General features: G+C 42.7%; 1 long non-coding RNA gene and 1 pseudogene across 1 annotated transcript; both read right to left on the minus strand.

The window, feature by feature from the left end:
• Window positions 1-41083: 41083 nt before the first annotated feature.
• On the minus strand, window positions 41084-41633 carry LOC125961026 (malignant T-cell-amplified sequence 1-A-like; annotated as a pseudogene).
• A 7821-nt stretch (window positions 41634-49454) lies between these two features.
• Window positions 49455-59596, minus strand: LOC125961038 (uncharacterized). Its single transcript, XR_007471335.1, has 4 exons — window positions 58551-59596; window positions 53041-53127; window positions 52644-52778; window positions 49455-49919 (listed from the first exon to the last, which is right to left on the minus strand). It is a non-coding gene; the product is annotated as an uncharacterized LOC125961038 (long non-coding RNA).
• Window positions 59597-68725: the final 9129 nt, after the last annotated feature.

The raw sequence follows: 68725 nt of genomic DNA on the forward strand, positions 1-68725 counted from the left end.
ATCCGGCAAGTGAACCTGGTTCGGCAACAATATCTGTTTTAAAATTTCAGATTTAAATTTAGGTAGAATTGACATAAAATTGTAAGATATTCAAAGTGTACATCATGTTGATCTAGAATATGTATAAATGTGAAAAGATGCCCACCACCTAGTGAATTAACACATCCGTCTCCTCACATATTTATCATTGTGTGTGTGTCAGAGAACATTTAGCTTTCACCCTCTTAGCAAATTTCAGTTACAAAAACAGCGTTATCAACCATAGTCACCATCATTTTCATTAGATCCTCAGACCTTATCTATCTTGTAGTTGAATGCCTGTTCCCTTTTCCCAACCCCTCCCTCTTTACCCCAACCTGGAAACCACCATTCTTTTCTCTATTTCTATGAGTTTAGTTTCTCATGGCTGTAATATCTGAGGGATGTAAGCAAATACAAAGTTGCTTTCTCAAGGTCATCCCTCCAATTGTGTGTTATCTTCCATGTTATGTAAAGCCACTCTCAACCAAAAATGGATCAGGTCATGTCCCGAGAGGATTTACAGTGTGGAAAGCATTGCTTTGGGAATTCATCATGGGATTAATCAGTTTCACAACTTAGAGCAACCTAATTTGACATCACACAAAAATGGATTTATTTATTGTTAGAAGGTTGATGTTAAATCAAAGCCATACAACTGGTGTATGTAAAACTAGTCACCAATGGAAATTAGATATTTCTAGGGATAGATGGGATATACTTTTGGAGGATAACATGGGCTTCTTTCGAGCCTGTGCCGAAAAAGATTAGCCTCCAGCCATGACCCTTCTGGTATAAACAGCAAAAGCAGCCCATCACCATGGTAATAAACATGCCAATTACGGCAACTATGGATGAAAGGAAGCTCTGATGACAAGATCTATTATTTATTTATTTATTTATTTATTTATTTATTTATTTATTCTTTGATGTACGCGGGCCTCTCACTGTTGTGGCCTCTCCCATTGCGGAGCACACGCTCCGGACGCACAGGCTCAGTGGCCATGGCTCATGGGCCCAGCCGCTCTGCGGCATGTGGGATCTTCCCGTAGGACCGGGACATGAACCCGTATCCCCTGCATCGGCAGGCGGACTCTCAACCACTGCGCCACCAGGGAAGCCATATTTTTAAAGTATAGAACTACACAGAACAGTGATGTCAGAGCTGCGGTTTTATTTCATCGTGTTTACTTTTAGTTATGTGGCTGAGATTTAATGGGAAATTTTGTATAGAATCAATCTTTAATAAATCAGTCAGGCTTGTTTAATCTCATCTCTTGGTCATTAGGACAAGACCAAAGTGAAATTCCTGCACACGGTGAAGTATATGGAACACTTAATAATCAATTCATCACAGAAGAAAACATTTTAAACCAGGAAGCACAAATGTACAAGATCAACAATAGTAAGCAGTTGTAGCCAAGGATGGCTTTGTTTGAGATGAAGCATTCACCATCAGTAAGTGGATGAGCTTTTTATTCTGCTCTCTCCGGTGATTATATGATTCCTCCTCCAAATATCTGGCTGTTGTGCAAGAGGTGGGCTCAACCTAGCATGTCACTCATGTTGCTGAATGGGTAGAGATCAGCAATTTCAGAGAGCTTATGGATGGAAGCAGGGGCACTGCACTACAATGAGAAGAGAGAGAGAGAGTATGTGTATCAATTACGTGACTTATAGGTCAACCAGGAAGAGATTTTTTATCTCCCAGGAATGGAATCTTGAACCATCCAATTAGGAATCTCCTGATCAGGACTACTTAGGTTATCTGTCCGCAAGGCCCCTCCCATCCCCTAAAGGAAAGGAACCTTGCAATTAGCAACGAGCCTGCTGCCTATCGTAACTCTCTTGCCTCTGCTCCCTTCCACCTGTAAAACCTCTTGCCTTCTTTAGTTCTTGGAGCTCATTTCTGTCTGCTAGACCGGATGGTGCCAGATTCAAGAACCACTGAATAAAGCCAATAGGATGTTTAACATTTACTCAGTTGAATTTTGTTTTTCCACACTTTGAAAAATTGTCTACTGATTTGCCAAGATATAGAGCATCAAGTTACATAAGTATCAATATGTGTAAGAAAAGATCTGTAAACTAGCTACATGTTAAGGGTAAATTGATCAGCTGAGGCACTTTTTCATCAATGAAGGGTCAGCACAGGTCCTGGGAAGAAACGGAGTGTGAACTTTGGTCTCGTGGAGAATGATGACAAAGACACAGGAAGCAGAGAGAAAAGCAACCCTGTGTTGACAACAAATTCCCAGAACAGTGCCATGTTTGAAACAAAGGCTTTTATTTGGGGTTTGTTAGGACTGCAGCCCAGAAGACACACATCCAAGAAGCACTTGAACTGTGTTCTCACAGACTACAAAATGGAGAAAGTGTATAAAGCCAAAAAATTACGATGTTACATAAATTGTTTGACAAGAAGTAGGATTGAAGTTGGTAAGAAGTAAGAGGCTTGTTAAGCAAGGATTGGTTTGGGTTCAAAATAAATGTATAGTTTTGAAGGAGGGTGATGTTGAAATTCCATGGTTGCAACTGGCAGCTGTTGGCAGACATTGTTTGGAAAATGGCTAGTGGTGTCCTTGAGTTTGATACAGCCCCAAAATTCAAGTTCTCGGTGATGCAGGGATGTATGTAAAGCCACATCGACAATGGCCACTCGACTCTATATGGATGCCTGAAGCATAGTTACTCCATTTTCGTTTTTAAATGGTCTTAGACATGTGATCAACCACAAATGAGCTCTGAAACCTCCCTGTTTGCAAGACAGCTAGCACCCATCTGTGTTCATCTTCGTCAGGTGTTCCCTTGGTGGATGACTGCCATTTCACTCTGGCCACAACTGGAGACAAAACTCAACGCTGGAGAGAGACCAACATAGACAACATCTGAAAGAGGGAAGGAGAGGGGAACTAGGCAGGACCAAGAGTGCAGGCCAAGATGGAGAAGAATGAAGACCCAGTGAAGCTAACTGTTGTAGGGCTTCATCCCTTGAGGTAAAGAATATCCATCTCTCTACCCAGTCCAGTCATCAGGATGCCCTTTGTAAAGTGTCTCTAATTTCACACTGGAACTATAAAATTCATAATAAGATGACACTGTATGCCTATCATGGCCAAGACACTGTGGAATTTTACAGGCAATTTCTTATTTAATCATCAACACAATCTTATCATGTCCATTTTACACATAAGGGCATTGAGGCTTGAGGGGGGGTGGGGTGTGAGGGACATGCCCTGAGTCACAGCTCCCACGAGGCAGAGCTGAGAGGCACCCCAGGTCTGTCTGTAATTATAAGCTGAGTTATCATGTGGAGCAGGAGTTCAGTCAAAGCTCAGGTCTTTATACAAAAAAAATAAAAAATCCAAAACAAAAGTAAAAGTAAGTATTTATGTGAGATTTTTGAAGCAATGGCATTAGTTGAGGATTTCATTAACCAGGGCTGTAGTATTACTAAGTTATACGATGTCCTGCTGCACAGGTGCTTTCCCCTCCGTGACTGGCGGGCGGCAGGCGGGCTGCGGCTGCGGAGTCCTCTGCGCGACCCTGACCTGACCTCTGCTGTCCGGGGGCCCCTCTCCCGTCCCCTCCACTTCTCTCCTCTTCTGATCTGACTCCTTCCACCTCGTCCCCCCCAGGTGCTCTGTACTCCGCCCCTTCTGCATGTCTCTTCTCTTTCTCAACTAGCTTTCCTCTTGTGGTGCCGTCGCTGCTTTGGGTTCCCATTCATGACCCAGTTTTCACATTTTCTCTCCATCTGCTTTGAAGGCTCTGCTTCTCCTGGGGTCTGGCCTACTCTCTGCATCCTTGACTTTTGGGAACCTCACTCCATCCTCATCCTCAGGTCGTGTTCTGTGTGACTTCCCTGGTCACAAGGACTTTTGCCCCTTGTGCCCACCCTGACAATATGGCCATGTTGACCAGGTCACTGTTCATCACTGTGGCCTTGAGGTCAGGGCTGGACACATAACTCACGTCCTCAGGGATGTTCAGTGCAGGAAGAACTTATCTACTTCCTGATATCGGCCAAGGAACAGCAGTGGCTGTGACATGTAGGACGTCCCCATGAGGCAAGGGAACAGGCAGAGTCAAGGTGGAATGACAGGAGGCTGACTGTGAGGGAAAGGTGACAGCATAGCCTGGCCAGCCCTCTGTTCAGGGACAGGCTGACACCCTTGTTGACTGAAGCAAATGCAAATCAACCAGCCTCCCGAATTTGAACCCCCAGCAGGTAATGGTTTCAGATCTTTGTCCCCTCCAGCAGGTGGGCTCCTGTGAGTCCAGTACAGCCAGCCAGGGACACAGGAGAGCCGAACCTGGCAGGAGGTCACAGCCCACCGAGCCTGTAGCCATCAGCACCTGCTGGGGAAGCAGAGACAGACAGAGGGCTGCAAGTCACCAATCCTCACTAAGGGAACACGGCAGGAGGTTGTGGCCTGAGATTCATTCCCCAAAACCTTCGTCATGGCAAAAAGCAGAAGTAGCCATTTCTAGAGGCTGTTTAGCAGCAGCTCTAAACTTACTACACTGGCTTCCTACCGGGCCAAGGTGAGGTCAGAAGAAATTATGGCCATGACCCCTTTGCACTCATTTGTTCATTACTCAATATTTACTGAGGACTGACCGTTCTTATCACTAAGAATACCAAACCAAACCAAACTAACAAAGTTTGTTTGAACTACAAAGTTTGACTTTGAACTACAAAGTCAAAATGTTATTTATAACATGTTTCACGGAAGTCTGATATTCCTGATAAATAATTCCTACAAATATATAATAGTATAAACATTGTAGCAGAAAAATTGGCAGGATATATAAGTGGGAAAATTCAAATGAAGAAATACAAGTGTTACTAGAAAACAGGAAAGGAAAACAACCTATCTGTATAAATTTAGACTGAAATATTTTCCTTTCTCTGAAGAGAAAAATCTGTTTATATAATATCTTACCCACTAACAAAGACTCTAGCTTTCATCCATTAAGATCTGCATCTCTTCAATTTTTTTCTGCTTGGCCCTTTTGCAGTATATGCAAATCAAAAGCCTTTAAAATGGATTCTGTTTGACGTAGAAATTTCTGTTGTCATTTGTGGGAAATTATATCAGATACATAATTAGGTATAATATTTTAACTGTCAGAACACTTAGTCTAAAATGAGAAATAATCTTAAATGTTCAACAATAAGAATTTTGGTGAAACAAATCTAATAACTTCTATATCAGGAAAATATTTAAAATGGAAAGGAAATGGAAAAAGAGAGATTCTCTCTTACAGGTAGATATTTTGGGTTGTGAATTACAGGTGAATTTAAATATCTCGTTTTGTGATTCTCAATATTTTTAAAGCTTGCTACAATAAATATAAAGTGTTTTGGTAATAAGAGAAATCCGTGACCAGAATTTGGAGACTACTTCAAAAGAAACACCAGTACAATCACTGAGCTCTGAGTAGCACAGGAGGTGAACTTCCTGTGGTTGTGAGGGCCCAGGAATCAGACTTGCATGGATTTAAATCTTGGTCACTCACTCATTCACTCTGAGATCTTGGCCAAGTTACTAAAGCACCAAATTTCAGTTCTGTGTTCTCGAATATCAGGAGAATATTTGTGTTGCCTCAGTGATTTGTTACAAGGGTTAAATAAGATCCTGAAATTAAGGGTTCAGGTGGGCACAGAAGAAGGCTGCTTCCTGCCCACCCTCCAACCACATACAAGGGAAAGTGGAGTTTCAGCTGGAAGTCATTATGTCCGTGTGGATCAAGGGGAATGGAGAAGTAGAAACAAGTCAGAAGCAAGGAGAAGGGTCGAAAGCAGGACCAGAATCCAAAGCAAAGACTGACCACCTTTTGGCCCATTTAGACCAGTAGCACATAATTATCTGAAGTCATTCATATGGTTTATCAGGGATTGCTCCGTGCCCTGAGATATGTGCTAATACACACATTACTTCATGTAATTCTCCACACAACTCTATGACGTGATAGTATTGTCATCTCTGCTTTAGAAGTAAGGACAGTGAGGCATCGTCCCTGCTTCCACATGAACGCCCGGCGCTCAGCTGCTGGTTAGGTGCAGATGCAGAGACCTCAGGAAGGCCTCTCCGCATCTCCCTGTCCCACTCAGAGGCCCTCAGACCTCCTCAGTTAGGTGCTGGGCACACAGTTGCTCCCTTTGGTGCCCTGAGGCTCGCCTGCTCCTGATCCACTCTTTCTTCACAAGAGAGGGGCTTCTGAAATGATTTTTTTGAGGAAACATTATGTGTCACCCCTCTTCATTCTAACTCACGATACAAGGTAATTTCACTTACCAGTGTTATAATAAACCTGCTTAAAAAATAAGAAAAGATACACTTCCCTACATGTATTTGTTTCCTATTGCTGATATAACAAATAACACAGTTTCCTTCTCTTACAGTCCTGGAGTCAGAAGTCCAAAATGGGTCTCACTGTGTGGACATCAGGTGTGAACGGGGCTGTGTTCCTTCTGGAGGCTCTGGGGGAAGGTCTGTTCCTTCACCAGCTTCTAGAAGCCGCCACACTCCTTGCTTGGGGCCCCAGGACGCACTGCACTCCCGCCTCGGTCACGTCCTCCCATCTCCTGCACCTGTGACACTCTTAACTCTCTCTTTCACTTCCAAGGATCTACGTGATCCCAGTGCACCACCGCAAATAACCCAGAATGCTGTCCCCAACTCAAGATGCTTAACTTAATCACCCTACACAAGTCCCTTTTGCCAGATGACTTTACATCTTCATACTGGGGATTGGGGCCGGGACAACTTGAGGATCCATGTTTCTGCTGGCCACACTCCCTTCTGCGTCATTTGAAAGGACATTATTTTACATAATTGAAAATTTTCTTCACAACACTTTAGAATACAACTAAGTACTAAAATATGAGTTACAGATAATCAAACAATGGGTGTAATCAGACTGGGTCATAATAGATGGATACAGAATAATGCTTTGTTAGTTTATCACCAGCAAGAAACAAGGCGTGCACACTATATGGTGACAGCCTGTCAGGGCAGCTTCGTGGAGGACGAGGTGGCGAGGTCAGGTGGGGTGTGCACAGCCAGGGATGAGCCAGGAGGTTCCCCGGGAAACACAGGCACAGATGCAATGCACAGCTAGGCCTGCTGCGGGGTTTAGGCAGGAGGAGCCCAAGACATTAGGGTGGCAGTTGGGTGGGCAGAGTGCAGCTGTTGGTGTGGGTGCCCCTGAGATGCTGGCACTGCTCACTTCAGTTATTTGCGCAAGTACCCCGCCCTCTTTAACACCTAGTCTCACCCTGGTGTCCCGATGTAGAGTCCATTCAACACAAAACACAACGCAGCACAGTGTTCGGACAACAGAGTGACTTCCCGACCATTGAGGTCAAGGAGAAGCACAGGGAAAAGCAAAGGCCTTGAGTGAAGAAAGGTGAACCCCACTTTGATTTGAGGGCACACAGGGTGGAACAAGGGCAGAGAGCAAGGACGCGCTCCTGACAGGTGCCCATGTCCTGGAGCAGGTGTCCCCAGGTGGCCTCCACTTCTCAGACCAGAACTTGCCGAGACCCTCCGGCGGTCACATCGCCGCCCCTGCGGTTGGCGGACAGCGCGGGCCGCCTCCTTTCAGAAGTGTCTCAGGGCCCGCGCACAGGGTAAGGTCGGGTTCCTAGGACGGGAGTCCAGGTGCCCCAAAGTTGGGGAAGAAAAGAAGGACGAGAGGGAGGACTCCACGCTCCGGGGCCACGGGGCGGGCAGCTCGACTGCTTCTTCGGGCCGAGAAACAGCCGGCGTGGCGCGGGGTACCTTCAACGACCAAGCAACTCAGACACAGAGGAGTCGGAGCCTGCCTGTGCCGTATCCGCATGTCCAGGGTCGGGGGCATCAGGGGACCCTGGGGGCACAGCCGCGATTCTGGAAGTGCAGGGGTCTGCCCTTCGGAAACTCCGCAGACACCTGACACCCTGCGTCCTAGGGCTGCTTCCCCGTGTCCCCTTCGCGGAGGGCGGCGAGGCCGGTGAAGCACGTGCGAGGTCCCGAACCCGCGGTAGGTCCCCTGCTTCCCCTGCTCCTCCCGCGCTCCTTCCCAGGATATTCCGGCCCAGCGACAGCCCGAGCATCTGAGCCCGGCCTCCCGTGTAAGTCTGGGGGCGCAGGGACGATGCCACTTCCCGCTCCGCCTGCCTGCGGACCTGGCGCCCAGGGAGCAGGCGGACGGGACGCTCCGGCCCCTCCGCTGTCTGCGTGCTGCACGCAGGGCCGCTGCTGTGGCACCAAGTCCACGCCGCACCCCGCGCGTCCCTTCCTTGATCCTTGTCTCTGGTGTGAACGGTCCCAGGTTTCCATCCTGGTAATAACGGTTCTATAAAAGTATTTTGTAGAAGGCGTTCGGTCCCCTGCCAAAACAAGACGGTTCATGAATCGAAATGCTAGTCATCCTTAAGCTTTGGCTGTGAGTCTCAAGATTTGGTCACAGCCTCAACCACCTTTGAGTGCACAGAGCGCAAAACAGCTGCCACGCTCCGCTGATCATTAGCCGTCAGAGAAGCAGGACTCAGTGGCCGGACTCCACGTCCAGGGGTGGGGTTGGAAAGGCAGCTTTATGACCCTCTGGGAGACACTGTAGGTACTGGTGACTTGACGGATGTGGATATGTACCCAGCAAGTAGCTGCTGCTCAGAACTAATGGGGGCCCTGCACGCGGCAGGCCATGGGGCACAGGGAAAGGACAGGTTTCACTCACTGCAGGTGGCTGGGGATGCCAAGATGAGGAGGCCGTGCATGGGGGGCTGGGGCCTCTTGGGGGAGGACTTGATAGGGAGCCTTTGGTAATTTGGTATTTGTTTGGTTTTAATATTTTCTGGCATGTGTGTACTGCAATCAGTTAATATTGGAATGTTGATCTCTAAAAAGTGTTGGCTCCACTGTGGCTCTATAGATCAGGCCATGGCATCCTGCATCCCGTGCACCAAATTCTGCCCAAACCTGTGCTGGTAGGACCTGTAAGTTAAAAATGGTTTTTATAATTTTAATTGTTAAGATATTAAAAAAATATTTGTGAGACGTGAGAATTCTATGACTGTCAAATTTCAGTGTCTATAAATAAATAAATTTTTATTGGAGCACAGCCATTCTCATTCATTTACCTTTTATCTGCAGCTGCTTTCCTGATACGATAACAGTGTTGAGTAGTTGCAACACAGGTCATGTGACAAAGCCTAAAAGATTTACTATCTGCCCTTTAGAACATTATGCCAGACATGGGTTAGGAAAGTATTATTTTTTAACACTACATGTTGGAGTTTTACCTAAAGAACACGTAAACTTAGGAAATTTTGCCATGTGAAATAATAGTTTCTTTGGTAAATATAAAACTGGTTACATTACTCTCAGTAATCTTGGTTAGAATAAACACTAAGACACAAAAGGTACAATTGTTACTGCTCTGGGGAGGGAATCCACCTGCTGCCTTCTCTTATCTAAGAAAAAATTCACAATTTCCTGTTACTGAAATACAGCTCCCATCTGCATGAGTTTCAACTATAAAAACTACCAGGTATTTTCTGAGTATCAAAACGGGGCATCATAAACCATAAAACTATTTAGTTTGAACTTTGATTTGGAGACAACTCTTTTGACTGTGAAAGTGTTTGCCAGAGTTCATTGAATATGTAAAGTTTTTTAAAGAATAGGGGGAGGATTCAAGATGGCAGTGTGGGAAGATACGGAGTTAGTGTCTCCCCACAACTAGGGCACATGCCGGCCACTGGTGGGGGACTCTGAAACCCAAGGAGACGGGAGGAACACCAGAGTGAACTGGTAGGACATATGGAGACTGAAGGGGGAGGAGAAGTGTAAACCAGACAAGATCAGCGTCCCTGAGGCGAGGGAGGCCAGGAGAGGCAGGTGGGAGGGACTCTCTGGGAAGAGTAAGAGAGGAGGGGAGGGCGATCGCCTGACCCACTTAGGCCGGAGAGCTTGCTAAGCTCGTAAGCCTCTTCCCCCCTTCCAAAGCCCCATGCAGGCCAGATGGGCCCTGGGGGCATAGGAAGGAGGCCAGGGTGATTAGGAGAGATAGGTGGAAAGGGCCCTACAGGACGAGGAGGAGAGGCAAGGAAAGGAGGGCGTTTGCTCTACCCACTCGAGCCCAGGAAGCCTGAAGCGCTCCTAGGTGAGGTCCCCTGCCCTCTGAGACCAGGGATGGGGGCACGCGTGGGCCCTTTCTGTTTCTTGAGCCTAAGCCCCACCCCCCACAGCCCTCAGGGCCCTTTCCAGCCTGTGGGTCCTGAGCATTGGCACCACCCACTGCCCAAACTTCACCATTGTTTAGCTCCCGCTCTCCATAGCCAAGTCCTCCCCCTCCACCCCGCCCTTTTTTTTTTTGCTTTTCCCCCTCCTCTTTTTTACTATTGTGGTACTGTTGTACCTTCCAGTTGTTGATTCATCTATATGTTTAATTTTATATTCTTTCTAACATATCTGTTAATTTCCTAGTCTAATTTTAATTTTACTTTGTCACAGTTGTTTTCTCTCTCTCTTTTTTTTTTTTCTGCCCCACGTGGCTTACAGGATCTTGATTCTCGACCCTGGGTTTGGGTGGAAAATCCTGCACTGGGAGATCCAAGTCCAAGGCACTAGACTAACAGAGAACATCAGACCCCAGAGAATATTCATCAGAGTGAGGTCTCATAGAGCTCCTCGTCTCAGCAGCAAGACAAAGCTCTAGCCAAGAGCCTACAAACTCCAAGGTTGGAAGCCTCAGGCCAAACAACCAGTATAACAGGAACACAATCCGAATCATAGAAAAAAAAATGACACAGCAAAAAGCTATGTCATAGTTGAAGGAGGAAGATGAAGACCTACAAGGCCAAATAAATGAAGAGGAAATAGGCAACTTACCTGAAAAATAATTCAGAGTAATGATAGTAAGGATGATCCAGAATATTGGAAATAGAATGGAGACACGGATTGAGAAAATACAAAAAATGTTTAACAAAGATCTAGAAGAAGAACAAACAGAGATGAGCAACACAATAACTGAAATAAAAAATACACTAGAAAGAATCAATAACAGAATAACAGAATCAGAAGAAAGAATAAGTGAGGTGGAAGACAAAATGTTGGAAATAACTGCTCAGGAGCAGAATAAAGAAAAAAGAGTCAAAAAAATTGAAGACAATCTCAGAGACTTCTGGGACATCACTAATTCACCAACATTCGTATAATAGGCATCTCAGAAGAAGAAGAGAAAAAGACAGTGTCTGAGGAAATATTTGAAGAGATTATAGTGGAAAACTTCCTCATATGACAAGGGAAATAGTCACCCAAGTGCAGGAAGCACAGACAGTTCCATATAAGATAAACCCAAGGAAAAACAAGCCAAGACACATATTAATCAAACTAACAAAAATTAAATTCAAAGAAAAAATATTAAAAGCAGCAAGGGAAAAACAAAAGTAACATACAAAGGAATCCCCATAAGGTTATCAACTGATTTTTCAGTGGAAACTCAGCAGGCCAGAAGGCAGTGGCATGTTATAGTTAAAGTGATGAAAGAGAAAAACCTACAACCAAAATTACTCTACCCAGCAAGGATCTCATTCAGATTCGATGGAGAAGTCAAAAACTTTTCAGACAAATAAAAGCTAACGGAATTCAGCACCACCAAACCAGCTTTACAACAAATGCTAAAGAAACTTCCCTAAGCTGGGAACACAAGAGAAGAAAAAGACCTACAAAAAAACTAAAAACAATTAAGAAAATTGTAATAGGAACATACATATAAATAATAACCTTGAATGTAAATGGATTAAATGCCCCAACCAAAAGACACAGACTGGATGAATGGATACACAAACAAGACCCATATATATGCTGTCTACAAGAAATCCACTTCAGACCTAGGGACACATACAGACTGAAAGTGAAGGGATGGAAAAAGATATTTCATGCAAATTGAAATTTAAAAAAAAAACCTCGAGTAGCAATACCTGTAACAGATAAAATACACTTTAAAGTAAAGACTATTACAAGAGATAAGGTGGGACACCATACAATGACCAAAATATCAATCCAAGAAGAAGATAAAACAATTATAAATGTTTATACACACAACATAGGAACACTTCAATACATAAAGCAAATGCTAACAACCATGAAAGGAGAAATCAACAGTAACACAATAATAACACAATAATAGTAGGGGACTGTAACACCACACTTACACCAATGGACAGATCATCCAAACAGAAGATAAATAATGAAATACAAGCTTTCAATGACACAATAGACCAGATAGACCTAATTGATATTGATAGCACATGCCACCCAAAAGTGTCAGAATACACTTTCTTCTCAAGTGCACACAGAACATTCTCCAGGATACATCACATCTTGGGTCACAAATCAAGCCTCGGAAAATTTACAAAGATTGAAATCATATCAAGCATCTTTTCTGGCCACTCTGCTATGAGATTGGAATTCAACTACAAGAAAAATACTGTAAGAAACACACATACATGGAGGCTAAACAGTGCACTACTAAATAACCAAGAGATCACTGAAGAAATCAAACAAGAAATTATAAAATACAGAGAAAAACATGACAATGAAAACACACTGACCCAAAACCTATGGGACACAGCAAAATCTGTTCTCTGAGGGAAATTTATAGCCATTGAATCTCACCACAAGAAACAAGAAAAGTCTCAAATAAACAAGCTAACTGTACACTTAAAACAGCTAGAGAAAAAAGAACAAAGAAAACCTAAAATCAGTGGAAGGAAAGAAATCATAAATATCAGAGCAGAAATAAATGAAATAGAAATGAAGAAAACAATAGCAAAGATCAATAAAACTAATAGCTGCTTCTTTAAGAAGATAAACAAAATTCATAAACCCTTAGACAGACTCATCAAGAAAAAAGGGAGAGGATGCAAATCATAAACTTTGAAATGAAAAAGGAGAAATCACAACTGACACTGCAGAAATACAAAGGATTGGGCTTCCCTGGTGGCGCAGTGGTTGATAATCTGGCTGCCAATGCAGGGGACACGAGTTCTAGCGTTGGTCTGGGAAGATCCCACATGCCCCAGAGCAACAGGGCATGAGAGCCACAGCTACTGAGCCTGCACGTCTGGAGCCTGTGCTCTGCAACAAGAGAGGCCACAACAGTGAGTGGCCCACGCACCGCGATGAAGAGTGGCCCCCGCTCCCCACAACTAGAGAAAGACCTCACACAGAAATGAAAACCAAACACAGCCAAAATAAATAAATAAATAAATAAATTAGATGAAAAAAAAGAAATATAAAGGATTATAACAGACTACTACAAACAAGTATATGCCAATAACATGGGAAACCATGAAGAAATGGACAAATTCTTGTAAAGGTACAATTTTTGAAGACTGAACCAGGAAGAATTAGAAAATATAAACAGATGTATCACAAGTAATGAAATTGACACCGTAATATAAAATCTTCCAACAAACAAAAGCCCAGGACCAGCTAGCTTCACAGGCGAATTCTATCAAACATTAGGGAAGAGCTAACACTGATAATTCTCAAGCGCTTCCAAAAAACTTCAGAGGGGGAAACACTCCCAAATTCATTCTATGAAGCCACAATCACCCTGATACCAAACAAAACCAGAAAAAGATATCAGAAAGAAAGAAAACTACAGGGCAATATCACTGATGAACATAGATGCAAAAATCCTCAACAAACTACTAGCAAACAGAATCCAACAGCACATTAAAAGGATCATACACCATGATCAAGTGGGATTTGTCCCAGGGATGCAAGGATTCTTCAATATATGCAAATCGATCAATGTGATACACCACATTAAAAAATTCAGGAATAAAAACCATATGATTTTCTCAATCGATGCTGAAATATGTTTTCACAAAATTCAACACTGATTTATGATAAAAACTCTCCAGAAAATGAGTATAGAGGGCACCTACCTCAACATAATAAAGGCAATATATGACAAACCCACCACATGTCTCATACTCAGTGGTGAAAAACTGAAAGCATTTCCACTAGGATTAGGAACAAGACAAGGATGTCCACTCCCGCCACTCTCATTCAACATAGTTTTGGAAGTCCTAACCATGGCAATCAGAGAAGAAAAAGAAATAAAATGAATCCAAATAGGAAAATAAGAAGTAAAATTGTCACTATTTGCCTATGACATGATACTATACATAGAAAATCCTAAAGATGTCACCAGAAAACTTTTAGAACTAATCATTGTATTTGGTAAGGTAGCAGGATACAAAAGTAATGCACAGAAATCACTGGCATTCCTATACACCAAAAATGAAAAATCAGAAAGAGAAATTAAGGAAACACTCCCATTTACCATTGCAACAAAAAGAATAAATTACCTAGGAATGAACCTGCCTAAGAAGGCGAAAGACTTGTACTCAGAAAACTATAATACACTGATGAAATATATCAAAATGACATAAGCAGATGGAGATATATACCATATTCTTGGATTGGAAGAATCAATATTGTGAAAATGACTATACTACCCAAAGCAATGTACAGATACAATGCAATCCTTGTCAAACTACCATGGCATCCTTCACAGAATTAGGACAAAAAATCTTGCAATTCTTATGGAAACACAAAAGACCCCGAATATCCAAAGCAATCTTGAGAAAGAAAAACGGAACTGGAGGAATCATGCTCCCTAACCTCAAACTATACCACAAGCTACAATAATCAAGACAGTATGGTACTTGCACAAAAACAGAAATATAGATCAATGGTACAGGATGGTACAGGTACCCACACACATATGGGCACCTAATTTACGACAAAGGAGGCAAGAACATACAATGGGGAAAAGACAGCCTCTTCAATAATTGATGCTGGGGAAACTGGACAGCGACATGTAAAGGAATGAAATTAGAACACTCCCTAACAACATACACAAAAATAAACTCCAAATGGTTTAAAGACTTAAATGTAAGACCACACAGTACAAAACTTTTAGAGGAAAACACTCTTTGACATAAACCACAGCAACATCTTTTTTGACCCACCTCCTAGAGTAACAGAAATAAAACCAAAAATAAACAAATACGACTTAATTAAACTTAAAACTTTTGCACAGCAAACGAAACCATAAACAAGACAAAAAGACAATCCTTAGAATGGGAGAAAATATTTGCAAATGAAGCAACAGGCAAAGGATTAATCTCCAAAATATACAAAGAGCTCATGGAGCTCAATATCAAAAAAAGAAACAATGCAATTAAAAAATGGGTGGAACTCCTAAACAGACATTTCACCAAGGAAGACATACAGATGGCCAAGAGGCACGTGAAAAGATGTTCAACATCATTAAGTATTCGAGAAATGCAAATCAAAACTACAATGAGGTATCACCTCACGCCAATCAGAATGGCCATTATCAAAAAAGCTAGAAACAATAAATTCTGGAAAGGGTGTGGTGAAAAGGGAACCCTCCCACACTGTTGGTGGGAATGTAAATTGATACAACCACTATGGAAAACAGTATAGAGGTTCCTTAAAAAAATAAAAATAGAACTACCATATGACCCAGCAATCCCACTACTGGACATATACCCTGAGAAAACCATAATTCAAAAAGAGACATGCACCACAATGTTCATTGCAGCGTTATTTACAATAGCCAGGACATGGAAGCAACCTAAATGTCCATCGACAGATGAGTGGATATGGCAGATGTGGCACATATATACAATGGAATATTACTCAGCCATAAAAAGAAACGAAATTGAGTTATTTGTAATGAGGTGGATGGATATAGAGTTTGTCATACAGACCAAAGTAAGTCAGAAAGAGGAAAAAAATACCATATGCTTACGCATATATATGGAATCTGAAAAAACAAAAAAGGTACTGATGAACATAGTTGCAGGGCAGAAATAAATAAGTAGACATAGAGAATGGACTTGATGACACGGGGTGGGGGGCGAAGAGAATGTAGCATTGATGTATTTACACTACCGAATGTAAAGCTCGATGCTTTGTGCTGACCTAGAGGGGTGGGATAGGGAGGGTGGGAGGAAGGCTTAAGATGGAGGGGAAATGGGGATATGTGTATGCATATGGCTGATTCGCTTTTTTGTGCAACAGAAACTAACACAGTAATGTGAAGTAAGTATACTCTAATAAAGATGTATTTTTAAAAATGATATGACTTTAAGAGTGATCACAGATTTAATTTTCCAGGTATACTGAAAAAAACAGAGTAGTGAAATTGCACTAAGGATGACGATAGCAACCAACTTCATTTTTATTTTATCTGCACATTGCACAAGAACTCTTACCCCTGTCCATCACTGCCTTTTAAAAGAGAAGCTTCTTTCATTATAGGATTCTTTTTAAACAAATAAATAAATTTATTTATTTTTAGAAAAAGAATAATTTATTGATAGAAAACTATCAGGAGTTAATGAGTTCTAATTTACACTTGGGAGTGAAGCAAACTCTAAAAATGGTCACAATGATGAAATAATGAATACATAATTTAATATGCTTCTGAAAACTTAACAAAAATAACCAACGTCTAGAAGTACACAATTTTCGGTTATTAAATACAAAATATTTTCATGCAACTTCCAGAGATTCTTGCATCTGGTAGAACATTTCTTTCTTAAAAGTGCATTCTTGCATAATAATAAAACAAACAAAATACATTTTGTTTTTTTCTTATGTATTTATCAATACATTTCATTTCAAATTTATCAATAATGTATATAGCTTATAGCACATTTCAGGAAATGTCTATATGGCAAGAGTGTGTTATTTGGGGTGTTTTGGCTTATCTAAAATTAAGTTAAGAGAAAATTAGGAGCCCAAAATAATGATTAAAATAGAGATCCTCTTGTACAGTGTTCTTGAAAATCATACCCCATGGATGTTCAAATAAAATGGCAGATAAATGGAATGTTAAGGCACATGTGCAGCAGATTTTCTATTCTAATAAAAACCATTATTGATTTTCAAAAGTTTACTTTTGAACCCAAACAATTAATTTTAAAAATACTTATTTCATGATACAGTAAACAGGAAACCTGGCTCTTAGGAAAATAAATCTTGCTTTACTCTTCCTAAATCTTGCCGAACAATTTTACAAAAGTTCAGAATTTTAGACAGTATGTTTAATAATCCAGTCTTTCTCCTTTTTTTTTTTTTTTTTTTGCGTTCCGCGGGCCTCTCACTGTTGTGGCCTCTCCCGTTGCGGAGCACAGGCTCCGGACGCGCAGGCTCAGCGGCCATGGCTCACGGGCCCAGCCGCTCCGCAGCATGTGGGATCTTCCAGGATCGTGGAACGAACCCGTGTCCCCTGCATCGGCAGGTGGACTCTCAACCACTGCGCCACCAGGGAAGCCCAATCCAGCCTTTCTTAAAACACACAGCCTAATCAAGGATCCAGAATTGACAATGTTTTAAATTTCAACATTATTTTATAAAGTGCCAAATTTTCTTTGTAAGCTAGTAGAAAAATTTTTTAATTTTCCCCCTTAATGGCTAAGTTTTCTGAATGTTCTACTTTTATATTAAGTAATTCTGACATCAGTAATCTTATTACACATGTATTTTCACAAATGTTCCTCACACACCGGTTTCTTATCATTGGACTTTGCTTCTGGAATAGGTAAAAATGAATATATAAAGATGAATTTGTGGTTAAGTTTATCTTTCATTTCTTTGATGGTTTCTGGACTTTAAAAAAAAGATTCTTTACAAGGACTCCATTTTTTATCCCACATAATAAAAATCATTCATACAAGTTTTCTACGTGTACTTTTATGGTTTCAGTTTTACAGTCCACGGAACCCAAGTCCCCGCAAAATCCCTAAGCGCTCCCAGGAGCAGGGACCCGCCCGAGCGCTGTGGGCCGCTAGTACGCCCGCCCCGCCGGGAATCGCGTGGGGAGCGCTTCTCCGCTGCAGCCTCCCGGCGACCTCTTCCCAGTACCCCGCCCTCTTTCTGTTGCCGGGGTCGCTTCCCGCAGTAGTGATACAGGAGCTAGCTCCGGGGCGGAAGCCGCGGTACGAACTCGGGCGTTTGGGCGGCCCGCGCTGTACCCTCGCCGGCCGGCAATCGGGATCCGTCCCTCGGGGTTTCCCACCGCTTGTCGGGCGCCAACTGGCGGCCGCTTGGAGACCGTCCCTTCCATCCGGAGCTTCAGTGACCTTCGCGAGGGCTGACACTCAGCCGCCGGGCACGAGGCAGAGTTCCGGGAGGCCGGCGATGCTTGCGGCGCCTGTTCCGGTGGCGCCGGGGCGTGGGCGGTTCATGTTGCCGCCGGAGATTGGCCGAGCAGGTCTCTAGCTTCTAAGGCTGGCGCTAAGTTTTGGGAAGTGTTGGGCATACTGGATGGGTCGATCAGCACGCCGTGGTGCCCCTCGGGCCGCGAGGACAGCCCAGACAGGTGTGTGTGACCAGGAGAGGGTGTCCGTGTCCGGCGTCGTCCTCCGTGTGTCCCGGTGGTCGTACTTTCTCATATTTTCCAACTCGCCTGGAGGTTGAGAACAACACGGATGTACGCAGACATCGCCCAGTTTTCAACGGCCCCACCGTGGATCCCGATCGCCCTAACCCCCAAATGTTTACGTTTCTCCACCTAGTAGGGATCGACCCTGGTGGCCGAAAGGAGGAGACACTGAGAGGGCGACCCCGGGGCTCCCCGTCCTCCTTTCCACGGAGTCGCGACGCTCCGTCCCAGAGGCCGCCCGGCGGTACGTCCTCGCCTCCTTGGGGTCCGGGTCCGTCCCAGTGCCGTCGCGGAGGTGGGGCTGTTTCCCGGTGGCCACTTTCATTTCTCCAGGTTCCACGCGAAGCGGCCACCGGGCTCCGCACACCAGATTTCCCGCAGTTCGAGCTGCGTGTACGCGGGGAGGGTCCGTCGTCCCCTTTTCTATTTGCCCCGTGTTGAGAAATGGTAAGAATGGTGGACTGGGTGGAGCCGGAGTGTCAAGGTGCGCTTTCGTCGTTGTGCCACAAGGATCCCTCTGGATGAGATTAGCACTAGTGACGCTTTACCAGGTGGCTGCTGAGGTGAGGTCGACCAGATGGTCCGACGGCGATACTGGGCATAAAGAAAAGAAAGTAATGATATTTTTCTGTTACAAGCTCGATTCACTATAATGTGGACATTAGTTAAATGACAAATCCTGAGATTTATAGTAATGAAAATTACCATTGTCAGTGTTACTCAAAATTACAGTAATTATTACCCTTGTTTGCAGTTAATTTTGAAAACAGTGATTCAAGTTTCTGTATGTACAGAATATGTGACTGAAGATGATGAAAGAGGGATTTTGGAATGCAGAATTTTCTAAATCTTCCTGGAAGTCGGGGAACCTCTCCCTCGAGCCACAAGGCCCTATGCCACACCCTGCAACAACCAACGTGGGAAACCAGACCTCAACCTCGGCAACAATAGGCCTCAAGGGTCAGTGTTTAGTCAGTGACTCACAGCTTCCTCATTTTTCATCCTTTCCATTTAGAACCAAATGGGGGAAAGAAATATATCAATATGGTCCCCTAAGTAATCATGTGGGACGCCCATTCTCCTATCAGTCCACCTCCAACTTCCCCACTTGACAAGCTGTGATCAGGACATGCCTCCCTTTTTTTCCCCCAGAAGCCATCCCCATCCCTATGCATTCCCTGAGTCTCAGCCGAATGTGACTGGTGGTGGCTGACTCCTGTGCTCTATAGACGAATTCTGAGTAAATAGGGCTTGTCTCATTTTGGGAGTGGGAGGGTCTTTGTTCATTTGTACAGAGCTTAGAGTGGGAACCAAATCAAGCAATGAGGATAATATGTGTTTCCAATTATTCTTCAAAAACGTATTATTGATTACTCACCGGTTTTTAAGTTGAGATAGAAATCATATACCATAAAATGCCCTTCGAACACTCTAGAGTTTAGTGATTTATTGTCTGTTTACAAAGTTGTGCAACCATCATCACTATCTGATCCAGAATACTTTATCTCCCTGCAAAGACACCTAGGACCTCTTAAACAGTCACTTCCTAGTTCCCTGCCCCACAGCCGTAGGCAACTAACTGTGTGCTTTTCATCCCTGTGGACTTGTTTTTTCTGTATATTTCAAGTACATGGATTTATACAACTGTGGCCTTTGTGTCTGGCTTCTTATACAGTGTCATGTATTTGAGGCTCATCCATGTTTTATCATGTGATTAATTCCTCTTTTTGGCCCAGAACTTTCCTTTGTAAGTCCTTAAGATACACACACAGGAAATTCCCTGGCGGTCCAGTGGTTAGGACTCCACCAGCCTCTCTTTTTCCATGGCCCTGGTTCCATCCCTATGGGGGAACTAAAATCGTACAAGCTGCGCAGTGTGGCAAAAGGAAAAAAAATAAACACACACACACACAAACACACCATTTGCACCAAAAATGCTACCATTTTTATTTAATTTGGAAAATAGAGTACCAAAATTGCTATTGTAACCATTTTATGCAGACAGTTCCAGGGCCACAAATTGCCCCACCAACCCAGAGCTGCCAGCAAGCACACAGGACACCAGCCCAGCCGTGCTGCCCTTTCTCAGAACTCTCCACACACCCTTTCCAAGACTCCACCAATTTGTGCCACCACCCAGCGGCCAAAGAGGTCACCAACTGTGCAAGGGGAGGGGGGCAGCAATGGCAAAGGGAGAGAGAGATGAAAGGAGAGACAAGTGGCAAAGCCTACAGCACCGGGTGTCCCAGTCGGTCTCACCACCAAGTACTAGCCAGCCTCAACCCTGCTCAGCTTCTGAGCTCAGAAGCTGGCAGTTGACTTCATGGTGATGCGGACCTGGATGGTGGCAGCCCAGACCAGGCACCCAATACCCGATGCTGTGCAGCCCTGCCATGCCACCTCCACTCCCCTGCCCATGTCAGAGCCCTGTGTCCCCAGACTCCTGTGGCAAACTGCTCCTGACACACCCTCAGCCATCTGGTGGCCAGGCCACCAGGCTGTGACTCTGAGTTCCCAGGAGATTGTTTTCAGTCAGGGTATGTGGCCAGTGGTAAGAGGGCGTAGGCAGCTGGAAGTGACTGGAGGAAAGCCCAGTCTTCTGTAATTCAATGTTGCCCTGACACTGACTGACAGTGTCCCTCTGATGCCTTCATGTCTCCCTCTGGATATTCCACCCACACAGCCATATTCCAGGCTGGGATGCCAGGGGAAGCACTAACAGGGTGGCAGCATCCCCCAGTGACCAACGCCAGGCACCCGGCCTCCACCATCTCTGGACACTCATGTACGCAGCCTCGCTATCACATTCTTTAAGATTAAAAACAGGTGATCCAGGGCACCAAAGACTTGTCCTATGTCAGGCAGAGGGCTTAGAACTGAAGCCTAGTGACTTCTAATGCTGTCCCCTAAGGTGACGCCATCTGCCAGGAGACACGTCCACCTCCAGGTAGTCACAATCAGGCTAGTTCTGTACAAAGAGGGAGGGGGTGACACGGTGGGGACGGGGTGGAAACTTCCTCCCTCTGCTTCTGTTTCCCTACTTGCTGCTGCCCGGGGGACCCAAGCCAAGTCCTCCTCAATATCCTATATTATTTTATCGTCCTGTTTTGACTCAGACACCACAGGAGGATGCTTACCCCTCAAGGTATAATTTTCTCAATTTTGATTAGTACAGCCATGAAATATTTTCAAAGTGTGAATGTACACAAAAGATAAAAATCATCCAGGCCATTGAACTTCTATCTGAGGTGATGATGAAATAAGAACCGTTGGGCTCCTAGTCCTGGAAGGAGGGAAAGAAGAGGAAGAAAGAAACTTTGGTGAACTTACTGTACACATGGCCTGTGTTTAATCCTTTTATCTATTCAGTTATTTAGTCATCACAGTTTTTCAAGATATTTCTCTCTCTGGCCCAGTGTGTTCACAGAGCTCACAGGCTGGAGAGTTTCTCAAAGAATGATCACACCACTGGAGACGGTGGGGTCCCAGATGAGGCCAAAGGCAAACAGGAGAAGGTGTGTAGATCAAGAAGGGCTTCGTGGAGAAGGTGACGTCTGAAGAGGCTCTTCAAGAATGAGTTCTCATCTAGCCAAAGATTGGCATTGAGCAGGACCCAAGTACAAGATCAATAAATGAGTGGATAGATACACTAATGCATGCCATCCCCCTAACACAGACAAGGAGGCCTGGCCCACTGAGGATTTGCAAAGCTTGGAAACAGGGAACACGGGGTGATCTGTGGGGAGGGGCTACAGCGTGATGCCTGCCTCACTCCCTTTATGGGTATCTTGACACATCGATGCCCTGTGTTCTGCCTTCTCAGGGAGCCCTCGTCTGTCCTCTCCTCTGGGATACTGCCTGTCATTCCCAGCAACAACTGCCTGTGTGGCCTCAGTGATCCTATGTGTAATTGTGCTCATCTCAAAGGGAATTATTGACAAGGGAGAGGGTGGTGGGCAGCTCAAGATAGAAAGGTGGAAGGAGAGAATGACAGGGAGTCCTGCATCAATGGGATCATGGGGTGGGATGCAAGGGAGTGGGGGAGGGGGCAGAGGTCGTGTCTTAGAGCTTGAGGGTGGGGCCATCAAGGGGTTCCCTCACTGATAGTGATTCCACAAGAGGAGACAAGGGATGAACTCAGTTTGGGACCTAGGACTTTGAGAAGCCTGTGGGAATTTCGGGCGGGGATGACAGGTGAGCTACGCATAGAAAATGAAGGTGTGGCAGAGGGGCAGGATCAGAGCTTTGACCCAGATGAGATGGGGAGGAAGTGGAGCGGAAGGGGCCTGAGGACACTGGGGAAGTTTGTTAACTGCCGTCATCATGGGGTTTCAGTCCACAGCCTGCTAGCTGCTAACAGAGTGCTGGGCCCAAGTTCACATATTTCCATTTTGAAACTCTGGAGTAGAATTTGCTGATCACTGGAGTTGAATTTACCAGATTGGTGTGATCAAACTCAAGCTAATGAGCTAGGAAAATGAAATCAAGGCTTACAAATAAAAGCAAAACAGACCGAGCACAAGACAAGTATTCCAGCTAAAAGCTAAGTCTCTCAAACATGCAGCCCATGGTGACTTCAGGGCCTTTGCATTTGCTATTCTCACAGCCTAGAACACTGTGTACTCTACATGTTTGCTCCCTAAACTTCTTCAGGAATTTTCAAAAGTTTACTTTCCTTTTCTTTATGGTACATATCACCTTCTGATATTGTGTACCTCTATTTCTTAATCTGTTTTCCCCATGAGTCTGTCACCTGCATGTGAATTGGGATCTCCCTCCACCTGTTTCACCCACTGCTGTTGTCTGGTGTCTGGACCAGGTCAGCACACAGTAGGGCCTCAGTGAATGTGTGCCATGTGCTGGGTGAGTGAGCACTGAATGTATAGCGGGGATAGCTGCGGGTCATAGAGAATTGCCCTTGATTGAGAATGAAGTGTTCAGAAGGACAATCTGCTCAAGGTCTTCGTACCTTGTTCTTCTGGAAATTTCCCATTGTTATTGTAAAGATGCAAAATTAGACCCAGGGAAAGCCGCTGCTGTCCTGATTTGGGGACAGCCCTAGATATGCTATGCTGCTACTTCCCAGAGCTGAGGTCACATGGGTGGGTGTCAGGTCCAAGCGTCTCAGGGGCATTTCACCTCCTCCCGATCTCTCCTCCCATTGATGTAAGAAACGCCGTGTTCAGTACACCTGTGACCAATACCTTTCAATTGATGGAGGCAGGGCTGAGGTAGCAGGATTTCCAACGTGAAAGTCCTCATTCCCCTCTTTAAAAAGCCCTTTTCTCCAACCTGAGTCCATCCAAACAGCACCCATTCCTCACATTCTGCATCTGCAAGAGAGTTTCTGCATCTTCATTCAGCAAATGAGACCCCACTAGGTGTTAGGGGTTAGGGCTCATCCAGGGACCCAAACCTCATGTGATGAGTAAATGGTCCTCGTCTGTGGATAGAAACCTGTGGGCGTCTTCTGGGACTGCTAGGAGCCTCCTATCTTTCTGTGCTCTCAGATTATGAACGCCGCAAAGCTGAGCCCTGATTCTGCTAACTCCTACCCACCCGTCCCCTCACTCTGAACGTCACAGAGATGCTCTAGTGTATTAGACAAAACTCAGATCCTGCTTAGACTCGCAAGGCCCTTAGGAATACAGTGCCAAGGAAGCAGCAATCTTGTCCCTGGTTGGTCCCTACCAGTGTCATTCTCCTCTGCTTGCTATTGTCCAATGACCAAAAAAAGTTGTTCTATGTGTTTTGCACAGTTTCTAATTGTTTATATTGAGGACAACTCCCACACAATTTCCTCCTTCATGGAAGGTTCTGGAATTATCTTTTTTCATGCGCTTCACCTTCTGGACTCCGAGAGCGCAGTGAGACTTTATTGGGCCCTGACATCTGTTGCTCAGTTGTAGCATTCATCACAGAATCTTCGTGGTGGTTTATCTAAAAAGGCAGCCACGTTCAATTCCTTCCTTCCTTATACAAAACAAGGAACCCCACCCCGAGGAGACAAGCGGTCTGTTTCTCCAAACTCCTACATCTGACCTGGCCTGTGAATGCTTTGACCCGTAGAGAGTTGCAGAGGTGACTTTGGGCCAGTCCTTAACCGGCCTTATAAGAGATCTGACCACTGACCCTTTCTTTAATCAGACTGCTGCTCATACAATGTGGTCCATGGAAACACAGGCTCTGTTGTGAGGAAACCAAGCCACGTGCGGAAGTCACGTGCACACTCTGGCCCCCAGCACAGGTGACCCCCAGCCAGGCCTGTGAGGGGCCTGCTGGAGCCTCTCTGTGACACTGCCCCATCTGCCCTCCAACTGCAGCAGCACGAGGAGCTCTAAGCAAGAAGCATGCAATTAAACGCAGAAAGCCCACAGAACTAGCAGTGATAATAATAAATTATATTTCAAACCACTAAGTTTTGTAATAGTTTGTTACATAGCAGTAATAAACCCGACTATTTCTAGGACAATCCCTTGAAGCAAAATATAACCTGAAAATCAACTATAAGTTCCATTAAAAGAAAAAAAGTAAAATAAAATTCTACTGAGTAAAATTTTAAAATCACTGGCTTTATTTGAAGATTTATGAATCAGGCAGGATCCAATTTAGCAGATAGAAAGAAGCTCTGAGGAATTGCACAAAATGAAAGACGCTTATAGGCAGAAGGGAGCTGAAACAAGGAAGCTGTTCTGGGCAAAGCTTCGTGTGGGTTATTGCAAGGTTTCTTTGCATTAGCGGATGGCAGCTGTCTCCCAGGCAGATGGCTTAGCTAGTGCTGATCACAGGATTCCTGACCCTCTGGATTACGGTTCCATTTCTGGAGGAGCCGAAACTGCATTTAAGTCGCAGTTTGATGACATTGTTCTTACTAAGCAACCCCTTTGGGGCTGTTGTCTTGATTTTAACTGTCCCCTGAGGGCAGCAACAAGGTTTATCATTGTTGAGTCCTTGTGTTAAGCACAGTGAGTGGCATATTCATTCGTCAAAATGCTGATCCAACATCTGCTGTGTGCCAGGCCTGTGCTGGGGGAAGGGATTCCCAGTCCCGAGAAGACAGAGACTCTCTCAACAAGGAAATCACAAAAAGGCGCGTTCCGGGCTATGATACCAGCTGCTCATTCAGTGCTTATGGAGTCTCTACCTCGAGCTCCACACTGATCTGTGTTGTAGGCCACGCAGAGAATAAAATATACAAAAACAAGAACAATTTAAAAAGAAACAACACTGCTGCTGCTCCCATGGAGCTGACGCTGCAGAGGGGGACAGACAGTAAGCAGAACAGCGTGTAGAAGGGTTGGCGCTGTGCAGGGAAGAGCAGGCCTCAGGGGAAGCAGGAGAGCAGGGCGGGGGAGGGGCTGGGGTGGCAGGGAAAGGGGACAGCGGTGGCAGAGGAGCTCGTAGGACTGGGACCCCGTGAGGAGAGTTCCTCCGGGTGAGGCAGCCACAGTGGGTGCTGACAGGGCCGGCCCTGGGTGCTGCACAGCAATGAGGTGGGTGATGACTGGGACACATGGGCGGGGGAGGCTGACACTGCAGATGCCCAGGCAGGGGACGTGTCTCTGAGGACGGGACGTTTAAGCTGCTCCCTAGTGTGGACCAAGTATCTATGTTCTGTAAACCTGACGCTTTAACATCTCCTCACATGAACATGCTGGGCTCGCCTTGTTCTAGACAAGCCAGAGCCAAGCCTGGGTCCCCTTGCCTCGGCCCCTGGGTCCGTACTCTCCCGACTCCCTGGATTCAGAACTGTTCCCAGGCCTGCTTTTCAAATACAAAGCAATCCATCCAGAGCCCTCACCATCCACCTCCTCTGTGGCTCTCACACTGGGGACCACTGTCTCCCTTCCCTCAACACCCAGACACCAGGGACAGCCCCTGACATCCTACAGGCTACTCAGTCCTGAATCTACTCGCCATCCTCCCTGTTCCTTCCTGGGGAATCACAGAAATAGCACTTGTCACGAATTCCCCTCCCTCCCTCTGCCTGCTGACCAATGTGCGGCCTGTCCCCTCCTCTTGGGAGCTGCAAGTAACCAACCATCTTTTTAGAGACAGTCGTCTAGTGATCCGTTGACCTTACCTTACCTCATATTCCCTATTAATAAACTATATTTTAAACCAGTCTCGAAAGAAAAGACACTCTGTACATAATTAAGCATGAACAAATAAAGAACAAATGAACTATGGAACTTGTTATAATGTTCTCAATAACTTTAATATTTTATTATATATTAGGCTGTCTTTTCAACATAAAATTGTGAGTCCATAAGGCTGGAGAGTACATGAGAAGTTACACGGACAAGACAAGACACCTGGGAATTCCCATACACCTGCACTTGAATGGGGAGCTCAGGCCAACACTTGAGTTGAGTTCCGCTTTGTGGGTGGATGACGCAATTGGAAATTTTTGTTTTTCCAAATTAAGCTTTTAAATGTATTGGTTTAGCAGAGAAGTTAGTTCTAAACTCATCTTTCCAGCAACATTCAAGTGACAACAGACGTAAGATGGTCTGTGCCCTGAGTTATTTATTTAGAATCTGCACGTATCATTAGGGAAACAGCACAGCACATTTCAAAACAAGCTACGTGTTTAGGAGAGAGCCGGGGTTCACGCTGTGGTGGGAAGAACAAGACCGTATTCCCGGAAAATATTAGCTCCAGATTCCTTTTGTTGGGAGCATCCATCTTCACCCATTAGATTTCCAGAGAAGCACCGGGAAAGGACACTGGATTGTTGCTGAGCTTGGCTTCCCCCCCACCCCCATGAAGCAGAGAGCTGAAAGTATCAGACAGCTGTAGTCCTTGGAGCAGCCTGACCCATGGCAAGTGCAGAGAGGAGCCCCTTCCACGGTTCCTGTATTGGTTAGAATTCAGTTGCTATAACACACCGACACCCCCCCCCCCCACGTAATTATGCCAAATAGAAGTTTGCATCTCTCTCACATTCTGATCTGGAGGCAGGCAGTCCTGTGCTGCTCTCGCAAGGCTACTTCAGGAAGCTTCTCTGTCATCCCTGTTGCTCTGTCATCCTAGGGGAATTGGCCTCCTCCGGGGTGGACGTGGGGCAGGATGGAGCTATAGTTTCAGTGTGAAGTAGGACAGAGGGAGAAGGAGAAAGTAAGGCCTGCCTGTCCTATGTAGGAAATATCCTAGAAGTTGCACAAATTTCTTTCCTTCCATCTTGGAGGGAGAGCTTAGTCTCACAAACAACCCAGCTGCACAGGAGGCCGGGAACGTCTGTAGTCTCGGGCAGCCCTGCACTTAGTTAAATATCGAATGTTCAGTTGCTCTAAGAGAGAAGTGGGCCAGGGTGTTGGGAGCCAAATGGTTGTCTCTGCCCCCCGCCCCCACAGGTTTCAATGTTTTCTCTCATCACCCACCCCCTCCCTAACAGAGTTCGAGTTTTATGAGAGTTTTTCCAGACAAATCACATTAAATCATAGCTTAGGACCCAGCTGAAAATCATCAGCCTGTGGGTGCTTTTCATTAGGCTCACTGGCAAATTGCTGGTGGAACTCCGTTACTAACATTGTCTCTGGCTAGGGGAGGCGACAGGGCAGGGTAGTGGCAGAACAATAGTAAAGTACAAAGTGGGAGCAACAGGGTGACAGGCAGAGGCTTCAAACCCCAGGAGGAAAATAAACACAGACACACTCCTGTATTCAACCCTCAAAATAATTTTGTAGGGAAGAAACAGCTACAATTAAGTAAAATCATATCTAAACACTTAAAATTATCCTCCTTAGAATTTCTCTTAGAATTTTCATTAGTCAGAATCTCCATAAACACTTGATCCAGATGTGAAAGTAACTCTTTTTTTTTTTTTTGGTATATCTAATTAGCAAGGTGTCAGAAAAAAATGCAAATGTAAACGTGGTGAGGATGCAGTGAGACCAGCACTCTTAGATGCTGGAGTGGAAAAATGTAGATGGTACCACTTTTTTCTGGAGCATCATTTGGTAATATGCATTAAAAATTGTAAAATATTTATGGTGTTTGAGCTAGTAATTTTACTTCTGGGAATTCATATAAAGATAATAATCAGAGATGCTGACAAAGATTTAGGTACAAGTGTTTACCAAATAACTGGAAAGATATTCCATGTTCATACATTGGAAGAATTAATGTTGGCAACATTTCCATTCTCCCCAAGGCAACCTACACACAGATTTAATGTAATAAAAATAATTAATGTAATGTATCAAATTTCCAATGACATTATTCACAAAAATAGCAAAAACAATCTTAAGATTTGTGTGGAACCACAGAGGACTCTGAATAGCTAAAGCAATCCTGAGAAAGAAGAACAAAGTTGGAGGAATCACACTTCTTGTTTTCAAATTACAATGCAAAGCTACAGTCATCAAAACAGTATAATACTTGCATCAACATAGACACACAGACCAAAGGAACAGAATGGGGAGCTCTAAAATAAATCCCTGCATGTACAGTCAACTAATGTCTGACAACAGGGCCAAGAATACTCAATGGAGAAAGGATAGTCTCTTCAATAAATTGTGTTTGAAAAACTGGCAGCCACATGCAAATGTATAAAACTGGATGTGCATGTTGTCCCACTTATAAAAATCAACTGAAAGTGCATTAAAGAAACATTTAACATCTGAAACCATAAAACTCCTACAAGAATATATAGGGGACCAGCTCCTTCACACCGGTCTTTGCAATTTTTTTTTTTTTTGGATTTGACACCAAAAACAAAGAAAACAAAAGCCAAAATAAACAGGTGGGAGTACATAAAATTAAAAGGTTTCTACACTGCAAGGGAAACCATCAACAAAGTGAAAAGGCACACTATGTAATGGGAGAAAGTATTTGCAAGTATCTAATAAGGGGTTAATATGCCGATTGTATAAAAACCCACACAAGTCAATAGCAAAACAACAATAACAAAAACAATTTAGTTAAAAAATGAGCAGAAGAACTGGATAGATATTTTTCCAAAGAAAACATGCAAATGGGCAACAATACATGAAAAGATGTTCAACGTCAGTAATCATCAGGGAAATAAAAATCAAAGCCACAGTGAGATATCACCTCACACCCGTTAGGATGGCTGCCCTCAAAAGCACAAAAGAGGGCTTCCCTAGTGGCGCAGTGGTTGAGAGTCCGCCTGCCGATGCAGGGGAGACGGGTTCGTGTCCCGGTCCGGGAAGATCCCACATGCCGCGGAGCAGCTGGGCCCGTGAGCCATGGCCGCTGAGCCTGCGCGTCCAGAGCCTGTGCTCCGCAACAGGAGAGGCCACAAAAGTGAGAGGGCTGCGTACTGAAAAAAAAAAAAAAGCACAAAAGAATGAGTGTTAGCTAAGATGTGGTGAAAAGAAATCCTTGTGCACTTGTAGGTGGGATGTAAATTGGTGCAGCCACTCTGGAGAAGAGTATGATGGTTTCTTGATTATACCACAATAAAGCTGAAAAAAATCTATTGTAAAATGAAAAACAACAACAAAAAAACGCAAAACCACAGGGCTTGTGGGGAAATGGGTTTAGGGCCCAATACTCAAAAACTGTCATTGGTACATTAAAAAATAAGGGCCTGCTAGGGACTGAATATTTCTGTCCCCTGAAAATTACTATTTTGAAGACCAATTCCCAATGTGATGTTATTTGGAAGTTGTGTGATGTTAGTTCAGGAAGTAATTGAGTCAGGAGAGTGGAGCTGTCATCAATGGGATTAGTGCCCTTATAAAAAGACACCCGAGAGCTTGCTTTCTCTGCTTTTCACCCAGAGAATACCTCTCCAGGAAACAGCTCTCACCAGACAAGTGCTGCCACCTTGATCTTGGACTCCCCAGCCTCCAGAACTGTGAGAAACAAATCTTTGTGTCAAAACCACACAGTCTGTGGTATATTTGTTACAGCAGCCCAAACTAAGACAAACCCTATTAAAAATGGTAGTGTAATTATATGTGCTAAATGGTTAAATATTCACCCACAACAAATATGGCACTTTAACTTGAAAAGGGCCTGCAGTTTGCTGGTTAATCTGGGTGGTAGAAGGGTTGCAGCTTGTGGGTGATTGTGAAGCAGTGAGAGAAGGGTGATTTGAAATCCCATAAAAAGCTGTAACGTCTGATGTGAGTGGGGTAGCTGTTTGAGGTGTGTGCAAGTGTGTGTTTTGTGTTTTTCCACCTGGCTAGGTTCCTCTGGGTGCAGCTGTGCATTCATTCACCAACTGTTTCTTTGGACAAAATTACATGTGAACACAAGTGAGATTCAGAATATGTTCAAATTGTTCCCTGTATGTCAGGCATGTTAGAGCAACACTTATTGCAACTCTGACAATGTATTAATATCTTTCTCCAAGATGGCTATGAAACAGCATATATGACCTTTAATCTGGGGCTCCCTAAGGATCACGAACTGCAGCTTGAAGGAATTGAAGAAACGGGATTTAAACAATTATTTTTAAATAATTAATGTAACACATTATGGAAAAAAGGAGTACTAAGGTTTAAAGCTTACCTTGGCTTCCATGTTCCATTGAGTCATTTTCTCTTAATGAATTCAGTTCTCAGATTATGCAACCAAAAATCTTTAGGCTTTTGTATAGTTAAATATAGAATATTATAATATAATGCTAATGTAGTATGAGCTTCAATAGGTGTGGAGAACAACATTTTGAAATATGAAAATCCATAAAGCAGGGTTAGTATTTCCATAGGCACCATAGTCTGTGCTGTCTAACTTTAGATTTAGAAAAATAATGACCCTGACTATCTGAGATGGTTAAAGCCAGTTTTTCAACTTTTCTTGTGGTGGGGCCCCACACTGTCTTAACAACGTCTTCAACTTACATTGATTAAACAACTCTAAACTAAATGCACTTCAAGAAATATCAATAAATCTTTACCTAATTAAAAATAATATCCCAGAAATTTTCATCTATATTTTGGATGCTTCAGCATTTTTAAATTGCTTTTTACCCTGATTATGTGAGTAATGTGTGGTCAAAATTTATAAAGTACCAAGAAAATAAGAATTATTCACATCTCTATCGCAAAGAAAGAGCTAGTAAGAGTTTTATATATTTACACTCCTTATAAACTCACATGTAAATATTGTTGATTTCCCCCTCTCTCCATATATATATAAAATGTAATGTAATATATAATATTTGGAGCAATGCATTGAAAGAATGCAAGATTGGGCATCTGATTTGCAGATGACACAACCCATCTTCCAGGCCTGCTCTAAGGATTTAAATTAGATTCCCAAAGTTAAGGGTTCAACATATGTAACACATAATGTAAATAGTAGCTGCTGTGATACATTTATTGACCTGTATTTAAGTATCTTCATAGACATTATGATAATGCCTGAATAATGTTATGTCAGGAACTTGGGCAATATAGTTTAACCATTTCCTTGCTAGTTAGAGTCTAGATTTAGGGCTCTTCACAATTTTTCCATCTTAAAAGTAAACTATTTGAATACCTTTTCTATGTACAAACACGTTGCCATATCATTTTTCCCCCGTTAGTAGTAGAATTCTAAGGATGGAATTACAAGAGGTTTATTATCACCTCTTTAAAAACTGCTTTCTAGAAATGTACCAACTTATGTATGTGGCTGTTCACCGCTTTTGATTTAATTGTGTCATGTTTTGAAAGTTTTCCTAAAGGTAGAAAAGATTGTATTATTATTCACTTGTGAGATCAACGTTTTATGTTGGTATTTTTCTTTAATCAAAGGAATTTTCTGTGCACATCATTCGTGTGTGTGTTTTAGATCTGCTTTATTCTTTCAGTTTAAATCAATTTGCATTAATGTTTTAATATTTTAAAACTAATAGTTTATTTTAAAAAATAGTTTAAAAATATTAACTTATACAAATATTAACATCTTGAAGTTTCCCATTTTTATGTAATTTTTCTTCTATCCTTTATATGTTTGAGATTTTCCCATCTAGAAACCATATACATCTATATATTTTTAAAAAATAAAACCCTGTTTGAATGTATATCAAATTTATTTTTTATGTTTTGAGTGAAGATGTAAATACTTTTTAAAGAAAACTAACTACCCAGTTTTTCATCACCACTTATTGTATGCTCCATAATGGCTTCTATTGACTGTAATACATTTATCATATAGGCTCTCATCCTAGAATCTACATTTAGGGTAACGCTAGTCTCAGCTACGAATTGGCACTTGTCATCTACCTCGACAAGGATTAAATCATGTGCTGGCTGGTGCAGCTGCTGCAGCCGCTGACCTTCAACACTCCCTGAAAGGAGTTCCGGGTGGAGAGCAGAAATGAGGCACTCTGTGCTCGGGGGAAACTGGCAGGACAACTCTTCAGAGAGTTAGATACTTTCAGGAGAAGATTTTATGAGCCCAATTCTTGTATCCCCTCATATCTAGAAAAACACTAAGATCTTTCATGGTGAGGTCTGCTCTCAAGACTAGCAGCAACCTTCGCGAGACTAACAGAAACATTCTGCAAAAAATATATGTTCTCGATTGCATATACTCCCCATTCACCAAAATCACATATATACTGATCTTCCCCCCTGCGTCTTTGGAGTAGTTTCTCAGAGCTCTCTGAAATGCAGTCTCCTGGGCTATACTCCTCATTTTGCCCCAAATAAATCTGAACTTGCCACTCTCACGTTGTGCATTTTTTTTAAAGTCGACAGTAGTTTACCATTTTCTGTATTAGAACCACTTTCTTAATTTAGCTTTATATATATAATTAGTAAGGCACATTTCACTCATTCTCTTAAAAAAAAATTCTAGCTTGACTTTCAACTAAACCTTAATCACTTTCTTAACAACATACTAGGATTTTGATTGGAAGTTTATTAGAATTAAAATCGAGAAAGGTAGATCTCTCTATAATATTTGGTGCTCTACAGAATCATGGTATTTTCTCTTTTTTTTTTTTTTTTGGTCTTTTTAAATGGTATTTTGTAAATTTGATTTTTTTCTACTTATTCATTCTCTATATTCCTTTAAAATACGTTTATTTTAAATTTTAGTTGCTTTTTTATGAAAGAGATTTATACATATGTTTTCTATATCTTAAAAGTAGAAAGTCAGCTGTTTTGTGCACTCTTTATGATCCTTGTCCATTGAACTGTTACATTTTTAAGGATTTTCAGTGCCGTTTCATTAACTATTGGGAAATCTCATAATTTCTGAAAATGTCCTTTAGCATTCAACAATTCATATATTATTAATTAGTATTTTAATAAGATAGGATTTTAAAAATTGGGGTATAGTTGCTTTACAATGTTGTGTTAGTTTCTGCTGTACTGCAAAGTGAATCAGCTATATGTATGCATATATCCCCTCTTTTTTGGATTTCCTTTTCATTTAGGTCTCCACAGTGCATTGAATAGAGTTCCCTGTGCTATACAGCAGGTTCTCATTAGTTATCTATTTTATACATAGTAGTGTATATATGTCAATCCCAATCTCCCAATTCATCCCACCTCCCTTTTCCCCCCTTGGTGTCCATACATCTGTTCTCTATGTCTGTGTGTCTACTTCTGCTTTGGAAATAGGTTCATCTGTACCATTTTTATAGATTCCACATATATCCGTTAATATACGATATTTGTTTTTCTCTTCCTAACTTACTTCACTCTGTTTGACAGTCTCTAGGCACATCCATGTCTCTACAAATGACCCAATTTCATTCCTTTTACTGGCTGAATAATATTCCATTTATATATGTATTACATCTTCTTTATCCATTCATCTGTTGATGGAGACTTAGGTTGCTTCCATGCCCTTTCTATAGTAAATAGTGCTGCAATGAACATTGGGGTGCATGTGTCTTTTTGAATTATGGTTTTCTCAGGGTGTACGCCCAGTAGTGGGATTTCTGGGTCATATGATAGTTCTATTTTTAGATTTTTAAGGAATGGCCATATTGTTTTTCATAGTGCCTGTATCAATGTACATTCCCACCAACACATAAAATTGGTGTGTGGTTTTGTTTTGCACCATTTATGTCTGATATCAGGGTTAAATTATTTTCACAAAATACAGATTTCCTCTATTCTTCTATTCTTGATTCTCTGAAACTAGTTGTTACTTTTGTAGTCAGCTGTTTTTTGTTTTTTTTACTTGTATAACCCATACACGATTTTCAGAAGTAATTGTTGAAAAACTTTATGTGCTTTCTAGCTTATTTTTCTTTCGTTTTAGTTGTTTTAAATATTGCTCTTGAGAATTCATATTTTTCCAGAAAGTAGTCAATTTCTTGAATATTCTAATGTAGTTGCAGTATATATATATATGTGTGTGTGTGTGTGTGTGTGTGTGTGTGTGTGTGTATCTGACCTGGGGTCTCACACAATGTCCCTAAATCCCTTGAAGTTTCCTGGGTGATAGAAGTGGGGCTTTTTTCTATGTTTTTTAAAGTGTTAATTTAAATTCTTTTTTCTGGTAGGAAACGATTACTTGCATATCACTTAGACCCTTTAAAGTCTCATTTTTAAGGTTTGTTAGTGCAGTTCTAGAGTATCCTAGAGTATCCTTTATTCTAGGGCTTGTGATTAGTTCCACTTCTAATATGCACAATTTCTGGTGTCTTAATTGAATGCCCCATGTATTCAAGGAGGTTTCTTCACTCTGGCTGGTGAGGATTCTCAGCCATACATGAACTTTGGAAATTATTTAATGTACAGTTCTCCAGTAATTGTTCTTTCTGCAGAAATTGTTCCTTCCCAGCCTTGTGAAATTTCACCTGTGTGTGCTCAGATTAGTACTCGACAGAGACTCAGAGGGATAATCAGGCAGTGGTGGAGGTCTCTCTCTGGGTAGCTCCTTCCTTTTGGATGCCCTGCCACACAAATTATCGCCCCCTGGGCCTCCCAACTCACTGTGATCTCTCCCTTGCTCTTCCTTTGGTGTCCCTTCCTCTCAGTTCACCTGTAATTTCTGGGCCACTGAAAGTATTTGCATCTAACTCTGTCTTCTCCTGCTCCTATGTAAAATCTCAGTAGCATCTTCCCCTGAATGATGACCATGGATGAAACCTAAATCCTCTTCTCCTTCCCCAGCTACTTTAAACTCCCCTCTGGATGTCTCCTCTCATCCAGGCTCAGTGAGTCAGAATCATCCATGATCCATTTTTTCATACTCAACAAGATGTCTGGCCATGTTGAGTGTTTCTCCAGTGGAGTGGGTTGAGCAATGATGGACAAAGAGAGATGAGCAGACAGCAGTTAGAGACCATGTCAGGCTGTGGTGGGCATGAGAATGAATGACACTGCTAAGAAGAGGAACAGATTATAGAGAAGTCACAAGGGTAGAAGAGGTTGGAAAATGTTTTCAAATACAGATCGGGGAGAAATCTGGTAGAGGAGAGGTTGAATTTATAATAAAATAAAGAGAAATGACCACTTCTAGGTTCCTCAGAAAAACTCAGTACCTGCTATCTTACTGGTAACATCTTATCAAATGTTATTTCAGTTAGAAATACTTTAGGCTACAAATCCTTTAGAAACTATCCTATACAGATTTTAGCAGTAGAATAACATAGACAAAGTTATGCATTGCAGCATTGTTTGTAATGTCAAAAGATGGTTGACTATTAGTGTTTATCCCAATATGGACTGGCAACATGCATTATAGTACATCATCCACTCAGTGGACTGCTTTGTAGGAAACAACGTCCTGATAGAAGTTTTTTTCCCCAGATATTTTTCAACTGAATATAAGGAAGATGTAATGAAACATTATACAACTACTTATGTATTAAAATGTGGAGTGAAGGAAAATATATATTCACATTTTCTTGTATACCCATAAAATGACACTCTGGAATGATACCTGGAAAATCAACCACAGTGGCTGACTTTGAAGACAGGGGTCCTGGGCAAGGGCGGGTGGCAGAATACAACATAAAGTATTTAATATTTATAGGTTCTTGAACCTTCTACACATATTATCAACTTCTCATAAATGTGGACATTAAATTCTTTTTAAATCTCTAAAAATTAAAAATTAAAGCACGATTTCTACCAACTGAATGAAAGTCCAATTTGTTTTTCCAGAAAGATTATCCGGCTTCCCTAAAATGTCTACTCATGAGAATTTTCTGGTGGCTTTTGCTTCTTTTCTTTCACTTTGGAAGCAGTTTTCTGATTCATAATCCTTTGTGTTCTTCCTTTCAAAGAACATCTACCGCTGCTAATTTTATGAATTAAGCTTGATCTAATTTTCTTACCTTTTTCCCCATTTTTCCCTATGAAAAGGCTCTGTACATTCATTATCAGTTGAGACAATATTTAGATAATTCATAAGGCTAGGAGGACAATTATTTGCCTTAATACTTGAATTCTTTCTCTGCATCTGACATATTAATAATGCCAGTAAGATATTGTATAAAACCGTTGACTTTATTATAATAAGAAACATTAGTCAGGAGACCATATCTTAAGACTGATTGTAAAACCAGCAGCCATGTTAACAGTGAGGAGATGTGAGGGGATATTTCATGTGGAAGAGAGGAGAGCTCTCTTCAGAGGTTTAAAGAGTGTTTAAAAGCATGTAGAGCTAGGCCCAGTGGATGGATCATTTGGGAGTCACTCCGCAGGGATACATAGGAGAGAGTCCTGAGCATCTTGAGTGCTGCACAATGCGGTGGTCTGGAGTGGTGGCTGTGGACCCCTCTGTAGATCAGTAGAGAAGAAAGTTGCACCCTGTATCTGTACAAGTCTGTACAAGGCGATCTGGCCTTCAGAAAAAGAAATTTGACTAAATCACATATGGTCTCAGCTCTAATAATAAGATCTTTTCTTGAATCCATTTCTTTTTCCTCTCAAATTCTCAAACCCGAGTAGTTATTCTGCATGAGACAATTCTCTTTTAATTCCATTCTTCAGTCTCAAATTTTGTAGCTTATCTTCAGATAAGTACCTGTCCATCTTTATTCTTTAGACAAGATAAGCAAGAGGGTCATTTTCTTATCAGACTTTAAAGGAAAACAAATACCTTTACATTTAGACTTTCTAAGGTTCTAAATGTATTTCATGTTCCCACAGTAGTATCTTCAGTCCTGAGTTTGTGGCATTTTTACCCACTTCAGAGATGACTCTGGGGAGTGAATTGGTGGTGGGACCTGACAGACCACTGGGATTTTGAACTCTTGGCAGTTAGATCTCCGTTTATAGAAGTGTTAACAACCAATGGAACAATCAGCATACAGTCCAGGGTTACAGAGATGACAGCCGCGAGAAGGCGACCTATGGATGACAGAAGAGATCGGCCTTCTGACAAGCAGTTGCATTTCACTGCGAGGCAAAGAGAAAGTGCCTGCAGATACAGAGATGCCATCAGCAGGGAGCAGGAAAACTTCACTCAGATCTGTTATCAACAAAAACGTCAGAAGTCAGTCATTCCCTGGGCTTATTTGTGCTTCCTGTTTCTGCGCTCCCTTGTGCTTCGAGACTGCTCTGCTGAGTTGATGTTCTCCTCTGTGCTTTTTCTAAATCTCTTTCTGGGCCAGGAGGATGTAGGAAGCAGAGGTGCTCTGTGGCGGATCTGCTTCATATAACACGTCTGACCGCCTTGCAGCTGGGACAGTATGTGTGCTGAGTGTCGACCTGCCTTCCCACGGGTGTGGTTGGGGTGGGACCAGAGGTCTGAATGGGGAAGGTGGTAGGGGTGCATTTGTTTTCTTTCACTCCCAGGTCAGGAGATCTTAATCTGAGGGGCTTAGGGAGCCCAGGGAGCCTGTGGCCTCCCTGAAGTCATGTATAAAGTGTGTTTGTGCACAGGTTTTTATTCAAATAAAATTAAATGCCCTGGATTTACCCTTTCAGAATATTTAACACTGTTCCTAGGCTGTAGAGATCCTTGTGCACTGGAGTAGAACATAGCTGCAGTGATTTCAACACATTTCCATTGTGAACAGTAGCTAGTAAATTAAGCTTTCTGAGTCAAGAGCGAGTGATGGCTGAAAAGGTTTAAAAACATTCTATGAAGTGTCTAGAATCGGGAGGGTTTGATCTGCACTCTACTGGAACATTTTAAGGTCTAATACTTTGTTTTCCACTTGTGAGCAGCTAGGTCAAGTTTTTTTGTTCCCCCAGACAAGAAAACCTAAATATATAAAGTCTATGTGTCTGGCCAGGGTCAAAGGACAAACTAGTTTAGGGATGGTCACAGGCAGACTTTTCTCATTACCAGAAATTAAAGTGGCAAAGAGTATTTATGACACAAACCCTAAACGCATTTAATTATTGGATAATCTCGATCTACAGAGAGGCAAAGTCTCTTCCTGTGGTTATTTGTAAATACTTCATACAGATCTATTTAAATGGCTTTGTGCTCTTCTAGGATTATTCTCCCGTGACAATGGCCAGGACTTAATGCACTTATGCACAAAACTATTTAGGTTCCTGCTCAAGTGTGGTAAACTGGTTAACAACAAACCAAACCAGTGAACTGTGTTTTAAATTGGTTGATGGTGCCACCTACTGTCCTCTCTGTACAAATGAGCTGGGACTGGAACCTGAGCCTTATCTACTGAGAGCCACAGAAACTAGGATATGAAGGGGAATTAGACTCAAGTTTAATTATACTTTCTAATTATACTCTATTTAGAATGAGTTACATAAATAGTTATATTTATACCCTCTCCCCAACATTCCCAATCTCAGGTTACAGAAAATAAAACATTAGAAAATTATTTTAAATTGTGGCAGATGTAGGAAACAGTATCAGGCTATCATGTGCTTTCTGTAGATGCAGATTATCCAGGACCAAAATGCCTTTAGGGCTCTGCATCAAACATGCTCTTTGCCATTTCAACTCCTAGTGATGTCCGAAGCCCCGAGCCCCCTGAGTAGCGGCCCCTGCTGTGGACTCGACTGTATTTACTTTACACTGTGTTGAACAGATGACAGAAAATAAAAAGCTCTAAAAAGGAGGAAGGTTTCAGGTAAGCAAAAATAGTATTTTAGAATATTGATTTGGGTGTTTTGTTTTTAATGGACCAATCCATGATAGAACAGGCCCAGACGAGTTTTGAAAATAAAATGTATATTTTCTTCCCTGGAGAGACACTGGCAGCCAAGTTAATTAAAACATATGCTTTCTAGGAACCGGGCATAAATTCTCACTTAGTTTAGACAAATAACTGATTTCCAAGCTGGCTTAAACCCAGCGAGTGCTCAAGGAATGTTCTAGTGACTACTGTGCAGTGAGGGTTTTATTATTTGTGCTTCGAGTGTGTTCTGTCTCTAATCCTTAAATAAAAACCCATTCTCTTCCACGTAACTTACTATTTGACTTGACTGTAGGCTGTATGACAAGACATTTCTGTTATCACATGTAAAATTGTGCATGTGTGCGCGTGTTTTAAAATACAAACAGTGTACACTCTTGTTCAAGTTCATCCTGAGTTCCAAGTACACACAAAAAAAACCCTGAATACTTCAGAGTAAAAGTACAATTTCTCATTCACACATATCAAGGTATCCATGGTTCATTTGTATATATTCTGACAACTTAAAAAAAAATTTTTCAAATATACTTTTATTTACTCACAGATAATAAAGTTTCATTTTTACTTGTCTTAAATACTGTGTGTTGCCTTGCAGCTTGCTTTTGTCGGGTAACAGCATGACTTTGAGGTGTCACCATTTCCTGCTTTGGGGTTTTCCACTGCTATTTGAGAACACTGCAGAAAGCTTTCCACAGAACCACATAACACTGCTATAAGCATATCTAGGTTCATATTTCATTTCTATCTCTCACCTTCATGCTAATAACAATATGCATAATTAAACGTTTCTAAGTTTTTAGAGATAATTTTCTTTAAAGTGAATATAAAGCCCAGTCACCAAGCAGTTTCTGTGGTGTCTTGTCTTATTCTAGTCTCGTCTTGAATTCCTTAAAACTTTGAGGCGAAAACTTCGTTGTAAACTTTAGGTTAAACTGTAGGTTATCTCTAGCGCAGCTAATTCCATTACTGACATCGGTGGTAATAACCCGTTTTCAGATTAATGCTACTAAAAATATCTAGTACATTAATGACAAAAACAAAGTTATTACAAGTCAGTTCTTAGCATGAGGCTTTGGAAGTCCGCAAGAGCCGGGAGCTGCCTGTCCATGTGTAGGGGCTGAGGCATCTCATCATCTCCCTTCTCCACCATGAAGGGCTGAGAGGGCTCTGACTCCGCAGGGATGTCGAGAGGAAAACCCTCCAGCCAGTTCAGTGCCCCTACACTTGACTCTTCCATGCTCGGTCCTGTCCAGACGCTCACATGAGGGCATCTCAGGTGACACACTGAGAATTCAGTCCCATTTGTCTTCTCGCAGTCCCACCAGCACACTGGCTGGGTCATGAAGCTCTTTTGGGAGAGTTATAGCCTGATGGCCAGGAGAGGACACAGGGGCAGCTGGTCTGCACTCTTTCCGAGCAAGGCGGCAACAGTTGTTTATTTGTTGGGTTCTCTTTTCTGCATGTGTAGAATTTATTCAGCATAATCACAGGGACGTTGTAGTCATGCTGTCACACACACACACAAACACAGATATTGCACCACATCCATGTGGAGCCCAAGTGCATTCCATCTGAGACTTACTTATATGCTTTTATGTGCCACAGCCCACCTTTTATATAATACATGTTTCAATGCCAGTTGCTGTGTTGACTTTCTCAGCATCATCTGCAGACATCTTCACGACTACAGCACCCAGAGCAAGCTGTTTTCCTTCTGCCTCAATTGCAACAATCCTATCTGCTGAAGCGGAGCAAAGCTTAGCTCCTCGAGAAGCTAAGTGTAGACACGTGATGTCAACTCCTTTGAGTACAAATTTGATGGCTCCTTTATCCACCTGTTGGTGTGGAAAAAGGGTCTTTTTTTTTATCTCTTTCTGTGTGGAATAACCTTGGGGTTGGATAAAAAGACCCTCTCTTTTTCTAAATAGAATAACTCTCCAGTCACTGTAAAGATTTCTTTCTGTTCATAGCATACCACTCTTTTAACTGGTTCCTTCTTAGGCACGATTGGATGAAGCCATAGTTCAATGCCTGGGAATGCTTCTACTTGTTCTTAATACCCATAATAGCAGGTTTTCCACTGGATGTAGCTGAACACATTTTCTTTTTAATCAAATTTCTTGAACATGTTTCAAGGTGAAGGGGTGATGATAGGGAAGGGCCGGGAATGGCGAAAAATAGACTTAGCAAGGATCCCGCAGACCCCCTACATCTGGAAGGCAAAAGGGATGGCGGCAGCTGGGGTCGTTACTCACAGGTGACGCATCTGGATGCAATTTTCCAGCTCTGGTGAAATCTCACTCCTTCTGCTCCTTCAACTACTTCCTCCGACTATTCATATGAGCACTGAGGAAATTTGGGGTGTTCTTTGGGGTTACCACTTTCTCCCTAGGGCTGGTAGCTGAAAGGGTGGAAGTTGAGCAGTAAGAAGGGACCAAGCACTCATTCTCATTGCAAGAACAGGATGGACGGGCGGCACCTGGTCTACACAGGGACGGTTGGCCATTTCTGCAGGCTCACAGGGATCAGAAGAGTGTGGGCTTCAATGCTCAGGGGCATCCTCCTGAATTCCAGTACCAAGTTAGGGTCCCTCTCACGGTGCTAACGTCCCACGGGCTAGCAGACCTCTGGTGAGTGGCTGACTAACCTCGTCTGGGACTTGGAGCCTGGCTACTTTAACTAATAAATTGTTGATGAAAATAATCAATAAACAATCTATAATAGGAATAGAAAAGCATCTGATTTGAGCCAAACTGTGGACTACAGCCTGGAAGACAACCGCTAAGATAGCTCTGATGACCTGTCTCAGGTAAGCATGGTTTTCAGCAAAGTTTTATATATTGTCAGAACAAAGAACATTAAACAAGTCAGGGATACTTTCCTTTAAGGTTTCAGGGAAAAAACAAAAACAAAACAAACAAACAAAAAACAGATCAGCTCATACACAGAGAGTCAGCATGGCCTTGGCACCTGGGAAATGAGGCTTATTATTGAAGGAGCTTCAGCATTGGCGTCCCAGGAAGGGAGGCATTTCATCTTTATTTTTAACATGGACAGTCTTTACTTCTGGTCAATGCACTCTTTTCTTTAATAATTAAAGCAGAAGCACAATGTATGTTTGATAGGCCACACGCAGGCTATTCTAGTATGCATAACACTCAAGTTAACTCCTGTATAAGACAGACGACGTCCCCATACCTCAATATGTGAAAATATCTTTGTCAAAATCCTGGGTCTGGGTGGGGGGTTCAGCTTTTTCTGTTTTCTTTCTACCGGGAAGCTCCTCTTCTTGTTTCGATGGTGACTAGCAATTACTACCCTGTCACCTGTGAGAGTTTGCACACCTGGACCATCGCCTATTCCAGACACTATGGGTGCCCCACTTAGCCCGTGGAGGGGTCCTTGCTACTTCCAACTGTGGAGCAGTCTAGCTCCCAATTCCCTCTCATCACTGCTTCCCCACCGTCACATGTCAGTTTCTCTGGAAGGGAATGTTTACATGGATTTTGGCAAGCAGAGTGCAACTTAAGTGTCAACCTCTGTGACAGGGCAGAGAGGGAGCCGGATTGGCCAGATGACATAGTTGAGCAGGTGTCCGGCCCCGAGGAAGCCTTGCCTCAGCCCATGGGGGCTCTGAAGCATATGTGGCCATCACAGGTGTTGTAAGTGCCCCTCTGCACTTGACCATTGGGTGTGGTAGCCCTGAGAGGGACCCATGCATGGGTGAGGCTGCCTGAGGGGATCTTGGCTGGAAGTTGCCTGTTGATGGCACTCCAGCAGCTGGGCAGTGAGTGTTTTCTGGGTCAGAGGTGTGGGTGGCACATCTGTGTGCACCCTGTGTGGTGCCCTATATATTAGAGATGAGTAAGTGGGGAACACGTTAGAGATATTTGTCTTGTCATCTTCACCCTGCTGCACCACCTAACATGCTACACTACCTGATTCTCGTGGTAAACAGTCATGATGATTAAATTTCTTTAACTTCATTTTGAATTATTATTGTAAAATAGATTGTTTCCTAATATTTACTACATATTCTTGTAACAAAATCTCACTATTATCAGTAAAATTAGTTTAGGTTCATTGTGAGTTGTTACCCTGGAGGTTATTGAAATAATGAGGATTCTATTTTCTCACATTGTATAATCTAAGTAGATACACGCTGTTGATGCAGGCACACAGAGGGGCACATCTGGGGGAATATATTAAACAAACGTGACATTAAACACACTTTAGGTAAAGACATCTTGGGGCCTTGGGCCAAATACCACTAAGGGATGGAGGACTTCGAGTCAGCTCTGCACAGAAGTATCCAAAAATAGCCTGAAGATACTACACAAGGAAAGCCTATTCTTTAGTTTGTCATAATTCCATCACTGGGCAAGTCTTGGTGAGTCTTTTGTTGGTGTCGTTTTGGTTCTCCTTGCAATCTACTGGTGCCACTTGAGAAAAAATTTTCAGCTGAGGAATTTTTCCTCAATCCCCTATCTCCAGAGGACTAGTGGATGTAACCGGAGACATTCTGGGTTGTCACGCCTGAGGAGATGCTAGTGGGTAGAGGCCAGGGGTGCTGCTCAACATCACAGAATTCACGGGACAGCTCCCACAGCGAGAAGTTATCCAGCTCAGAATGTCGTTAATCCCCAGGTTGAGAAATCTTGCCCTAGAGCAAGAGCAAAGGGCTTAAATATCACAAAGTGTGCCTTCTGAACTTTTTGAGCAGAGTATTGGACTAAAACCTCTATACAAAAAGTGAATAGACTTGTTGAGGTTAGTGCCACTGTGACAACTCTTGTTGAAAGTCACCCCCACGTGATACTGTACCTCTCATGAGCTTTCAGTGTAGTTGAGCTTTAAAAGCCTGACACAAGACTGGAACAACTTTGGTCTTTCTCACTTGGTCAATGCAAAACTCTAGGAGGAGAAGCTAAAAGGATCATATTATCAGGGGGAAAGCAACATGCAGATGAAACAAGCTGTGAGAGCTTTAGCCCCCACCACAGGCAGTGAGGTCTCTGGAGCTCAGCTGCAGTCACAAGCTGTGTGAAGCAGCTTAGGAGTAGATGCTTGTGCAGTTTAGCCTCCTTGACCCCAATAAATATTCATTCAATGCCTGCTACATGCCAGACATGGATATGTCACAGCCCAGTCTCAAGCAGCACCGCTGTAAGCCTGGACACTCAGGACGTGTTATAGGTTCTGTGATAGACACCAGAAGCAGCCTCAGTTGAGGAGAGCACAGAACACAGACTAGCCACTGCAGAGGATCTAATTTGTAAACCTTGCAGCTACAAGGGTCCTGCTCACGTGTGAAGCCAAAGAAGTGCCTGATGAATGGCTGATATCCTTACACTGAGTTTACCAAGAAAAGCTGCCCGTCTGGGGGGCTGAGAGAGCAGCCCTGTGAAGGACGTGGTAGAGCTGCCGCCACAGCTGCCTGGTCCCACCGCCCACACTGGGCCAGCTTCCTCACCTCACCTCTCACTTCGTTCATCTTTTTGGCTGAATGAATACATGTCTCTATTTGACTTTTCTCTGGCATTTCTCATTTGTCTGGATGGTTAATCAATAACATTTTAAAAGTATTCGGACACTTTTGACCATATTAGGTATTTTGCAGGTGTTTCTACCTTTAGTCCCTGTTTACTCTGCCATCTGGAATACAATGACAGCTAATAAATTTCGCAGTGACCAATCTTTGCAAATCTGAGTAGAAATTAGAAACCTCTAAAGCTGTAGTAAATTGAGTGTATGAGAATAGGCTCAATGAAGTTCTGAATATATTTAGTCACGCCAACCTTATCAGGGGAGCTTTTTTCTTATTGTATTTTTGGGCTATATCTTAAAACAACGCACAGCCTGTGCTTAGGTGGCTAGCCTTAGCAAACAAATAGGTGCTACCATGCACACCCGGGGAAAGTCAGAGTCGCCTTTAGTTGTCCTGTACATCCGACCACCTGGCGAGGGGAGAATAACAGCAGGGAAAGTCTCCAGTGACAGCAGGTACCCAGTTATCACAGCTCTAAAAGGAGGAAGATGGGGCAAGGCCAGCTCACTGGCTGCAGGGAAGGTGCTTACGACTGGCTGTGGCCCCCAGCCAACCTGATAGCAGGCCTGAGAGCCTCAATGAAGGGAAAGAAAAGAGAGACAGGAGGGAGGAGAACAGTGGGGAAGGGTTAAATTCACCTCCAGATGTCAAAAAACAAGTGTCACAGCAGAGACTGGGGAGGAGAGGGGGTCCGGTGGGAGGAGCCGGTGAAGAAATACCTGGAGGAGGCTTCCTCCCCTCTCCACTCCAGATGGGGCGCACGGGGCGGGCGACAGTGTTTGCATCCGCTCTCCTCACTAAGAATGTGCGCTTCAAGCTGGTCTTGAGAACACACCTCATTCTTCACTGTGACTGCAGGTTGGGTCTTCTCTGCCCACCTCCCCCTCACATTTCACTTTGCCCTGAAGTCTTCATTTTTTCAGGCAAACAGTCTGGCTCAGTGGGAAGAGCTGAGCACCCAGGAGGCAAATCCTGACTCACAGGTGTAATATATATTCATATTAATAGCTTATTTATATTTATTAATTTAATTTATTATAATAAAATAATACTATATAAATAAATGTACATATAATGTAAATAAAATGTTAAATATGATATACTAATATTATTTTAATATAATAATATTTATTAATATATCAACACTATATGTTCATATTAATCATACATAGGCTAATTTATTTAGTGACATCCTTGGCATGAAGAAAAGCGAAAACTATAGAAATCAGAAGAACTGAGAACTTTGAAGATCTTTGAGAGAACTCCATGCCCACGATGTAAATGGAGAGAACTATGTGAAGGGCTCCTGGCCAGGACTGCTCACAGAGATATTCTAGGCTCCTTGTTTACTGGGTCAAGTGTGAATCAGGGTGCCCCAGATGTCTGGATAAAAGCAGGAGCCTAGGGTCCAGGGGCCAGCCCCCGTGGGCAATGCCTGTCCTTCTTTCACCACATTGCAGTGGCCCAGCCCGCCCGCGCATCACCTCCTCACTTACACTCCTGTGAACAAACGTTATCACTTCTCCTACACAATGAAGTGTGCGTGTTGAGGAAGAATTGGCACCTACCAAATAGTGACGAACATCTTGACACTACGGAGAGAGGGAGAAGGAGAGATAGATGGACAAATAGGTAAGCATGCCACAGTTTTAGACTATAATGTAAAATTTATGAAAATAGAAAGTAATGTTACAACTCTTTAGCTCTCATGCTTCCCTGGGGACGAAGTGGTTGCGAGTCTGCCTGCCGATGCAGGATATACGGGTTTGTGCTCCGGTCCGGGAAGATCCCACATGCCGCAGAGCAGCTGGGCCCGTGAGCCATGGCCGCTGAGCCTGCGCCTCCGGAGCCTGCGCTCCGCAACCGGAGAGGCCCCAAAAGTGAGAGGCCCAGGTAATGCAAAAACAAAAACAAAAACAAAAAAACTCTGTAGCTCTCAGCTTTTATTTTTACCAATGCCTTCATTAAACAATTTATCAGTCATCTAAGTACAGTAGATTCTAAATCATAAAATAAGATTTTAATTTTGAAGTACTTTTGTTTTCTACATTACCAGAATGTACCTTCAAATCACCCAATGTCTTCTTAACCAAAGCAGACATTTGTTGTATATTCAAAGACCCTGTCAGAATGTTCCCAGGAGGTTAAAGAGGAGTTTCCTGGAACATCATCTGCCCTTCCCCTGTTGCCAGAAGTAAGAGTGTTTATTAGTTTTGAGAGAGCTTGGTGAACTGGTTCAGTTCCTACACATGCAGAAATTGCTTGCTGACCAACATGCTCCACTAGGTTCAGCCTCCAATTGAATGTGCCCTAAATCCCGAGCCACTAAGCAGGCCAAGAGCCTCGCTGTCCCATTACCCCCTCTGCTTCCACCCACCAGAGTCATGGGCCCACAGGATGCAGAATAGACTGGACTCTAGGCCGCTCGTCTCCTCCTACCCTTCCCCACTCACAGGCCCAGAGAAACCAAGCTCTTTCCCCTGACTTAAGGAGGAAGGAGATCCAGCAACAGTGCCAGGAGAGGCACATGGGAGGGGCCCCTGCACTACCAGAGGACCATGGACTCGTCATGTAGGTTTGAGTGGAACATGGTAGCTGGTCTAAGAGACTCAGGACCTGACACCTATGGGACTTCCCCTGCTGTACAGACTCAGAAACCGTCTGTGGGCTGTGCGAGCTGAGGAACGGTGGGGGCACTTGGATGGACTGGAGGTAGAGGGGAGGGTTTTCCCTGTTGCAAAGCACAGGCTGTGGTCTTTCTGGGCTGGAAATATTGACAGCTCAGCACCTAATGGAGGGTGTTGGTTGGAGGTGTCCTGGTAGTAGAGTTTCTTAGGGTGGTGAGAGGAGATTCTGGGAGGATGCAAAACACCTCCGAGAGCCTTGGACCACACACCCAGCCTTCTGACCCCAGCGGTGGAAGGTAGCAATTTCTTATATTTAAAGCTGTCCCAGGTCAGGACAGCCGATTTCCCAGGGCCTGAACAGTGAGGAATACAGGTGGGTGTTGCTAATGATGAGCAGTGTCCCTGAGCAGAGGACAGACGAGTGTTCCCGAACAGCCAGAACAAAGGCTATTGAGTCAGCAAGACAGTCATGAAGGGGGTGAGGCAGACACCATGCTGGAACTCACAGCAATCTTTGCCATTGAATAAGCCCCCACAGGGGAGTGAAGTGTTGGAAGAGGGAAGGGAAGATGGGGGACTGTGCAGGGCAGGCACACAGGTGAGCGTGCATGGAACACATAGAACATCTTAGTTCCTTGGAGGGTTTTTATTGAGAAAATAAGGACAGGTCCATGAGGCAGCCCTGAAATATGGATGGTCTAGAAAGTCATTTACTTTTTTCTTGTCAAGCTTTACCTCTTCCGGGTGGAAAGAGAAAAAGAGAAAGAAAGGAAGGAAGGAAGAAAAGAATGACAAGAGATGTCCCTAAGTGTTCACTGGTTCTCCTCCATAGGGGCCTGTCCTTGACCTCAGCAGAATATGCCCTCAGGAGACCAGCACTGTACCTCATGTGACCCCAGGGTGACTGCAGGTCCCAGGGCACTGCTTCCTTGTCCCAAGCACAACAATTTGCCTGGGGGCAGCTGCCCTCTTCACTAGAGTCTATCCATGTCCGGGGTTCTTTTTGCTACAATGAGGGGCACTAATAGTGGGATCATGGTCATGATGGATGACGTTGGGTTTTCCAAGGAAGGGCAGCATGGCTGGGCTTGTGTCCTCTGGGCCTACTGGAAGCTCCAGGTGAGTGGGGGTATGTTGGGGCCAGGCAGGGAAGCAGTACTTAATGTTAGTCAACTGTAGACTTTAAATGGTTAAAATTGAAAATATATATTTTCCAAAAAAAAAAAAAAAACAACCTCCAAAAACCCTGGTGCCATGTGAATGTACGTGAAATCTTATGGATTAAAAAGAAAAATTCTTAGGCCAAACGAAGGAGTACATTACTGATACATTCTAAAACATGAGCCTCAAAAGCATGATATTCAGTATAAGAAGCCAGACATAAAGGGCACATATTGTATGATTCCAGTCACATGAAATATTGAGAATAGGCATATCCGTAGAGACAGAAAGCACATTTGTGGTGGCCACGTCCTGAGCATAGGTGGAATAGAAGAGACTAATGGGGATGGGGTTTCTTTTTGAGGTGATTAAATGTTCTGGTATTAGTGCCGATGGTTGCACAATTTTGTGAATAGATTATAAATCACTTAATTCTACACTTTTCAAAGGGTGAATTTTATGGTATGTGAATTATGTCTCAACTTAAAAAATGGTGATTAATAAATGTGATTTTTAAAATAACATGGGAAACATTATCATGAGTTTTATTTGCTTCCTGCCATCCTAAGCTCTGTAGATATGAAAAAAGACACACACACACACACACACCCAAATGAGAACAAGCACTATTTACTCAGAACTTGTCTATAGAGCATGGGAGTCAGCCACCATCACTCACATCAGGCTGAGACTCAGGGCACACATAAGAGTGGGGACACTTTGTGGTGGCAAAAAAAGGAAGCCATGTCCTCCCGAGAGCTTGTGATGCAGGGAGGCTTGAGAGAAGCTGATAGGAAGAGGGGCGTCTTACGTGATTACTTAGGGGAACATATTTGGCCTTCCCCACATTTGGTTCTACATGGAAAGGACTGAAAATTTCGAAGCTGTGAGTCACTGACCAAGTCCTGACCCTTAGGTCCTATTGCTGCAGAGGTTGGGGTCTGGTTTTCCAGATTGGTTGCTGCATGTGTGGGGCAGGGCCTTGTGGCTGGAGGGAGAGTTTCCCAGGCTTCCAGGTGGATTTAGAAAATTCTGCATCCCAAAACCCTCCTTCATCATCTTCAAGCAATCAGATACTCTGTGGATAGAGAAACTTGAATCAATGTTTTTAAAATTAACTGCAAACAGAATTATAAATGACTAATGTACAATATAATGACATACTAAAAGGCAAATATCAATAGAAGAATCAAACAGAATTTTATAAATTCCTTCCAAGAAATGAATATGCTCAATTAAAATCACACACTCCTGAACTTCAGTATTTGGTAGTACATATTTGTGTGAAAAGAATTTTCAAATATGAAATATGCAAACCAGGCAAAATCTCCTTATAAGTGAGCATTAACAGCTGAAATTTTGATGATAGGAACATGTAATAAGCTAACTGGCACCCCCCTTGCAAAAGAATTCCATTTTTCTCATTAGCAGACTTGTATCACAAAAAATTGTACTAAATATATTTTAAAGTTCATAAACATTTTGTGAAAAAAACTGCAAACGATAGTAATTATTACAGTAATGTGAATTTACTGTAAATCTTAGGATTTTTTATTTCACTAATGTTCACATTGTAATGAATCTCACAACAAAAAGAGTGTCAATTCATTCAATTTTTTTCTTGCCTCAATACCGAAATCTGGCCATCTGGTCGACCTTGCCGCTGCAGACCCCAAGTGACGTGCAACTCGTGTGAACCTCAACAGGAAGTATCCAGATCGCACACGGGCGAAGGCGCACCGCCACACCGATGACAGCCGTTCTCGACCCAGGACACCATCGGTCCCATTTCTTGCCCTGGAGGGTCCTCCCCTCTGCCCGCACGTCTGTAGGCCGTTTACTGTCTGCAGAGCTTCTTCAGACAAGCTCCCGACAACAATGCCCACCCGGGACCGCGGCCAGGCTCGTGTCTCCTCCCGACCATCACGGATGCTCCGGCCAGTCCCTGTTTCCCAAATAGAAATGACTACGACTTAGGACCACCGAAGCCTAGGAGGAACTGCCGCCCCTCCATGAGCGCCCTACACGCTTGCCCTCGACAGTCGGCGGTGAGGGGACCTGAACAGGTAGGAAACGCAAGCGCCACGCTGACGAGGCGACCAAGGAGTGGGGACGGGAGGTCCCTGCGTAGACGTCGTTTCAATCTGGCGGGTGGCTCCCGTCTGTTGAGCCGCATCCCGTGCCCCTTCCTCGGGGCAAGAACCGCCCCCGTGACCGCCTCTCCTGGATGCCGGAGAAAATGAAGTGGACCCGTTGAGCAGCCCCACCGCCTCGACAGCACAGGGCTGTAGCCGGGCCCCCAAGGCGGCGAGGACGCAGCGACGGATCGTTCCACACGGAGTACGACGTCGGGCACGGACATCCTCTCCTGGTTGCGCGTAGAAGGGTAGGAGGTATCGGCGGGCCAAGGGGCATCAGGGAGTGCTGGTCGACCGGCGCAGACCTCCCCCCAAAGTTTCGAGGGAGCTCAGTGTCGGCCCCACAGCACACTTCTCTCCACATTCAATCTCCGGTAAGACAGGACGCGCCCACCACTCCGCACCACCGGGATGGTCGCTGCCTGCGTCGCCGGCCTCCCGGAACTCTGGCCTGCGCCTGGCGGGCGAGTCACATCCCTCGCGAAGGTCGCCAAAGCTCAGGAGGGAAGGGACAATATAAAAGCGTCCGCCAGGTGGCTCCCGACAACGGGCTCGTACGTCAGCGTGATGGATTCTGATCGCTGGCCGGCGAGGGATCAGCTCCGACCGCCCAAACGCTCGAGATCGTCTCGGGGCCGTCCGCCTAGGAGCTCCCTGTTGGTTAGGCTCGGCCTGGCATGACGCGACCCCAGCAGCGGGCGGGGCTGGGAAGATTTGGGCAGGAGGCTGCCGCGAAGGAGATGCGCTCCTCACGCTAATGTGGAGAATTCTGCAGTCAGAACCCTGACTCAGAAGACTTGGGTTCCCTTAGTGCCCAGCCTGTTACCTCCTTATCAGGAGACCTTAGCAATTCACTTGGTTGCTCCAATTATCTCTGCCCACCCTACACCTGTGCAGCTCTTCTCTCCATGAGTCTAGAGCTGCTTTCCCAAAGAAGACATCCCCATGCCATTGCAGGTAGGAGCCAAGGAGAAAACTGAACTTTTGCAGCTGGACCTATTACATAAATTTTATGTATCCAACACAGGAATATACAAGACTGAGAGGGTCTTATCCCTTTAGCACCACATGAGCATAGTTTTCATGAAACAGTGATGCACACTCGGCAAGTCCAGGGGTGTCAGGAAGAAGAAACAAACAGACACACGCACACACACACACACACACACACACATCCCCGGGTCTAATAGGAACACTTACCAGGGCTGGCAATGGTGGGAGCAGAAAGCCCATTGTTCCCACCTCTGGGGTTCCCTGGGCTAGAATCCCAGCTCATTCAGGCAGATCCTGGTTGTTTTACTGATGTATCTGTGTGGGAGTGAGGTCTTGGAGCTCCCCAGACTGTCATTTGCTGTCCAGTGTTCTACACTTTGTTCTATGTACTATGCCCCTTCTCCTCCATACACAGTCACAATTAAGAAAATAAGAATCTGCAGACATTGCATTCAACTTTCTAATTTGAATGAAGGTTAACAACACAAAGGAACAGAGTTATGTGAATAACTTTGCTAAGGAACTTACATTTATCTTTATAAAACTATCAAAATGTTTATGAGTAGTCTGTAGAAAGTTAAACATTTTAAAATTAGGAAAAATAATTGATTCTTTATTGCTATCTCTCACCAAGCGTCCATTCACCCCAGCACCTATAACACAGGACTCACCTGATGAAACGCCTGCTCCCCACTGACGTAGAGATTTCTGTTCTGAGTCATTCTCTATCCCCTGTGTTCACCGCATTCCTAAGTCCACTGCAGCCAGTAACATGATGAAGGAGGCCACTGAGCCCAAGGGATGACCTTTAAAAAAAGAGAAGGTAAAAACCTCTCCCGTCTTCTGTGAGGTCACAGCCTTAATGGAGGCTGGAGCAAGTGAAAGTTAATGTTGGGAAAGAGAGTGTTTCTACATTGGTCCCTGACCTGCCATATCCCTAAAAGGGTGGTGAACATAACTGGCGTTAATATTTCCTGGGTGCACTTAGAAGATCTGGACCCAAAGTAGAAACCTGATCACTTGGCAAAAGATGGATCAATTCAGGAATCAAAATAATTTTTTTCTCACCTGTTGTTTCATTATCAGGAACTCTGCCACCATCTGTGCTCCTCTGCATCCTTATGCAGGGACAATCCGGAAATCAAGCAGATAAATCTGAAGAAAGAGAAAACAGCCATGAGAACCCAGCCTTTCAGAGTATTGTTAGATATATCAAGCATCAATCCCCAACCACTCAGCTGGGAGTGACCCCTGCCACCTTACCCACAGGCATGCGCAGACAGAAGGAACGCTTTTTCCTCCCATGGTCAAGAACAAGGCTGCATTGGCTACTCGGCATGTAGGGAGAATATAATATCCTCATTTTGCAGAAAACAATGCAAGTTATGGGGTGTTATACTTTGATTGGACTTACTGTTCAGAGTTATTAGTTTATTAATATTCAGTTCCTAGGATTAACACTAATTCCCAGGTAACCCTTATCATGGTCTCCTGGAGAGTCCTGTCTCCACAGCAAGGACACCTCTCACAAAATTCTTATTTAATAATTCTTGGTGAAAGACACCATCATTTGTTCTCCAACACCAATTACAGGCCTTTAGCACCCCTGGTGCACCCACCACCACCCCGGATGCCCTTGCCCTTAGTCACCTTGGTTCCTCCCCATGTGGGAATCAGTAACAACAGAGACTCAACCCTAGCTCTGCCCTCCATGTCCTTGGCCATGTGGCCAGGAGATTTTCTATCAATTTAATGGAGGATGGAACAATCTGAGGACCCATGTTTTTTGACATTACATGTCAAACACTAACCTGGGCTTCAATGAAAAGGTAATTGATTAAACATAGCTCATGGATATAGTGTTTGAAACATAAAGAAGACCTAAATCTTAATCAGAAAGCTATGACCAGTGAGGGTTTACCAGATAGAAAATCTGTGTGAATTCCGCAAAGTAACATTACCTGTGAATGTAACTAACATGGGGAGACTTTCAATGAAGACCATCACTGAGGAAGCTGCCTAGAAGTCACATGTAGAAAGATGACTGAATGATTATTATGTGAGCAATTTTTAACAGCCTCTCTTTCCTTGTCAATAGCGGGGATTTCATGCTGGAGAAGAGCCCACTGAATGCAATGAATATGAGGACATGTCACATACAACAACCTTAACTCCACGTGTGTTACACTTTCAGCCTGAATGGGAGACTTCAGCCGTTATTCACCACTGAATTAACATAAGCTAATTATACTAGAGGGAAACCATGCAGATCTCAGAATGTGGAAGGTTTTTAGTCACCCTCCAACCTTAGACAACATGAGAGAGTGCACTCTGGAGTGACTCTTGCAAATGTCCTGAACGTGGGAAATAATTCAGCTGAAGCCTCGCATTTATACACCAACAGCTCACACTGGAGAATACGAACCTTATAAAGGTAATGCAGCGAGAGAGCTGACTTTTATTCACACCAATAAACTCACACGGGAGAGAAGCCCTATGTTTGGAATGACTGTGGAAGAGCTTTCAGTGACCCTCCAACGCTTCAATAACATGAGCACATTCACACAGGAGAGAAACCACAAGGAATATCATTTATGTGAGAAAACACTTAGTCAAAGCCATAACCTTAGTCATGGGGGATAATTCACACTAATGAGAAAGCCTACAAATGCAATGAATGTGGAAAAGCCTTTAAACGCAGCTCTCACGCTTATACGCACTAGAAAACTTACAGGAGAGCCACCCTATGTCTGGAATCCATGTGGTGCAGCCTTTACCCAGAGCTCCCACTTTTATAAACACCAGCGAATTCATACTGAGTAGAAACCCTGTGTCTGTAATCAAGGATATTGAGCCTTCAGCCAGAAATTATCCCTTTTAAACCACCAGGAAAGTCATGTGGAGAGAAACCCTGACCCTGTAATCATGGTGGAAGAGCCTTCAGTTGGAGCTCCAGCCTCAGAATACACAGAGAACTCAGAGTGGACTGCATCCCTGACACAGTAGAGAAGACATCCCAAGGTTTACTACGAGGAGAGCCTTCTTGGTGTAAGGCATCTAATCACTGCTGTAGAAGAAATCCAATGAAATGAATGCTACAGTTCCATTAGTCATGGAGTCATTAGACGTGAGAGGGTTCACACTGAAAAAATAGTCTCAGTGTAATGAAGGAAGGACATTATTCAGTGATTCCTCATTCCTGACTGAACAAGAATGTGCTCACACTGAGGAGATGCCAATTCTAAAGACAATGTGGAAAATCTTTCACTTGCTATTCATCAGAAAACTCATACTGGGAAAATAGTCTATAAAGAATGTGTTAGCATGCAATTGAGTCAATAATTCAGTCCTTCAGCAATTGTCTTATTATTAAATATACAGTATAAAGATGTAGATGGTGAAGGGTTTTGAGAAGTGCTGCAAGCAATATTCAGTATCAAGTAAGAAGAAACGAAGCAAACCTGCTTCAGTAGATCAGGATTTGCAAATACATAAGCGCTACTGAGTGGGTATGTGTCATTCAAAACCATGAAATATTGTGATAAGTAAGAATGAATCCATTTTCTGTTAATACTCTGTCACTGTTGATCAGTTAGACACTTTCTGACTTTATAAAATTATAATCATAATTACAAAGACTGGGATCAATCAGGAAACAACGATGAATGTTAACTGAAAATATAAAACATAGTATGATGTGTGTTAACTCGTACATTAGGGTCCAAATATTCTTATACGCATTCCGGATGAATGGCTTCAAGAATAAATACACACATGCTTTGTGATTAACCTCTGCTGCTTCAATTAATTCTATTACTTAACGTTCATTTACTATTTCTCGTATGACTTAAAAAAATGTATACATTAATTATATTTAAAGAAAGGTGAATAATTGTGGGTACATGGACAGGAAGAACTCAAGAATTCAGAGTCAGATGGTGGTTTAATCCCTACATAGCATTTTGTAGCCAAGGGTTTCTTTGTTTGTTTTGTCCAAAAAGAACAGATAGATATCTTCAGGACTGAGAAGGTGAAAGATCTTTGAAGACATAAAAAGAGTTCTACTTTAAGAATGTATTAGAACATTGAGGGGTGCATATAGTAAATCATGTAAACACAAAGGAGATCCCTCACAGAGCCATTGGTAAGTCTACCTTTAAAGCTTTACTCTTTGATGTAGAAAAATTGTACTAAAAAATGTTCCGGGAGAAAGATCACCATAGAGACAACGACTATTTTGTCAATTAAACCTTCAAGAAGGCTAGCTAGGGAGAGTGTACAGGCTGCCTGATGAGTTCTGGACCTTTTTCAGTTCAATTTCTTTTTCTTTGTTTGCCAAAACATTCGTTATAGCCCTGAGGTCCATTGAAGTCTAATGGGTTGAGAAATGGTATTCTAGGGCCTATAAAGCCCATCATGGGGACTTTCCTAGCATTCCAGAGGGTAAGATTTCACCTTCCAATGCAGGGAGTGCGGGTTCGATCCTTGGTCGGGGAGCTAAGATCTCACATGCCTCGCAGCCAAAAAACCAAAACATAAAACAGTAACAATATTGTAACAAAGTCAATAAAAACTTTTAAAATGGTCCACATCAATAAAAAAAATCTTAAAAAAATTTTTTTAAAAACCCATGATGTTACCTGCAACATTACTGTGTGTACATGCATCTGAACGCACACACAGACACCCATTCAAGGGAGGGACAGTGTAACAACTATCTGATCATAAAGGGAAAATGCGATTCAGGAATTATTAGCATAAAGGATTCATGCAGGAGAAAAATAAGATAAATCACCCTGTTCATTCATTTATAAACTTTTAATTATTAAATATTTAATGAGAACTTCCAATATTTCAGAACCTGGATTGTTATGATGATTAAACATAAATAGCAGAACGCCTTTCTCTTCATAGAACTCTATATTCTAACGCAGGCAATAAGAATAAATTGCAAAACAAAATTTCTGACATTAAAAAAAAGACATGTTCATACATTGTATAGTCACAAAATATCACTACTGGTCTACAATAAAAAGTTGGCACTTCATAAAATAAAATTGACATTTAAAACAGTCTCAATTCTGGAACTTTGGAAAGTTATATATTTTTAAAAATACTGGTCAGTAAAAATATTTTACAAAATTCTCAATTTTGGAAAATCTTCTCTACATGAATTGGGGAGAGCAAAGCTAGGTTTCCTGTCTTAATAACCAGGTTTGCTCTTCTCTATATTCCAAAACAAGTATTTTTTAAATTGTCAGAATTCAAAACTATATGTTTGAAAATCAGTACCGGTTTTTATAAGGATAAAAATTCCCTGTACGTGCCTGTTAAAATTCCTTTCATTATCCATTTTATTCAAAATTCAACCGGATACCATTTTAAAGGATAACAGACAAGAGGATTGCTATCTTCCTCTTTATATTGGGCTCTTAATTTCTTTCTATTTTTTTTGATAACCCAAAGCAATCCAAAATAACACATTATTATCATAAAATCTAGAATTTCCCAGTGTGTTCTGTAGTGTATAGAGTCCCAATGCGATTATATACACTATTCGTAAATTTGAAGTTAAATGTATTCCTAAATACAAAATAAAAATCTAAAAATGCATTTACCTATATGTTTCATTATGCAATAATGCCCTTTTAAGAAAGAAATGGCTTACCAGATGCAAGAATACCTGGAAGTTGCATAATATGTTTTTATATTTAATAACAGAAAATAAGGTAATAAGTGATTTTTTTGTTGTTATACATTTTATATTCTTATGTAAATTACATATTCATTGTTTCATCAATATGATTGTTTTCTGGTTTATTTTACTCCAGTGTGAATTATAGTGCATTAACTCTTGATAGTTTTCTATTAGAAAATGATTCTTGATGAAATTCTCTGTGATCAATTAACTTTGGTAAACACTGCCACAGGCAAGAGATGTCGCCAAACCAAAATTTAAAGTAAATACTTTTATGGCTTACAATGTTCTATTTTGAGGCTCAGAAATATCTAGCAGTTTATGCAGTTGATGCTAATTTGTGTGGGTGCTAGGTTTTAGTTACACTAATTTGTGATTATTTCTGAGATGAAAATAAAATTATCTGCAGGTGGATTCCCTTCCTCAGTGCAGGAATAATTGTGAATTAGTGTTTATTCTAAACTGAGATTACTGAGAGTAATTTAACATATTTACATCTACCTAAAGTTTGTTTCCAGGGAGAAAATTCGCTGAAAGTTTAACTGTTTTAAAAGTATAAATCCCAGCATATGAGTGTCAAAAAAACTTTTTTCCCGCTTTTCCAGAGCAGGGGTTGGCAAACTTGTGTAAAGGACCAGAGAGTAAATATTTTAGATTCGTCATAGGATGTCTGTTATTTCTACTCATCTCAGTCATTGTAGCCAAAAAGCAGCTACAGTAAAACGTAAATAAAGGAGTATAACTGTGCTTCAATAAAACATTATTTATTGACAAGGAAATTTGAATGCTATATAATTTTTGTGGGTTGCAAATAATGTTTTTATGAATTATTTTCAGCCATTTATATATATAAAAACCACTCTTAGCTTGTAGTTCCTACCAGCACAAGCTGGGTGTGGAATTTGGCCGATGGGATGTAGGATGCAATGGCTTGTTCTCTCGAATTACAGTGCAAACATCCCTCCTTGGAGACCAGCATTTCAAAACGAATTGATTGTACTAGCCCTCCGCCAGAAAATATGAAAACTACAATCAAAACAAAAAACAAGTTACCAAAATCTGCCCAAGATGGGAGAGGACTTACTCCTCCCCCAGGGTGCACCCCCTGCTCATGTATGGTCCCCTCCTGTTGGCGTCCCCAGCCACCAGCAGTGAGTGAGACTGTCCTGACCCTGTGCTCCCTGTCCGGCCGCATGCATGGGACCAAAGAGTTCCGAGCAATAGTTATTTGCTGGGCACAGATCCTCATCCATCAATTCACCGCTAACTTCTGTGGCTCCCAGAGGGACAGAAGCCACCTTTCCAGCCCCACCCCTGGCTTGGAGTCCAGCCGCTACGGGTCCACCTTCTCTGAGGGCTAATGGCCAGAGTCTGACAGCTGTTGTGGGTTCTGTGCACCCAAATGTGGTTGCGGCAGTGACCTGCTCTTCAACCTCACGGCCAACATCAGCGGATGACTCTGACAGTTCAAGTCACCAAATATCTTATTTTGGTAGGGGACAGAACATCTTCTACAAAACATTTATAAAGAACATTTCTGTTGCCCAGGATGGGAAATCTGGGCCCTTTCACACCAGAGACAAAGATCAAAGAAGTAGCACGCGGGGTGCACTGTGTAGTTGACCACCGCGCTGTTATTCCAGTGCCGACCCTGCGCGCAACGTGCAGCCAGCGAAGCGTCCCGGCGCTGTGTCCTTCGGCTATTAAGCTACAGACCGGGAAGCACGTGGAGCCAGAAGTGGAAGCGGCCCGGTGTCCCAGGACCGGCCCAGAAAACCCGACGGCCCCTCTGGCGTCAGTGTCTCCACGGCTCCTCCTGCAGCTCGGTCGGCAGGTCCGGGAAGGTGCGACCGTGTGTCGGGCGGAGCACAGGACAGGGCTCCGGGCTGGGGCGGCGATTGCGGCTGGGTCCATCCCCGCACGAGCTCCCGCCCCCCTCGCTGACGTCGCAGGTGTTGGATGCGTGGCGGGAGACTTGGAGGCTGCGAGGAGAGGAGCGTGGCGGCCTGCAGGCCCAGGAGACTGTCCCGCTTCTCTGCGCTCAGGGGAAGCGGCAGTCATAGGAGCATCACGGACAGTAGAGCGGGTCCTCGGCCCGGCAGAGGGCTTCCCACCGGCCGGGCTCTGACCCGCGGGGCCGGAACAGCACCCGCTTCCCTCCCTAGGCGTACATCTCAGCCCGCTGTCTCTGCCGTCGCCGAGGGAACTTGGGGTCAGAGGACAGAGAGAAGGGGCATGATGCCAGCATATCCTCTGGCACCCGGAGGCTGCCTCGTCCTCCGCAGACAGTGGCCTGTCCCTGAGCTTGGCGGCGGGGCCCAGGGCCTCAGACGCGACGGTGCCCTGGCCCTTCCCCAAGCAGAAGACCCGGTGCTCATTTTGAAATGTATAGTAATTCCAAATTACTCTGTTGTGTAACAAGAAGTAACATAGTGTTGTAGATCAGTTATATTTCAACAGCCAACCAACAAGCAAACAAACTCATCCAATAACAGTCCAATTTGTGGTCCACAGAGGCAGGCGTGGGAAGGGGTGGGACTGGATGAAGGTGGCCCAAACTGCAAGCGTCCAGCCGAGAGATGAAGTACCAGGGATGCAATATAGCACATGTTAAAGGTAATAAATACTTCTGTCTCCTACACATAAAACTGGTTAAGAGAATAAATTATAAGGGTTCCCATCACAAGAAAAACACATTGTTCTATTTCGCTAATTTTGTATCTATATGAGATGATGAATGTTCACTAAATTTAGCGTGATAATCATTTCATAGCATATGTAAGTCAAATCATTATACACTGTAAAGTTACTCTGTGCTCTATGTCAGTAATATCTCAGTAAAACTGGAAGAAGATAAATGAATAAATAAAATGGTGCCCCATTGAATCTCGATTAAAATGGATGCTAAATGGAATTTTAGTGGGCATGTGCAGCAGTTTTTGTATTCTAATAAAAAACATTATTGATTTTCAAAAGTGTATTTTGTAATTGAACAGTTAATTTAAAATACTTATTTCATAATATTTTGAACAATTATCTTGGCTGTTAGAAAGGGAAATCTATGTTTATTCTTCCCAAATCTTGCAGAATAGCTTTTCAAAGGTTCAGAATTTTGTAAAATATTTTTTAAAAGCCCAGTCTTTTTGAACTTCCAAAGATCTATAATGACACTGTTATAAATCTCAATTTTATTTTTTAAAGTGGCAACTTTTCTTTGTAAATAGTAGCAAACATTTTTTAGTTACACAATTTGTAAACCCTTATGTATGTTTGATTTTCAATATCAGAAATTTTATATTGCAGTGTATTTGAATTGACTGCGTTAGAATGTAGAGTTCTACGAAGATAGGAACATTGTATTATTTACAATTTAGTCCTCATAACAAGACAAGTTCTGAAATCCTGGAAGCTTTCAGTAAATATTCATTAATAATTGAAAATTTGATAAATTAATGACTGAGGTAACTTAGATGCTCTCTCTCCTGATGACACATTTATACCATTGATTCCAGACTCACATTTTCTCTTTAGGATCAGATGGATGCTATATGCTCTCTGCCTTGCTTTCACGTTTGTGTGTGTGCGTGTGCATGTACACAGACAGGAGCACAGACACACAAATGTTGCAGGTAATATCCCATGCTTTATAGACCCCTACAATACCATGCTTTCACCCATTAGACATCCGTGGACTTTAGGGTTATAATGAATGTTTTTAGGCCAACAAAGTAAAAGCAATGTACCTGAAGAGGAGCCCGACCTTATCAGGAAGCCCCTACACTCTCCAAATCTGAAAATGGAACTCCCCATGTCTCCAATGATTTATCTTATTTTATCTTACCTTATTTTATTTATTGGGGGTATAGTTGCTTTACAATATTGTGTTTCTGGAATGATCTTCCACCTTCTTCATTCTGACATATCTATCTGTTCTAGGTGGGGGGAAAACATTTTGGATAAAAAATTCTGTTGCAGGAATAAATCCCTGCCTGACTGAATTCTTGGAATTTTCATGGTCGGGTCCACAAATTCTCTAGGACTAGGACTCTTGTGAAAAATTAAATGTATTTGTAATTCAATTTTAAGTCACGAGAGGCACATTAATAGAAAATATAAATGGAATAGAATAATTGAGGCACCAGGTTTTACAGTGTTTTGAGAGAGAGGCCTTCTCACCTTGTGAGTTCATCAGTGTGAATAAAAGTTAAGGCTCTGCTGAAGTGTGTCCCACATTTATCTCATTAAGTGTTCTCTCCAGTGTGAGTTTCTGGTGTATTTAAATATGAGGCTCCAGCTAAACTACCTTCCACATTTATAACATATATAGGGGCTCACTTCAGGGTGAGTTTTCTCATGACATCTAAGGTTACAGCATTGTCTACAAGCCTTCTCACATTGATGAGACCTGCATGGTTTCACTCCAGTATAAATTATCTTATGTTAATTCAATGATGAATAAAGGCTGAAGGCTCTTCCAAATTGATTGCAAGCATAGGGTTTCTGTCCTCTGAGAGGTCACTCATGTGGCGTGATAGTTGAATTCTATGTGAAATCTCCTCATATTTGTTACATTCAGTGGGTTCTTCTCCAGTGTGAAGTCTCTGCTATTGATAAGGAAAGGAAAGACTGTTAAAAGTTTGCTCACATAAAATTCATTTCTTTAGTTCTCTACACATGAATTCTAGGCTGCTCCCTCAGTGATGGTCTCCACTAACTACCCCCCCACCATGTTACTTATATTCACATAGAGTCTCACTTTGCTGAATTCACATAGATTTTTCTATTTTGTAGCCTCTCACTGCCATCGTTTTCTGATTAAGTTTTCGGTCTTCTTTATTTTTCAAACACTATATACACGAGCTACATTTAAGAAACTGCCCTTTTGAAACTCAAGGTACAGTTTTTTTGGGGGGGAAAAATGGTTCCAAATGCAAACTATTCAAAAGCCTCTGCCAGGTCAGGGTTTAAGTCAACTTTCAGTCAGATGGTTGGGCTGAATTCCTCTTACCCTAAGATCATGTCTCTAATGTGGACAGCGGGGTTTATCCCCATAAACTTACTATTGACCTTCAGATAAATGGCTTCTTCCTGAAGCTACTGTCTGTGAACATTTTTAAAATGTTGATCTTTAACAGAGAGAAAAAGTATGAAATGGAGCAATATATAAGAAATTGGAAACATATTATAGGATATTGACAATTAGCATATATTTTTAAGGGTAAAACAAACGAAAAATAAAATGGATGGGATGTTGGCGAGATAAAGATGAGGAAAAGCACCAAAAGGGAGAGACTGAAACAATGGGTGCTGTGTTGACGTTTAGCACCAGTAGCCACAGAGCCATCCTTTCCTCTAAGGCCAAGGAATATGCAGAAGGTTAGATTAATAAGATTGATACGTTCACAGAATTGTGACACCATCGGAGGGATTTTTCCACATTGACTTCAACAAGATTCCAGAGACATTTCACTCAAAGAAACCTGCAATTGACATTACCCCAGTTCTGGATGAAGTTCACAGTCACATGTCTTGAAAGTCACTGATTCCTAAAATCATGCAGGACATTCTGGTTCAGGCTGCCCACTTTCCCCAAATGTTCAGAGGTGATGGTCGAGGGTGACAGTACTGAGAAAAGGCAGCTGTGTGTATCAAAAGCTCAAACCTGTTTGACATCAAATCCAATGTTCTTCTGGGCTGACTTGGCATATGTCTTTCACGTGCATCACAGAGATGGGCACACTCTGAATACAGAGTGACTTTCATGGTAAAGGACCATCACATGAGGGGTGGTGTGAAATAACCTGCACAGTCCACAACAGAATGTTAACTGTGAGCTGACTGGCAATTAAAAAACGTGTACTTGGGGATTCATAAATATCCCTGCTCCCCACTACTTTCAGTTAAATCTACAGACTTAGCACAAGACAGGCAATATACATGTTCCGCCACTTTTCAGCAGTGACTACAGCAAAGTATTCCCCAATACAAACCTCACTGTTCTCATGTGGGAAATACTTTAATAACCTCTCAAGAGAGCTGAGTGATTAAATGAGCTGACATGACATGTTTGAACATAACAAAACCCAATAAATAAAAGCTACAGGTGAATTAGTCATTAAAATGTCAGAGAGCCTTGATACAATGTCCACCATTTTGTGAGTGAACAGACTGTATATACAACTTGGGGTCTGCAGTTGCTGCCTCCCTAACCTCGACAGAGACCATTCATTCATCACCAGATATGAGGACAGACGGGCTCAACTTTACAAGCCAGTGGTCCCGGGGTTGCCAAACTCTAAGATGATCCCCAACTGACCTTTCCTGTGGGTTGAGGTCCCTCTTTCCCTCCTCGTTTCCTGGGACCTCACCACTTTGACTATCATGGTCTCTCCTGTAGCTTCCTCCTGTCTTCCCTGCTCAGAGACTAATCAGAGACTCTCGATGGTTCAGGCCTCTCCAGGGCTTCACATATGGCCACAGTTTTCTAAGTGTTCCTCTACCTACTATATCCTACTCAATGCACCAATTAAGGAAAAAATGATTTCTGTAAAGTGCTTCCAGTTTCTGAACAAAGGTTCCTAAACAGGGGGAAAATGGCTGGTTTGGAACAAGAATGAAAGGGCATATTTTGTTGTGACTTTTTAGAGTTTTCAAAATAGTCAATTGTATTCTCAGAAAACAGATTAAAAATTGGAAAAACAAAGAAAAAAAAGCAAATTTGGCTCCACTGTCCTCTCTGGGCCAGTCCTGCTGAAGGGCTTCTTCTCTTTCTCCTGCCCCTCAGCCCAGAACAGCCCTGTAGCTAACATCTCTGACCCTGGACGTATAGATCTCACCTGTCCACACACCTCCTCCCCTTCCAGACCTTGAACTTCTGTTCTTGCTCATCCTTCCACTTGTGTCCATCACATGACAGAGCTCACTGCATCGCAGACTCGCTTATGGAGTGAGTCACACCCCCGTCAAACCCATGGCTGAGCAGAGAGAAATACAACCTCTCATGTGCTCACTTTACCATCACAGCCTTCATGGAGTCTGGAGCACGTCGGTGTAAATGTTGGAAAGGAGATGGTTGCTGTATTAGCCCTTGCCCTACTCCACGATACTCACAGAGATGCCAGATGACAGGACTAGTGCTCAGAGCCTTGACTTGCACCAGGATACACTTAGAGCACTCAGTCCAAGTGGTGACCCCTTCTATCCACCGGAAAGAGAGTTACCACTTCAGGAGAAAGAGCAAGTCCCCACTCACCTGGGGACACATTGCCAAGAACTCAGCTGCTAGTATTCTCTCTCAGAGACACTGTTTACTCTAAGCAGGAAAATCCAAGGAAAGAGAAGAAAGCCATGAGACTTGAACCCTATCTAGAGTTTCCAGACCTAAGAGTCATGAACCCATAAATCTTTACCTGGGAGTGAACAACCACCCCACCTGCAAATGTGAACTGGCCTATGAGAAAAGAGGAGTAATCTTGTTTCCCACGGTCAAACTAAGAAGGCTTTGGCTACTCCTTCTCATAAGGGAAATATTAGTATCCCAAATTTATTTATTAGGAAATAAAAATCAAAGAGTTTTTAAAGGTAATTAACCCATGATATTCCAAGTTATTAGTCAGTTTCCTCCCTTGCCCCAAATGCTAGGAGAACCTCCAGTGCACTGACCCCACTCTCCTAACATGTGTGCCAATCGTCTTCATTTTTATTCCAAATTAATCAAATCAAGTAATTTCAACATATAGTTATGAAGACCAACAATTTCCATATTCCTCTTTCCATATTCCTTCCAAATTCATCACATTTGCTGGTCAAGATTCCAATCTTGGAGGGCTCCAAGTACCTGCTTCTTCCATGACTGAATCTAACTAAGATATTAAATCTGGTAGGGTTCACAAATCTCCCAACATCTTTCAAATATCGCTGGCCATTGTACTATATCTAGATGATTAAGTCTTATTCTATGCCTCACAAATATTTCAGACATTCTCTATATCTTTTGATTTTTAATCATTCTCAGTACTTTCGCCACTTTCCACAAAAGGGACCACCTTCTACTAGACAGATTAATCAGATAATTTGAGGAAATTCTTCAGCTCACTGTCACAAAATCTACAAATATTCCTCACGGTTTATTCCCAAGCCCATAGTAAGAAATGAGGAATCATCTCTTCCTTGACCAAGCCCAATTTCTCCAATTGTATTCTTTTCTCTCCTGCCTCCCTGGAAACTTCATGTAATTGATTATAATCTAATTATTATTTACCTTGGTATTAAAATACAAATGCTATAAAACCCTAAAAATATCTTCCTTGAATGTTTGATATCATCAAACAACACCAGTCCTTATATAAAGCCACACAAAACCAACAGCCTGATGGGCTGTTTGTAGGTTAAACATATTTATATAAAGACTAATCCTCCAGCTGCAATTCTCTTCCCAGAACTGGCCACAATTCACAAAACAGTGAGACCTCCGGCCAAGGCATCAAGACTGCTTTTGGAGGTCTTTAGAATATTAACAAATTAAAGGAATCTCTTATACTTTCCTTACATGTATCTAAGTGGTAAACGTGTTGAGAAGGAAAAGTTTGTGTTAGGGAAATTGTTCCTTGATTAGATTTATCCTGATTGGCATCCAGATTAAAGGCGTTCTTTCTTTATGATTATACAATATATGAGGTTATCAGATCTATTAACAGGAGCCCACAGACAATTCTATGCCTGATTCTATGGAAAGAGACTAAAACTTTGAACTCAGAAGTGTGGTAGTTGCATACTTAAGTAAAGACACAAACACAGTTTTCCCACACATTTTGTTTCTGGTGATTACTAAATAAAATTTTCCCCAGGAGGAATCAAAGTCATTTATTATTCAAAGAATTATTAATTTAAAGATAGTTATTTAATTTGATTAAAGAACATTGGTCACAGGCCATCTGAGAGTAGATTAGGTTACTGTGTACATGGAATTTCTGTGCATTTACAATCCTTATGTAATAGTCAAGAGAAACTTACTTTATGACTCTATGGTTTACTATTTTGCAATTGGTGCAGAGAGGAAAACAGGAAAAAAAAGAAAAGAAAAAATACATGAGTAGAGATATCGCGAAATATTACGTGTGTTGCCTGTAGGTTCTATTCAAGACAACAGAGAGAGGAGAGTTAGCTAGTAATTTAAAGAAGGAATCTCTGAGGCACTGACATTTAACCTGAAAGTGAAGCAGTATAAATGTAGCTGGAACTATGTGTGTGTATATCAGGGAGGAGATGAACAGAGACGAGAGCGCTCATTGTAGAGATAAAATCGATGCTTGGTTCTATTTGTGTGGTTCTGGGACGTTATGTCAATGACTGAGCCCCAAATAATTAGTGGAGCCGCTATCTGAAACTGCAGACGAGAGGAGTAGTAGTTTTTATTTGGGGAGGAAGTTCCTGGCTTCTGTCTGATATACATTTCATTGTAGGTGTCTGCTTCCCATGCAATTATGGATGAGACCTCAGAAATGAAATCTAGCATTCGTTTTTACGCATTATTATCATAGTGGTAACAGGAGAAGACTGAATAATTATAACAGTTTTCGAAGATGGTGTATATAGTAAAAAGAGAGAAGAGGGCTACAATGGAGTCTTGAGATGTTGAAATAGTATTGTTTGAGGAGAACTGCGCACAGTACACTGGCAGGAACTGACTAGTTTAAAGGCAGTGGGGAGTTTGTGATGTCAGAGGACCTTGGAAATATAAATTTCCTGACGGAGGTCATAGTCCAATTCTGCTTGGGTTCAAGTAAAATACTGAGAAACATTCATTGGATTTAATCACGGAGAGATAACTATAATGTTATAAAGGTTTATGTATACGCAAGTCAACAGTAACAGGGAGATCAACCCTAGTAAATCAAACTGTGGGAGGGGCGCCCAGAGACTGTCACTAATCCTGCACTGCTCTTTCAGTTTACTTTGGAAAGAGGAAATTCATTGGGCAGGAACTAGAGAAAAATTGGTTCAGAGATTTTGTTTCAAGAATGAAGAAACTGAAAAAGATGAAAGGGAATGGACTGGGAAGAGAGGGGTGTTCGCTGGTAGAAGAGCTTCAGTTTACAATTAATAATAAAACAACCTCCAGAGAACAGGAGGGAAGGGGATTCATTTGAGAAAAATGGGCTTATCCAGGCGTAGAAATGACTTTCAGTTTAAACAGGAGCGGCATCGCCAATGGGTGAAGATTCAGGAATAGGTGTTGACTTCATGACAGTGAGCTGACACATTTCTTTGAATATTCTACTTCATCTGCATTGTAGGAGGTGAACACACTGTTGAAAGTGAGGGAAGGTGAGAATTTCAGGGATTCAAAGAAACAAGGGGAACATTCAAAGTGTGTGCAAAGCATGGGAGAATGGTTTATGATCATGTCCTGGTAGGATGCAGATATTTATAAAACTCATTGGGAGATACGTATGATAGATGCAGCCATAGGAAGAGGAGTTTTTTGTCATCTCTCATTGGGGTCTTGATCATCAGCTGTGCTGAGAGGTCAGAGGGACCTGAGAATTGTTCCATAAAACTCAGGAGACATGGGAATGATAGGGAGGCTGGGTCAATGCACTGGAGGATTCCTGTGTTGGGAGAACCTAAGCACGGTAGTCATTGTGTGAACAGACTGGAGGGGAAGTGTTATGATAACAGGGAGGATTCCAGCCACTGATTTGATAGGCGACATATCCAGGTGAAATTTGAATCTGGGATCCACACCTCAACACCAGTATATTTAGGAATTTGAGATTCAGAAACAGCCTGAGCTACGTTTGAATTCTAGCTCTGTCATTTTCTAGCTGCATGATCTTCTCACATAAGCAAAATTTCAGAACCTAGCTTATGTTACTTGTTAAAAGGTAACTAATCTATAAGTAACAGGGTTGTACTAAAGATAAATAAGCAAACGTAGGTAAATCTCAATCACAGGGTCTCAAAAGGAATGTTTTCTCTTTTCAGAATCTCAGGATCAAAGGGCTGTGATCCACCCCTCTTCATGACACATTATCAGTATTTGTCTATGCAGTA

This window comes from Orcinus orca, chromosome 14 (genome assembly GCF_937001465.1).
Source record: "Orcinus orca chromosome 14, mOrcOrc1.1, whole genome shotgun sequence".
In the NCBI taxonomy this organism is placed as follows: Eukaryota; Metazoa; Chordata; class Mammalia; order Artiodactyla; family Delphinidae; genus Orcinus; species Orcinus orca.